General features: G+C 52.9%; 4 protein-coding genes across 4 annotated transcripts in view; all 4 read left to right on the top strand.

Annotated features, from left to right (window-relative positions):
* The window catches only part of IHH (indian hedgehog), a 5,569-nt gene extending 1,682 nt beyond the window's left edge, over positions 1-3,887 (top strand). The window contains 3 exon segments of the mRNA XM_006082532.3: positions 1,053-1,314; positions 3,183-3,728; positions 3,731-3,887. Coding sequence (XP_006082594.3) covers positions 1,053-1,314; positions 3,183-3,728; positions 3,731-3,840 — 918 coding nt within the window. The 3' untranslated portion in view covers positions 3,841-3,887.
* Positions 3,888-17,097: 13,210 nt separating this feature from the next.
* Positions 17,098-46,325, top strand: CFAP65 (cilia and flagella associated protein 65; the record flags this gene model as incomplete). The annotated part of the gene is made up of 33 exons (XM_023763361.1): positions 17,098-17,221; positions 17,644-17,783; positions 20,404-20,585; positions 20,990-21,092; positions 21,592-21,758; positions 21,932-22,131; positions 22,427-22,566; positions 23,091-23,313; positions 23,687-23,952; positions 24,250-24,450; positions 24,662-25,021; positions 26,665-26,802; positions 27,507-27,752; positions 28,258-28,482; positions 29,463-29,621; positions 29,823-29,973; positions 30,410-30,538; positions 31,629-31,842; positions 32,127-32,255; positions 36,247-36,423; positions 36,745-36,811; positions 36,958-37,068; positions 39,478-39,669; positions 39,765-39,923; positions 41,089-41,232; positions 41,423-41,536; positions 41,690-41,797; positions 43,248-43,292; positions 43,485-43,687; positions 44,105-44,233; positions 44,771-45,286; positions 45,952-46,083; positions 46,205-46,325. Coding segments are annotated over 33 exons (5,715 nt in total), but the record flags the coding sequence as incomplete, so codon positions are not given.
* Positions 46,326-54,958: 8,633 nt separating this feature from the next.
* CRYBA2 (crystallin beta A2) lies at positions 54,959-63,277 on the top strand. Its single transcript, XM_006109617.1, is given in 8 exon segments — positions 54,959-54,988; positions 55,102-55,259; positions 56,189-56,293; positions 57,052-57,180; positions 57,706-57,802; positions 58,279-58,421; positions 58,881-59,016; positions 63,191-63,277. Coding segments are annotated over 8 exon segments (885 nt in total).
* A 58-nt stretch (positions 63,278-63,335) lies between these two features.
* FEV (FEV, ETS transcription factor) overlaps positions 63,336-63,787 on the top strand; it is a 3,781-nt gene continuing 3,329 nt past the window's right edge. Inside the window, exon 1 of the mRNA XM_006082766.2 lies at positions 63,336-63,387. Coding sequence (XP_006082828.1) covers positions 63,336-63,387 — 52 coding nt within the window. The remainder of the gene's footprint in view (positions 63,388-63,787) is intronic.

The following is a 63,787-nucleotide window of genomic DNA, read 5'->3' as shown; positions in this document are numbered from 1 at the left end:
GGGGCCGGGCTCTGCGGGGTGGGGGTAGGTTGAGACACGGGGCTACCCACGCCTGGCGGCACCTCGAACTTCAGAGTCAAGGACTGTGGAAGGGCCCCCTCCCTTGCCGGCCCCTCCCCCCAGTTAACTGTAGGGTCCCTTGGGCTGCAGGCACGCGGGGAGTCAGCACAGACAGGTGATCTCTCCCGTCCTTCCCGCGGGCGCGGCTCTACTCCCACCCCTTGTGAGGCGGAGCGTGGAGGCGGCTCCCTGAGATTAGAAGTTCGATTTCTGGAGTCCCTTCCCAGATGGGAGCAGCGCAGAGGCGCGGAGGACTCTGGGCTCATTACCTAAGACGATCAACCCTGCCGAGACCCTCGTAGCGGGAGACGCTCCGCGTCGCCCTTAATAGGGCCAGGCCGGGCACTAGTCCTTCCACCAACTTCTGGGGACAGGGCTGCCCTACTTCGGCAGGGGTGCGGGCAAGTTTTGGACATAAGAGGGTCCCAGCAGGAATGCTTTGTGGTGCCCGAGGGATCCAGGGATTCCCTTCCAATACACCCCCATGCTGCTGGGTCTCCGCACCTGCCGCGCTCTGGGGCTGGTGTCCCCGGGCCTCAGCCCTGAGGCTACGGTGACACCTACTGGGCATCTCTGGCCTTGCACGCCTAGTAGGCCCGCCGCAGGCCGCTCCCGCCCCTCGAGGTAGCAGGCGTCCCTGGTCTCCGGTGCTTCCGTGAAACAGAAGGACTGGGCGTTGGAAAGGTGTAGGCTGCGGAGGAATTGGTACCCGTGCGGGGCAGAGAACGGAGGGGCCGCTTATCCGAGAAAGGCGCCCTCAGGGTATAGGGCTTGCCATGCGCTTCAGATTTGCGGCGTCACTGTGCGGTCCAGGTCCGCGGGGCAGCCGATGCTATAACGGAAGTAAGTTAGGGCTCTGTGTTCCGAAGAGAGAGGAAAAGAGCCCCTTTCCCGGTTTCCCATCTCCAGCGGTTGCACTGGGAGAGCGAGGCTAGGACTCCACCTGCATGCGGGCCAGCTCCTCCCCCTAACTCGGCGCTTTCCTCTCGCAGCGTTGCAAGGACCGCCTGAACTCCCTGGCCATCTCGGTGATGAACCAGTGGCCCGGCGTGAAGCTGCGGGTGACCGAGGGCTGGGACGAAGACGGGCACCATTCGGAGGAGTCGCTGCACTACGAAGGCCGCGCAGTGGACATCACCACGTCGGACCGCGACCGCAATAAGTACGGACTGCTGGCGCGGTTGGCAGTGGAGGCCGGCTTCGACTGGGTGTATTATGAGTCCAAGGCCCACGTGCACTGCTCCGTCAAGTCCGGTGAGCCGCTGCCGGGGGACTGGGCCCGGGGCCGGGGCCGCAGGGCGTGGGCAGGCGGCGCAGGGCCCTCTGGGGCTGAGAAGAAAAGACCCGCCCGGGGATGGAGGCGGGAACCCCGGGAAAGAGGACGTCGGCGGCACTCCCCGCTTCCTCTTGTGACCGCCTGCTCCTCCCGTGCCTGGTAGTGTCAATGCTGGGAGCCTAGTGAGACAGGGCCCTGTCCCGGCGCTGCTGGGTGCTGACCTTGAGGACCACAGTCAGCGGTTCTCAACCTGTGGGTCGCGAACAATGAAAATACATCCTGCATATCAGATATTTACAGTACGATTCATAACAGTAGCAAAATTACAGTTATGAAGTAGCAACGAAAATAATTTTATGGTTGGGGGTCACCACAACATGAGGAACTGTATTAAAGGGTCGCGGCGTTAGGAAGGTTGAGAACCACTGGAAGCCTGCGGCAGGAGGTTCAAGACAGCGAGCTGAGCGGATGTGGAAGCCAGGCTGTGACAGTCACAGCCTCCCCACCCAGTCTGGTGCAGAATGAGGCGGGTGGGGTGGGGGCAGGGGCCAGGGCTGCCCAAACATCAGCAAGTCTGACCAGGAGCCAGGAGCCCAGAGTTTCAGGACCTACAACGGGGCTGCAGGCCAGACCCTTTAGGGCACTAGGTATGCTCCTCCCAGGGGGTGCAGGCATCCCCACCTCTCCCTCAGAGCCCTGAAACTGGGCATTTGGGGGCAAAGCCAACCACGAGGGCCAGAATAAACAGAATGGACTCAATAAAGTGTATTTTCCCAAATTTGCCGCCTTGTTGATCCGAATTGGCAGGCACTGGGGCCTTGCCCCTCTCTCAAATCTTGTCAGCATCCCTGTCACCACACTGAATCCAGTCATGGATGCTTCAAGTGTTTCCTGTGGGACTGCCAGCCTGGCCCCAGGGCTGCAGGCTCAGCCTGCCATGCTGGTACCAGGCATAGTCACATGCACAGACCCTGCACACGGAGACCAGGCCCCTTTTTACTATTCCTGATCCCACCTGGGCCCACAGGGGTGACCCCACCCCCACTCCCACACTGTCCTTCTCCTCAGCACTTTCCTGCCAATGGTATCTGTTTCAAGTCACATCCACCCTTCACCTGCAAACACTGGCCCGGTGCCAGCTCCCAGAGAGGCCACTTCCATTCCTTATTCCTGACCCCCAAACACTGTTCTCCATCCCACGCACTGATGCCACTGTGTCCTGTTCCTGCACAAGGACCCAGCACATGAATTGAGACAGTGATTTTACCATTGCCACTGAGCCGGGCTTCCCTGGAGTCTATATTCACCCCACGGCTGGTCTTCCTTTCACTTCCATATGGACTCCAAGGGCCAGCTCTGGCACAGAACTTGGCATGTCAGTCTGAGAGGGCACCATTGGGGGAGTGAGAAATAATGGCACATTTAGACCCCAGAGGAGCTAAGTGACTCGCCTTCTCCACGAGGCTGCAGCTTTCTGGGTGTCAATCACAGCTGATCACTGCCTGGCTCAGCTGACCTCTGACCTCTCTGACTGCTGCACAACATTGTCAGGATTGAAAACAGATGGGGACTTCGTCTGGGCTTCAGGATGGCCTTTTCCTTCTCACTCACTGGAGCCACAATATGCTCCTCTCATTGGCAAAGGATTAGACTGGGGAGAAGGGCAGAGATCACATTGTGGGTTGGAGTGGGTTCAAGGCTGCATGAAAAGTGGGGATAGGAGCCAAGATATGGCGATGGGGGCTCTTTGGGAGCAAGAGGGAGCACTGGCTGGGCTTGGGAAGGGTGCTATGACTGGGAATTGAGCTCCACAGCAGTAACACCTTCATGTCCCTTCTTCCCACAGAGCACTCAGCTGCAGCCAAGACAGGTGGCTGCTTCCCTGCTGGAGCCCAGGTGCGCCTGGAGAGTGGGGCACGTGTAGCTTTGTCAGCCGTGAGGCCAGGAGACCGGGTGCTGGCCATGGGGGAGGATGGGAACCCCACCTTCAGTGATGTGCTCATTTTCCTGGATCGTGAGCCAGATAAGCTGAGGGCCTTCCAGGTCATCGAGACCCAGGACCCCCCGAGACGCCTGGCACTCACACCTGCCCATCTGCTCTTCACTGCCAACAATCACACAGAACCAGCGGCCCACTTCCGGGCCACATTTGCCAGTCAAGTGCAGCCTGGCCAGTATGTGCTGGTGGCTGGGGTGCCAGGCCTGCAGCCTGCCCGAGTGGCAGCTGTCTCCACACATATTGCCCTTGGGGCCTATGCCCCACTAACGAGGCACGGGACACTGGTGGTAGAGGATGTGGTGGCCTCCTGCTTCGCGGCCGTGGCTGACCACCGCCTGGCTCACTTGGCCTTCTGGCCCTTTCGACTGTTCCACAGCTTGACGTGGGGCAGCTGGACCCCGGGGAGGGTGTGCACTGGTACCCCCAGCTGCTCTACCGCCTGGGACAGCTCTTGTTGGAAGAGAGCAGCTTTCACTCACTGGGCATGGCTGGGCCAGGGAGCTGAAAAGATTCCTCCACTGTCCTCCTGGAACTGCCCAACTGGATCCAAAGGCCTCCCTACCTGGAGGGCATTGGCCCTGGAAGAGACCCGAGCAGGGGGTAATGGATCCCACCATTGCCACCCCCTACAGAGATATACCATTGAGACTTGACTGGGCAATGCCAAAGTCCTCCACCACCATCTTCGTGTAGTGACAGAGCTGCAAGCTGAGCTGGCAAAAGGGTGGTCTGTCCTTCTAACTATAGACCTCTAGACTGGCACAGTGGGTCCCAACCCAGCCAGCTCTCACTACGATTTTTCATACCTGCCTCCCCCAGTGGGGAGAGCCCATTCTATCTGTCTTAGGCCCCCCTTTGGTGGGCTTGCACCTCAGTTGATGCTGCTAGATTCCCTGGGAGCCAGCAGGGAGCTGGCTGGACTCAATGCTGCCTGGAACTGAGAAGGCTGCAGGGTGGGGCAGCCATCCTGGCCATCCTGAGACATGTCCTTCCTCCCTGGCCACACTCCTTGGGACACATCCAGAGACTGTTGCTGTCAGTGGGCAGAGTTCTGTGTTCCAGCCAATGTGACCGTAGAGCCCGGGATGGGGAGTGGGCTGGATATCCTTCCCACCCCTGTCCGGGCTAAGCTCCCTCTTCTGCTGAACCATGACCCCCGCCCCCTCCTCTGGTCAGTCTTCCCCACCTTATTTATTGGCGCCAAGGGGGAAGCCCATGGGAGAATTTGAGGGATATTTTGGTGTTTTCTTCCTTTTGTAATAAAAATTATTTAAGTTGTTAGAGCCATAGAGTCCAGAATGCTGAGTGGATTCAATAGTTGGATAGTCCGGAGTCAGGGATGTGCTACTTTCCTCTGAGGACAAAACCTCCAGTACTCCACCCCCTCTGCAGGCCCGTTCTCATCAAAGCTCTGCAAAGTCCCAAAAGAAAGCTGTGTTCATGCCAGGGCAGGCCTTAGCATGCTGACCCCAAGGTTGGACCAGAGAGAGAGAGGTGAGGTAACTAGTTCATGGTCACTTCACTCATCTAGACCACCACCTCTAGTCACGGTGCTTTCCCTGCTGACTCAAGTCTTTCTTGGGGCCTGGGTTTCTGACTCTTCATTGTGATCATGGACCATGGCATGAAATTATTCTGGAGACATCACATCTGCCTTCTGACTCCTTGGATAAATCAGGGGTCCCTAACCTGGAAGTTCTAAAACCTCAGAATCACTAGGCAGCTTGTTAAAAATTATTCTTGGCCCTACTTCCAAGATTTTGCTTTAATAAATCCAGAGTGAGGGCCCAGGAACTTAATTTTACAAACACTCCAAACATGGCAGATGGCCCATGGATCACACTTTGAGAGACATTACTTAGTCTAGAGAAGGCTCAGTTTATTGCCAAAACAGAATGATACTTTTGCCAGCCCCTCCCAAAAGACCAATCTTGGGGTGAAGGTGGGGCCCTGTGCTCACTACAGGTTAGCTGATTCCCCGGCTCAGTGGTACAATTGTTAAATTTTCAGGAACTTCATCAGCCAGTTGATATAGACCATGGTGGGACTATTTATACCATGGAAATTGGTGTGTGCTACAAATTAGGGTTCCTCACACTGTGGAGAGCTGGTTGTTAGAGCAAACCACTGCCAAGGTTCTAACCTCCTACAGAGATTACTGTGCTGGGTGACTGCTCAGATTTTTATCTTACCAATCCCCATCTCCATGGAGGAAAACTCCAGAGAAAACTTCATTCCCCCGGGAACTGTGTCATCTGGGGGAATAGGCCCCCACAAGGCTATAATGAATAAAAGCTGCTATCATTTAATAAAGATTCCCCATTGCCAGGCTTTGTTTTAAGTGCTTCACATGAAGCACCCATTTAATTTTCATAACAGCCCACTGTGGTATATACTATAATATTACCATTTTTCCAAATGAGAACGCAGAAGCACAGGGAGATTAGTAAGTTGCTCAAGATGTTACAACAAGTGATAAGCAGGATTTGAATCTATGCAACTTGGGGTGAAGGTGGAGACCTGCAACTTTTCTGGGAATCCTGGACTCAGGTGTGAGGAAACTATGTGAGCAGGGAGACCAGGAGAAACAACCTAAAAAGTTACCCTCCACCTCTGCAGTGTGATGGCCCCTAATCCCTCCCTCCAGAACCCAGCTTGCCCCAACCGCTGTACGATGCCAAGGCCCAGCAGAAGGTCAACCATAGAGCCTAGGCCCAGGCAGCTTCTGATCCAAAGCGTGGCTCGTGCTCAGCCCTTGGCCAAGGCTGCTGCATCCACAGTTGTAACCTTCATTCAGAGTTGTAGCCTTTAGTCATTGTTTACTGGACACCATGTGTCAGGCGCTGTGCCAGAGCGAGGGAAAGAGGCAGTCCCTGCTCTCAGTGAACTGGATGGCAGGGAGCAGCACAGGAAGAGGGATGTCCATGCCATGTGCTGAGTGCTGTGCCTGACATCCTCACAGGGGCTATTGGAGTGCCACAGAGAGGCTGGAACTAGGAAAATGTCCTGGAGATGAGGACCATGCAGGAAGGGCAAGGAGGTGTTTGCATGGCAGGTGAGTAAAGGAAGGGATCCAGGCTGAGGACACAGTAAGTGCAAAGGCTTTCAGGCTTGAGTGAGGCTGGGGGTTTGAAGGAATTACCACCAGGTCAGCATTGCGAAGCTGTTCAGTGCCAGTGGGTTTGGCAAAGCTGCGGTAGACAGGTGGGCAGCAGTTAGGTTACACTGAGCCTTGTGTTTCATGCCTTTGGACTTCATCCTGTAGGGGTTGAAGTTGGGAGAACTTGCAACTAGATGGTTTCAGAAAGCTCACCAGGTTGCAGTGTGGAGGACAGACCAGAGAAGGCAGCTATGGAAGCAGGAGTCTATACACTTGGTAAAGAAGTTCACTAACTTTTGGACTGAAGAGGTGGCTGTGGGGGGTCAGAAAAAGGCAACGGATTGTAGACATTTTGGCAGGAAAATGGCCAGGACTTGAAGCCCATTTGGATGGGCAGTAAGGGTGAGTAAAGGGCCCAAGTCAACTTCAGGTTTTTAAGCCTGAGATCCCACCTTGGCTATGAGGCCTCTGGAACAGCCTTGGCAGACTACCTCCACATAGAGGTCGCTGCACCCTGGCTCTTTGACTTGTCTGTGCAGAGGCCTCTCCTCAGATCCCCATCCCCAAGTTGTCCTTACATGCTCCTCTCTTGTGTTTGGAAAGACCCAATCACCTTGGCCATGGCTCTTCTGAAGCCACGTGGGCCTGCACTCCCCCTTCTCCCCCAACATAGCCTGAAGGTGCTGCCTGCCCGCAGATGGCATCTGACAGGAAAGGCTGAGCCCAATGCACCAATCCTTTAGGCAACCAGGCCTGCTGCTAACACAGCAGCTCAGGTGTGGGAACTGGAAATAGGCACCTCTCCATTTAAAAACGTCCCCTGAGGAGATCTAACTAGAGAAGGCAACTCTTCTGGCCTGGCATCAGGAGACCCTTGAGCATGGGGCATGCGAGGGTATGTAGCATGTCTGGATTTCCTGGTGGCAGCTCCCCCAACCCTGCTCTGCCCTCTGAGTGGGATGCACCTCCCGGGGCTTGGCCCCACATCCCATACCCCAGCTTGGTTCTCAAAGCCTCTTTGTTCTACTGGGACAAGCTGTGGCCAGCCCAGACCTGATAAGGCTGAGTCAGGCCGATAGTATCCCCAAACCACACCCAGACTGCCTCGCACACACACTGAACTCACCTCAGATTGGCATAAATGCAGGATGCTTCCTGCCCAGGTTTGGGTCTGGAAGCCTTAACCTCTGGGCTGACCCTCCCTTTGTTCATTTAAGACCTCTCATCTGGATGGGGAAGCAGGCTAAGGGGATTACCCCCATTTTAGAGATAAATGAACGAAGTCTCCAAGAGGAAAAATGACTCACCCATCGTTATTTATTCCATAATCAGGAGCATCAATTGTGCTAGGTCTTCTATTTACAGCATCTTTTAAAATCCTAACTGCCTACAAAGTTAGATTGTTCCTAATTCTTACTTTGCAGGAAGGTAAAGTCCAGAAGCCCAGAGAGGTGAAGTCACTTTCCCATGGTGGCACAGTAGTTGAAACCAGAACCCAAGTCCTCTGCAGCAGCAACTGAGGGAGGTAGGAACTGATGAGTCATCATCCCACAAAGATGGGAGGAAGTCACTCCCACCATTAGCCTAAAAGATCTGATGAAGCTGGGGGTGGCCAAGAACCTGTGAGGGAAAGTGGTCTTGGAAGAATAATGTTCTATGAGAAAATCTCATTTTGGTGGGAGTGGCAATGGTTAAAACAAGTCCTCGGTTATTTGAGTCTCCTCTCCCCTTGAATCTGGGCTGAGGCTAGCAAAGGCCATGTAGTTTCTTCCTGGTTCTACCCTGAGACTGTCAAGCTGAAGCAACTATAGATTGGTGTTCCCATCCACAGCCTAGTGAGTGCCCAGCTGGTGGCCGGCACAAACTTTCAGCCATGTGAGGGCACCATCTTGGACGACCAGCCCCGTGGAGCTTTTGGATGGCTGCAGCCTGGCCAACATCTGAATGCAACTGCATGAGAGACTCCAAGTGAGAGCTGCCTGGCCTCACCCTTCCTGAATTTCTGACCCACAAATGCATAAGCAAAATAAAAGGATTGTTTGGAACCTTGAAGTTTGGGATAATTTCTTAAACAGCAATAGTAAACAGAACAAAGGGCCAAGAAGGAATGGGAACTGATGACGGCATCTTCTAAGGCTTTCCAGGGCCTTTAATACACTTTTGCACAAAAGCTTTTTAAAACGGAGCCTGCATGAGGTTGGAGGAGGTGTAGTGCCTCTTCATCTTCTAAAGGGGAGCATGAGAAGACACACTGACTAAACTTGGGGCAGATGGAGATGGAGACAAAGGGAAGAGTTGATAAGCACATCTCTTCACACTCAACTTATTGAAAAATGTTATTTATGTATCTGTTCTGGTGGCAGGATCTCTCATGATAGCAAACTCTTGAAGGAATGAAGAGCTTTCTGGAAGGAAGGAAGCTCATGTATTTGGGCCAGTGGCCAGCAAGAAGTTATACATGGCCAAGTAGGAGAAAATGTTATTAGAGATTTTTTTAAAAACCCAGTGTTAGAAGCTGAAGAAAGGGCTCAGAGATCAGGGACATGGAAAAGAGCTGGACATTCCTGTGGACAGTTGCTGGCCACATTTTTCCAGAGTACCCCTGTCAGCAGAAACTTGCAGGACCTGGACAAAAATATCCATGAAAATAAACTAGAAGCACCCTGCTGCCCTACTAAACTCCACGTGTATCTGCATCTGGCTTCTGTGCACACCTCCAAATGCCCAACTTAAGTAAATTCAGAGGAAAGTGATCAGGCATATAATGGGACATGGGTGTGGCTTTGGGGAGTAATCGGGGAGTGTAGGGGTGGAATGAAAGATTTCTTGGTTTTGAACCCATTATCCCAAAGAATCACAAAATGGGAATGATCAAAATCTAATAAAGATGGGGGAAATACACATTTACAGTAGAGAATCCTGGCAGACACCACTTTAGCCAAGTGATCAAAGTTAACATCACCAATAAAACATATTGACATCATGTACCCTCTAATACAATGCACTGAGAAGGGCATATCACCTCTCTGTTATGCTTCTCAATAATGGACACCTCACTCTATTATAAGAAACTAGAGGCCCGGTGCATGAAATTCGTGCATGGGTAGGGTACCTAGGCCTGGCTGGCGATCAGGACCAATCTGTGGAGTGACCAGTGGGGCAATCGGGGGGGGGGGGCCCTGCTGACACCCGCCTTGGCCGGCCTAGTGCCGCCCACTCACCAGCCACACCTCCCGCTGCTGCCTGTTGCCTCCCTCTGCAGGGTGGGGTGAAGGGGGGCGGCGCTGGCACCCACCTTGGCTGGCTTGGGACCTGCGGGCTGGGGGCAGCTCCTGCATTGAACGTCTGCCCCCTGGTGGTCATTCTGCCATTTGGTCAATTTGCATATTAGTCTTTTATTATATAGGATAAACTCAAATTGAGGAAAATTTTACAAATAATGGACAGTACTCTTTTTTTAAAATATATTTTATTGATTTTTTTACAGAGAGGAAGGGAGAGGGATAGAGAGTTAGAAACATTGATGAGAGAGAAACATCGATCAGCTGCCTCCTGCACAACCCCCACCGGTGATGTGCCTGCAACCAAGGTACATGCCCTTGACTGGAATCGAACCTGGGACCCTTCAGTCCACAGGCCGACGCTCTATCCACTGAGCCAAACTGGTTAGGGCTGGACAGTACTCTTAAAAAAAGTCAAGGTCATGAAAGACTAGGAAAACTCAGGAAATGCATAGGTGGGATCCTGGATTAGATACCAAAACAGGAAAAGAACGTTAGTGGACAAACTTGTGAAATCTAATAAATTTTATACTTTCATTAACAGTATTTATTGTATCAAGGTTAACTTCTTAGTTTTGAGAAATGATCTATGATCATGTAAGATGTTAACCTCAGGGAAAGTTGGGTGAAGGGTTTATGAGACTTCCTGTACTATTTTTGTAACTCTTCTGTATATTTTAAATTAACTCACAATTTTTAAAGCATCTAAAAGATAGAATCTCATAGACCAGTCAAAGATGGTCTCCTTTAGCATACATGAAGTTCAAGCCAACTTCCATACTCAAAGGAAGCCAGTGGTCATGACTCCTTTACTTGAGAGAAGACCCTGATCAGAAATGGATTAGAAAAGGGTTTGAGGAATTAGATAGAATGGAAAGTAACAAAATAATGGTGTTCTTCATTCATTCAGAGCCTGTCATGAGCCAGGCACTGTGCTAAGTTCTTTGAATATTTTATTCCACTTAAATTTCACAACCTTTGAGCTGTTAAAGTTTTCCCTGCTATGGAAAGAACAAGATCATAGCTGAAAGCTGGTGCAGTTGGGATTCAAATCCAATCTCCTTTACTCCAGAGCTTGTTCTCAATCACTCCACTGTACTGTCTTCTCAGAAATGTCCCTCATTTAGTTCGTACCTCAAGGTTTCTGCACTGTGGGTGGGGAAAGAGGAGATAGAAGGCAGGAGGAAGTGGATGGGCTGGTCATCAGGAGCTGTCCATGGTGCTGGTCAGAGAGACTTGGAGCTAGAGGGCCAGCAGGAGATGGTGTAGGGAAGACAGCTGGGAGGTCTCACACAGAGAAGGAGCACTGCTCAGAGTAGAAGGAAAGAGCGGTTAGATGTGGTAACAGGTCCTTCACCAATGCGGAGGAATTAGAGGGGGAAAGAAGCCGGTGAGGTAGGATTTGTTTTGGGGTCTAAATTGCAACTAATAGTATTCAGTATAGCTATACTGATTATTGAAATCTGGAAATACTTTGGTACTATTTGGTAAATAGTCACTGATTGAGTCCTCCACTGCTGTGGTGGCTGCTCTCTCAGTCCCTCCCTGTGCTCCCAGGTTCCCCCATGACCCAGCAACTAAAGGGTTAAGGCCTGGCACAATGTGGGCTCCCAGAACTCTGCTCCAGTTCCAAGGCCCCTTCTCATAGGTCATGCCAATACCTTACCAATTGTTAAATATTTTACCCCTGTTTATCCCCATTTTAAAGATGTGAAAAACGAGGTTCTAGAATGTTGAACAATTTACTTGAAATTGCTCAGCTACTAAATGCTAGAATCAGGACTTGAAATCAAGTCTTCTGGATCAAACCTCAGGTCCTTTCCCCTTCATCTCCCTACCATTGGCCTGCATGTCTATATACTTTTTGTGGGGATAAAGAATATTAGGAGAAGGTTATCTAGGGGGCTTAGGTTGGCACAGGAGACTCAGAAAACCCTTTGGGGGCCCCAGGCAGAATAAAACTCTTTTCTTTGAATTCTCTTGCCATATGGCAGCCTACCCCAAACTACTGCTAATTTTGTGCCATGGTAACTGTTTCAGGCTGGAGGTGCCATCAGTCTCTTAGTGCTCTCCCCACCCCCTGCTGCTCTAGGGGAACATGACACTCTAATGCAAAAAGTGCTCCATGCCTGCTCCTTGATCCAGTCCTGAACCAATCCAATGGCCCTTTTGGCTGCAGTCTTCTCTCACTCTCCACCCCTTGGGCTGAGCTTAGAAGATTTATTCCACTAATTTCACCTCTTTATCTCATTCCCGTAAATTAAATATGCCTTGGATGAAGACCTGATTTCCAAACTAACACTCCAAATGGAGTCAGTCACAGGGAGAGAGTTTTACAAGTGCTAGAGCTGGGTTGCCTTGCCATCTGGACTGCAGATTACTCTGGCATCTCCTTTTGTCTTTCTCCACCCTGGAGCAGCAAGGCAGCCTCCTTCTTGGAGAAACAAGAGGAGGATGTAAAGAGGAGAGAAACTTCTCACCTCTCCAGTGTGCAGCAGAGAGGCTGGGAGGTGGTAAGAGAGGAGGGTGCACAGGCCAAGTGGTTTATTTATAGGGACCTCCCATTCAATCAGTGACTCTGTGTGTGTGTGTGTGTGTGTGTGTGTGTGTGTGTGTCTAACTTTGTTGTCTAGCATGTGTCAAGTACTTTACACATTCATGATTACTCAGTCCTTACACCAGCCTTTTGATAATTATCACCAGCCTTTTGATAATTAACAGATGAGAAAAGTGAGGCTCAGAGAGGTCATGTGACTTGTCCAAAGCCACAGCCAGTAAAAGGCAGAGTCAGGATTAATATCAGATCTGCCTGATTTCTCAGACCAGAGTCTTCTCTATTCCATAGTCATGGGAGTTGGAGGTAGCGAGTTATGGGTGGTGTGGATGTGTGTGGAAAAAATGCTTAGAAAAGATACTTTTGTGTGTGTGCACTGGAGCCCAAGTCACTGAGTGTGCTTTATCTTTATTACCCCCACACCCAGCTTTCTACTGGAAGGATTTGAGTCCATCTCCTACTCATCCTCCTTCCTCCTGTTCTCCTACATCCTGGTCTTTGTCAATTTCCTGAATTATCACTCACCTTTGTTTGGAACTTTGAACCAAATAACACCACCCCCATTGTCTTTTTTAGATCCATGAAGGATATAGTCACTAGGACCCAGCACCCATTATCTCCTACTAGAGGCCCGGTGCATGGATTCGTGCATTGGTGGGGTCCCTCAGCCTGGCCTGCACCCTCTCGCAATTCGGGACCCCTCGAGGGATGTAGGACTGCTGGTTTTGGCCCGATCCCCGCAGGCCAGGCTGAGGGACCCCACCGGTGCACGAATCCGTGCACTGTGCCTCTAGTATGCGTATAAGATCTTTGGTTAATCTCTTCCACCCTCCTCCCTTCTCTCTGCGATTCATCAGTCTGTTCCATGTTTCCATGCCTATGCATTGAGCATCTGCCCCCTGGTGGTCAGTGCATGTCATAGCTACTGGCCAAATGGTTGAATGGTTGAACAGTTGCTTAGGCTTTTATATATATATTCTGGAGTTCTGAAAAGGGGGGGCTTCTAAAACAAACCTCAATTAAAGTCATGATTGTGGGAACATCCTCTCCCATCCTCAGGCTCAACTCCTTGCCACGCTCTTTTCTATGCTGTTCACCTCCTGGGGCAAAGTCCAGGTTGGGTCTCTTTTTGCATCTAAGATATACCTTTGAAATGTCAGAGTAATCTCCTTTCCCAGACCCCTCAAGGCACAATCCCCACACCAGAGCATGAGACCACAGAACCCCTCATTGTTATCTTGTTCCCTCAATACCATCTCTACGTGCTGTAAATGTTAATTACTAACTATGATGCACTCACCAATGTAAAAGAAGTATGCATCTCTCTGTTTTACTTTTTGTTCAGTCCCAGAGATTTCCTTACTTTGCTTTCTCCTGCTCCCTTAATTTACCATCTATGGATTTTATGTAACCCTCCTTATGTCTCCTCCTTTTATTCTAATGTATAAAATAAGCTGCAAAGCTGCCATTCTGCAGAGTTTTTTCTCAGTCCGTTGAGATTTTGCTTTCTGCCAGTTTGGCTCAGATAAATTCATAAAAAACATTTGGACGTTTCTTATGTCAACACTACTAAGAATTCCCAAGTCCAGAATCCACCAAGGTTTGGGCAGATCTTTGGAGGGACAGTCCCCCAGTGAAGAGGCACAGGGATGTGTGGCTCCTAGCATGAGCTTTTCCTCCTACTTTTTAAAAAATTTGACTTCAGAGAGGAAGGGGAGTAAGAAAGAGTTAGAAACATCAATGATGAGAGAGAATCATCAATTGGCTGCCTCCTGCATGCCCCGTACTGGGGATCAAGCCCACAACCCCGGCCCGCAGCCCTGGGAATGTGCCCTTGACTGGAATCGAACCGGGGATCCTTCAGTCTGCAGGCTGACGCTCTATCCACTGAGCCAAGCCGGCTAGGGCTCTGCTTGTGGTTTTGTCTCTGGGATTGCTGAGGCCACCACCAAGCCTTGCCCCAGAGTCACTTCTCCCTATTTTTTTTTTGACCTAAAAATGAACAAACAGGTCTCATCGTTCCAGCTGAGTCAGGATGACCATTTCAAAAGAGCATAGGGGAAAACAAAAATGAAATCATTACAGAAACTGTAAACAGCATAAAAGTTATCATGTCCACACTTCAGGTCTCAGATTTGAGAATAACATTAAAACCAGTTCAAAGCTCACTGAGTTCTGCATTCCTTGATCCCAAGTAAACTCCTAACCTCACTGTGCTTGCATAACCAAATGGGCCCTTGGCCTGTCCCTTCCCTCCAGTCCAGCCAGCATCTGGCCATGTGATCTCCCAGGCCAACTCAGTCCACTTTGTCAACAAAATCTATCTTTTACCTTTCACGAGTAAACCCCAACTTTCCCAAAATGAGAATTTATTTTCTGGATTTACCCCGAGACTCATTAAGGTTTCTCCCCTTAACACCAATCCCCATCACTGTCCTGGGTAGTGAAACATCTTTAATTGTCCATGAATGAACTTTGAGACTTTTGGCTTCACCCATCAAAGGCATCTTCACCAAATGAGACCCTTCCCCACAGTACATCCAGACGAATGAACAAAGGGTCCAGAAATCCATAGTATGTATAACAATGCCTTCTTCATACATTAACCTTCAGATCCCTTCAGAGAGTTAACTTTGTGCTGGTCAGGAGATAAAGACACATCTTCTCCAACCAGCAAAAGGAAGCCATTTGCAAAGCAATGTGCAAATGAGAAATGCTACGGGCTACTTTTCAATTAACAATTGCAATCACAGAATGAAGTTCCGCTTGAGATTCTGACCCTGTGTCACCAACTCGTCGGGAAAGAACAGGAACGACTCCCACTCAGGTGATGTGACCATGGAATAGCTTCCTATGTTTTTGGTCGTCAATTAAAGTCACGATTGCGGGGAGGTCACGACAAACAAGGGACTATACATACCATGTTGCAACTGGTAGAAGCCCAGCTACTATTTGCAAGGAAAGTCGTAAAATCAACAAACAGGGTAGGACTTAAAAGTTGGGCAGCGCTTTCGCCTTCTCTGAGCCATGACTCATGTGGGCTGCCGTAGTTGCCCTAGGATACCAGGAATCGACGCTTCCTGTATCTATGGAGACGACAACAAGGCGGCGGTGTGAGTTTTGAGCGTTGATCTCAGGGCTCAGGAGCTGCGCGAGTGGCCAGGAAGGTGTCTGCCCCAGAGATCGCCTCCTCCGGGAAGTGGCCCGGGGTCCCCTCCTTGCCCTTCAGAGAGTCCCGTGGAACTGAGAGTTGGACGAGATCAATCAGACTGGGATCCCGAAGAGAAAAGAGGAACAGCTATAAGTAAATTTTGTCCCTTCATTTTACCTATTTCTTCCTCCCCCAACTCTACACAACGACCTGCCACTTTTCTCACTGCTCATTTAGGAATTTTCAGGTTGGAAATTAGAAAATTAAGCAAACTGACAATATATTTTCAAAGTCCTTAAAATTAGAAAATTTGATTGAAAAACACCACCTCCTTGCATAATGATTGCAGATGTGTGTCTTTTGGAAGAGCGGTGCAGGCCAATGTGGAGGTTGTGATCGTTAATTATAGTAACATAAGTTTATCTAGGGCTTTTTCAAATCCTTTATTTCATTTGAGCTTAGCATTAACTTTGTGAAATAGTTAGCATAACCCTCACTTTACAGGTGAGGAGACTGAGGCTCGGGGATTTGGAGAAACTTTCCCATCTCAAATGAATCTAAGCAGATACCAGAACCCAGTTTTCTTTTTCCCAGGATCAGCACTCACTCTCCTAAGCCCTAAACTCTGACCTGGACCAGCTTTCTACCTCATCCTCTCTCATTTCTTCTACACTCACTGGGATGTTCCATGTGCTGACTGGAGACTTTTTCAGAGCCCTGAAGTCACAGGCATTAATGAATCAGGGTGGAACTACAAAGCCATCTAGTAGCAGCAAAGTAAGGGACCCTCTTCTCTGTTTCCTCAGCTTGCATTTCTTTGATTGCATTTGAACCTACACTTCACAATTGAAGGTAGGGGCTTACCTTTCTTGTCCAGTGCCTAACAGGCACTCAGTAAATGCTTTGTGAGTGAATGAATGAAGGAATGAATCTAATCAGAGGTTTTGCAGATGTTGCCAATTAGGAAATGAATAGATTCTGAATGAACAGAATCTTTTGCTCTGGGTGGGTGGTGGGTAGGGGATGGGAGAGTGTCTGATGGAAGTATGTAAATTTCTAAAGGGTGACCATAACATTGTCTACGAAAGCATAATATATTATAATAAGGAGCTGACCCCCAAGCCTAAAAAGAGATAATTTTAGGCCAAATAAAAGACAAACCACATCTACTCATATACTGTTTTAAGAATTAAAGTACATGTGAAGGCCTTACAGCACTGCCTGGCAAGTTCTCAGTAAATGTCAGTAGAAGGTTTTATTAATTTTGTTATTGTTATTCAAAGAGGTGGGGAAGGATACTGAGTTGTCTGCAAAATATACATATGTTCAAAAAAGGTATTAGATTGATGCTGTCCAATATGATAGCCACACATGGGTGTGTGTGCTGAAGGGAGTCTGCTAAAGGAAGAGGGTATTTGAGGAGATGGAGCCACAGCCTTGTCTGTTCCCCTAGAGGAGGGCCAAGCATCATTTTGAGTATTTGGTGAAAGCTTTGGACGCTCTCTCTGGAAAAGGTCACATTCCCATACACATGATATTTTGCATATAATTTGCCTATATATTTGCATATAACTTATAGCTCTAGTCCACCCATAGATTCCTTTGCTTTAAAAGTTGTTTCATTTATCCTTGGAAGGAGTCATTATTTCAGTGAGTGCTTACTTTAAACCTGGACTACAGGTTGCATACTGGTAGAGAAAACCCAGAAGACTGAGAGCCCTCCAGTCTCATTAGCCTCTTTGCTCCTTATTCTTCTCACAGGATCAAGACACATTCAGAGGAAAGATACAGAGAGAAAAAGCCAGACAAAGGTAATGCATATGCTTCAGTAAGTCTCACTGGGGGCTTTCTAGGAAATGCCAAGTATGGCCATAGAGGGCAGGGTTCCTCTTCCAGGTGCCTTTGCTGAATGCTGAGTCTTTAGGTTCCCAGACAAAGCCCTAGATCTCATTCAGGCTCATTCCTCATGGTGCCAGCTCACATCTGTTGCCAGAACTGGGAACCAGGCACTCTTCCGTGATAATGATGGCCATGGGGAGTCTACTCCATTGGCCTCTCTTTTTTATGTCCCTCCTGTCTCTCCTCTGGTCTCTCCCCAGCTCCAAACTGGCAGGAACATCCGGCTTAGCCAGGAGCTCTCTTTTCCTTCAGAAGGCTCTTCTTGTCATGACTCCTAGGACTTTGTGCTTTATCAATATGTAGATGTTGATTACTTTTTGCAGCCCCAAGCCCCATTACAAGAACAAGAGACAGCAGGGATTATACCATGACTTCCACATCGTACCTGAGTACCAGCACAACGGCCATTCCCACTGTCACTGGCAGCAGTATTGCCATGAGTGTCTGCAGCAGCAGTAGCAATGTCAGTGCCCGTGGGAGCCCACATCCGGGGCAGGTGAGGCAGGGTACAACAGGGCTAGGGCTGATGGAGGGGTGGCAGGGGAGGGAAGGGTAGGAATCTGAAAGGACCTGGCTCTCATGTCTAAACCCATATCTAGACCTTGTACAGATGGAGCACCAAGCTGGCTGGCATGATGGTAGCAGTGAGTGACCGTGGTGGGAGGGCTCTAGGACGATGTGAGTTGGAGACTGATAGAGTAGCCAGGAGCTCCCTTTTCCTTCAGAAGGCTCTTCTTGTCATGACCCCTAGGACTTTGTTTTTGACCAATACATAGATATCGATCACTTTTTGCAGCTCGTAGGGTTCTCTCTATGTGATAGCGCAGGAGTGGGAAGTGGTGGTCTAACGGTGGGACTACGGGGTATGGCTTTGTCTTTGAGGCAGTGTGTGCCCGTGTTTGTGAATCCTTAGATGTGGTGGTGGTTGCGCTTGCCTCCCTGTGGACCAGGGGTCTTCTCACCCCTCCATCTTTGCCATTCCAGGCCTGTTTGCCCTAAGATTCACTTACTACTCTTCCCTGCTCTACTCTGAGCTGGCAGGAGATTGGAAGGTGGGAAGAGGGGAGAAGCCAGTTTCTGCCCTCTCCACCCTCTCCATCTCCAAAAGCAGTTGCATCTCCCTGTGACTCCAATCCACTCCGGACAGGCCTGTGGTCTCAGAGAACCCCACCACCTCATCTAACATAGGTGTGGTTGCAAAATATATATATTTGTGGTTGCAAAATATATAAAGGCTAGCAATACACACACACACACACACACACACACACACACACACACACACACACTAGAGGCCTGGCGCGTGAAATTTGTGCGTGGGTACAGTCTCTAGGCCTGGCCTGCGATCAGGGCCATCTTCCCCAGCTGCCCACAGCTGGCCCTGCCCCCCCCCCCCACGCCTGGTTCCTGGTTCACCATCAGGCAATCGGAGCCTGCCGGCTGGGAGAAAAGACCAAGAGGTGGTCAGTGCGCCTCATAGTGACTGGTCCAGTGGTCATTCTGGTCATTCTGCCATTGGGGTCAATTTGCATATTACCCTTTTATTATATAGGATTTTTAAAATAGATTTCAGAGAGGAAGGGAGAGGGAGAGAGAGAGAAACATCAATGATGAGAGAGAATCATTGATTGGCTGCCTCCTGCATGCCCCCTACTGGGGATCGAGCCCACAACCCAGGTATGTGCCCTTGACCAGAATCAAACCAGGGACCCTTCAGTCCCCAGGCTGATGTTCTATCCACTGAGCCAAACCAGCTAGGGCTGGTTGCAGCTTCTTGATGATTCTAACTTCTGGTTACTTCATTATCTACTGGTTGTACATTCAATTCCTTGTTTTAAATATCCAGAGTGGCTTCTGTTTTCCTGGTTGATTGATGCACCAACTGATATTTATAATAAATTACCCTTGCTCACCCATGTAACCTTTTCTCCATGGAAAAATTGGGAAAGAAAATACAATGTTGGCCAGCTGAACTCTCTGCAAATATTGACATTGAGAGTATAACCTCCAAGAGAGGAGGGATTTGCCAGTCATGTTCACTATTGCTGTCCTGGCACCTAGCTCAGTGTCTGGCTCATAATAGGTAGTTAACAAATATTTGTTGAACAGATGAATATTCCTTATGCTATATATCCTATATAATAAAAGCGTAGTATGCAAATTGTACCCTTGACTGGGAGTTGTCCAGGAGTTTGACCAGGGTGTGGGGCTGGCCAGGGGAAGGGAGGGAGGCCCTGGCTAGTGGCAGCAGCAGCAGCAGGCAGCTGGGGGAAGGGAGGAAGTACCCGGCCAGCAGCCAGCAGCTGCTAGGGACTCTGCCAGTGCTTGAATTTCATGCACTGGGCCTCTAGTAACAATATAAAATGATCCTTGGTCAAAGATAAAATGGCAATGAGTTGAGCCTTCATAGCATGACTGTGGTAGGAAGAAGCACCTGGTTCATCCTCCTTCCTCCTTGCCCCCCAGGGGGTTTCCCATCCCCCCCCTCAAATAGATAGGGATCACAGATGGGAAGTATTGCCACATGGCACCTCTAGTGTCACCAGGAGTAGTGCTTGGAGTGGCCCCAAAGTTAGGGCATGGGGTTGCAGGCAAATTGGCTCCTTCCTCTACTCCACCAGCCAGTTGAGGGAGGAGAGGGAATGGAGGAGTATCACTGTGGTCTGGATAGTGCCTGTGATATACCACTCCAGCTGGCAGAGACTTCTGTAGTAAAGGGTAGGATGGGGAGGAAGGAGGAGGAGGCAGCATCTGAGAGGCGTGGTGTCTAAGGGTGCATTGAGGCACACAAAAGGATAGCTAAGACCGCTAAGAATGCTGATGCAAGGACCAGATGAAATGGCCTACGGGAGGCTTTATGGGCAGGGTTGCCAGGAATCTAGTTGGAAAACCATTCTGGTGATCTCAGTAGAGATAATATCTGATTCCAGGGTCTGCCTGCCCCTCACCTTCTCTCTCCAGACCATCCCTCAGGGCTGGGGTATGATTCATTACTTTCTGGAGGTGGAGAGATCTTTGCCTGTACTCTGGATCTTGGAATCCTGCTCCAATAATTCGTCCTTCTGTCTCTGGCAACTGAACAGCCAACCAGCTCCAGGAACACTCAGGTGTGCTTCTCAAAGAAGGACAAAGTGAAGAAGAAGGTCATCTGGGGCATTGAGGTGGCTGAGGAGCTGCTATGGAAAGGCTGGGAACTAGGGAAGGAGATCACCAAGAACCTGGTTCTGAGAAATCTATCCTTGAAAATCCAGAAGATGAAGTACAGGTACGAGTATGAGTGGTCAGAGACCCAGCCCCTGATCCCTCAAACCCCCAAAGCAGGCACTCTTTAAAAAAAAAAAAAACTTTTAAAATGTTACATGAATTCAGAAGAGTGTATAAAACATGTGCAGTTTGAAGAATTATCGAAAGTGGAACCCATGCGACCAGATTAAGTAATGGAATAAGTGTCCAAAGCTCCTTCCATTATGTGTCCCTCCCTATTGGAACACTAGCCCTACCTATAAAGTTCTGTAAGAAGAATAGTAAAATGAGGGAGACAGGTCCTCCTGTGACAGAGCCCTGGGTGTTCCCCTTTATGGTCTCAAGGACTCAAGCCTGCTTAGCTTTCCAGGGTCTTATCACTCTGCCCTGACCCTGAAGTGTGTGTCTTCTGGTTCTCTCCTGCAGGCCCCCCAAGACCAAGTTCTTCTTCACGGCCATGCCTCAGACCATCTTCCTGAGCCCGGGCATAACCCTCACACTCCCCATCATCTTCCGGCCTCTGGAGGAGGTAAGGCTCACCATGGTGAGCAGAGGGCAGTGAGCGACACATGCACAATGACCTTGGAACTGACAGAGCAACACAGAGGCCCCTCCCCCACCACCACCATGCACACCCCTGCCAACTGCAGCAAAACTCCAGCTGGGAAAGCCCTGGAAAGCTTAGACCCTAACTTCATTAGAGCCTAAACTCATTCCAGTTGGATGCGGCTGTGTTACTATACTGGTCATCAGAAAGCCCCAGGTTCCTTGGCCTCTTCCTGCTCTCAGGATGTTCACCCTAAACATGTTGTTCCCCACAAAAGGGGCCCCATATCTTTGAGACCAAGACAATGGTAGAGCACAGATAACCAAACCTCTCCTCAGAGACTGAGATGGAAAGCCATAGCCTAGCCCACCCCTCAGTGGTTTGGGGGGATAGCCATGGGCTGGGGAGGGATGTAAGGTCCCTGAGTACTACCCAGGTACGACTGACCAGGGACTGCCCTGCCCCCACCCCCACACTGCAGAAGGAGTACATGGACCAGCTGTGGTTTGAGAAAGAAGAGGGGAAGTTCTTTGTGGACCTGAGGGCCACCCTGCCTTGCCATAATCTGATCTGCCCACCATGCCTGCAGTTGCCCATGTGTGCCATGGGGGACATGGCTGAGGCCTGGTTCTGCCTGGACAATGTAGGGTAAGGGGCTCAGAGGTGGGGAAGCAAGAGGGTACCTGGGAGAAGAGAGACTGGCCCATCTGGTGGGGAAAAAGGTAGGGGGAGTAAAGAGTGCTGCCCAGCACCTCTACCTTTCTAAAGCAGGGGCAGCGAGCATAAGGAGCCCAGTGGCTCTGACTTGCCCCACCCTCCAGGGACCTGCCTACCTTCTTCACCTGGGAGTTCTCAAGCCCATTCCAGATGCTGCCCAGCACGGGCCTGCTGCAGCCAGGTCAGGCTTGCCAGATCAAGGTGACCTTTCAGCCTCTTATGGCTATCATCTATGAAGTCCAGGCCACGTGCTGGTATGGGGAGGGCAGCAAGCAGAAGAGCAGCATCCAGCTGCAGGCTGCAGGTGAGGCTCAGCCTCTCACCTGTCCCCAGAGCCCACCTGCTGCACTGCCCTGGGTCTTAAAGCCTCCATGTGCCCCCCGACCCCACCTTCTGCCCTGGCCTGGCCCCCACGGGACCTCCACCAGCTTCTTGCCAACCCCCAGTCCTGCAAGCTTTGCCTTTTCTTTGCCTTCCTTGGTGTCATTGACCAGTGTTTCTCTGGGTTCACCTACCTTCTTTAGGGGGCTGTTCAGCTGGGGCCGCAAAGGCCCTGGTCAGTTTTTCCCCAAGACTCTCCCCCCCCAACTCTGCCTCAGGCAAATGCGCCCAGCTGCTAGTGAGCGTAAAGGGACCAGAGGACCAGGATGTCGAGGGCTTCCAGAAAGTGCTGCACTTCGGCTCTGTGGCTGTGGGCTGCACCGCCGAGAGGCAAATCAAGCTGTATAATCCATCAGTGGTATACATCCTGTGCAGGGGGGTGGGCGTGGGGGCAGGACTCAGGACCACAGGGCTGGGTGCTCCTGACACCCACCCCTGTACAGAATGTCCCCCTTTCTCTCCACACCTTTGGCTCCAAGTATCACATAACCCATGTCTATTGATACATATACAGTCTGTGTCAACATGTGTCCTCCTCTCTTCTCAGCTGGGGGACTGGGCTTCGGTATTCCCCGATCCTCCAGATCAGTCCTCAGATCAGCCCCAGGACTGTCCTGACCCCAGAACCACAGCTAGCCTTTATGGTACCTTTGGCGGGGGGAGGTACCCTTCTGGTCAGTCCCAGTACAGAGCAACAAGGAGCCTGCCCCGCCTTACTGCAGGGCCCCTTCCTTACTCCTGGTGGAAGCAGGGTCACCAAAGTTGACAAGTGAGACACAGGCTGGATGCCAGCTGCCCTGACCCCCTTGGCTAGGCACCTTGGTAATGACAGACTGCCCCACCCTGTGACCTGACCCCTCCTGTCCTCACCTGGCCCCACAGGTGAGTGCCCCCTTCAGGATTGAAGTGGCTCAAAACATGCTGCCCAAAGACCAGGCCTTCTCATGCCCCACGGCCTATGGCATCGTGCCCCCAGGAAAGAAGAAATGTGTGTCGGTGTTTTTCCATCCCAAGACCTTGGACGTCAGAACTATGGACTACGTGACTGTTATGCTCTCTGGCTGTGCCTCCCAAACCCTGGTCAAAGTCGTTGGTTTCTGTAGAGGTACTGGCAATCCCAGGACGCTGCAATTCTCTGGGGACAGGAGCAGCCCATGCTTAGGATTGGGAAATGCTGCTTGCCTGCTAAGAGCCGGCTGCCTCCTTGCCCTTCAGCCTCTGTGTCTGCTGCCCCCTGGTGGACTCAGTGAGGAATCAGTTGAGGACACCTGGAGATCATGTGCCTGCCCTCACTCCTGGGGACCTGGAGGTCTGCTCAGGCTGCTGGGCTCCCAGCCTTTCCAGCCTGGCCGCCTGTCTCCAGGCAGCACCACCTCCCATCAGTGGGACCCTTTCTGAGACACCCTTGGGGAGGCTGATAGTTCAGCCCCACCCAGGCGGCAGGGCCCACTCACAGGGACCCCATCTCCTATGCCCAGGTCCTGATGTGTCCCTGCAGCACTACTGCATCAATTTCAGCTGGATCCACCTCGGAGAGCGCTCAGAGCAGTCCCTGTGGATTGAGAACAAATCGGACTGCACGGCCCACTTCCAGTTTGCCATTGACTGCCAGGAGAGTGTCTTCAGCATCAGGCCCACCTTCGGGACCCTGGTGGGCAAGGCTCGCATGACCCTGCTCTGTGCCTTCCAGCCCACTCACCCCATCATCTACTTTCGGCGGGTGGCCTGTCTCATCCACCACCAGGTGAGTGGGGAGGGAGGGGTCAAGGAGGGGCTTCCCTGGGAGTTGGAGGGGCCAACCTGAGGCCCCATCATAAAGACAATGCTTGGTGCTCACCTCTGTTGTCTCGAACTTCTGAGGCTGTCTGCCTGGATCGTCTCCTCCAGAGCCCCAGCTTGGCTTTGGAGCCACAGTGTGGCCGGAGGCACCTGAAGTGAGCACCCCGACCCACACCCCTGGGCAAGCTCACTCAAACTGAGCCCTGACCAGCTGGTGGTGGGTGGGGGCTGAAATCCAGCTTCACGTGGACAAATGTCACAGGACCCACTGTTCCTGGACCTGATCGGGACCTGCCACTCAGACAGCACCAAGCCGGCCATCCTGAAGCCTCAGCACCTCGTTTGGTACCGCACACACCTGGCTCGGGGCCTGACGCTCTACCCCCCTGACATCCTGGGCCAGATGCTGAGCGAGAAGAAGCTGGAACAGGATAAGAATGGAGCCCTCATGATTCCCATGGAGGTTCGATGGACCCCCGTGGGCCCTGGGGGCAGGCTACCCCCCCAGATTCATGCCCCCTTCTTTAGCAATTCTTGGGCAGCCCTGTGCCTCCATAGCATGGTGGGGGTGACCTGTGCAGAGTTCTGGCAGCTTTGTCCAGAGAGAATCATACAGGTGAGGGGCATGTAGGAGGAATGCAGCTGGGCCTCCACCCGCTTGTCTCTCCCACCAGGACCTGGAGGACGTGCCGGCGCCGCAGTATCCCATCATCCCCCCCATGACTGAGTACTTCTTCGATGGCACCAAGGACTTGGCCATCTTCCCCCCGCCCGTCAGCCTGGAGCCTGTCGAGGTGGATTTTGGTGCCTGCACCGGACCTGAGGATCCCAACCCTGTCCCACTGTGCCTGGTGAACCACACCAAGGGCAGGATCACTGTGGTCTGGACACACAGGTCTAACTGCCCCTTCTGGGTGACCCCAGAAACCTGCGATGTGCCCCCGCTCAAGTCCACAGCCATGCGCCTACACTTCCACCCGCCTCACCCAAACTCTCTCTATGTGGTGGAGCTCGAAGCCTTCGCCATCTATAAGGTGTGTGCAGACACATAGGACGGGGAAGGCGGGTTCTCTGGCCCAGAGCCTGAATGGCAGGGCGGGGTCTGAGGGGTGACAGAGGGGTCCTATAGGACCTATCCTCTCTTCTCCTTGCCAGGCTCTTCTCCTTGGCTTCTTGGCTGGGAAGTAGCCTTACTGGTTTGTGTTCTCCCAGGCTCAGGGCCTGCCTTGGCTGAGGGCCTTCTTCTCTTGTGTGATTATGTCTCAGTCATGTGTGGCCTCCCACCCCCTCCAGAGGGAAATCTCAGCTGGGTCCAGCCCAGGGGGAATTCTGGTATAGGAGGAGTTGCTCCTGGCTTCTCTTCTAGTCCTTGAAGTAGGAAGTAGTCCCTCTAAAGGAGCTGGGGACAGGAACCAGGGCCTGGGGACAGAGGCGCCAGGTAATTAGGTGTGTGTGTGGGGGGGGGGGGGCTTATAGCACAGCACAGCTTCCCTTGGCCAGGAAACTCCATGCACAGGCTGACCCCAGCCCAGCCTCAGTCCCAGGCGCACATGGCTCCCTCCTCATCTCCAGTTGGTCCTGCCCTTTCTCTCCCTTCCCCTCTCAGCTCTGCCCACCTCACTGTCTCCTCACTGTCTTTCCCGGTGGCCTGGGTGGTGGGGCCCAGAGAAGACCTGAGCAGTGCAGTCAAGATTAGAGTCCTTTACCAGCCATGTGACCTGGGCAAGTGCCTTGATGTCTCTGAGCCCTGGTCTTTTCATCTATAAATGAGGTCACATCCAAACTTCCGAGAAGTCTTTCTAAAACTGAGTCTTTAATTGCCTCCATTCTAATACCTTGGCAGTGGAATGTGGAAGTCTGTAGGAATGAGGCTGTGGACACCTGCCTTGGCCGAGGCTGAGCCTGACAGATATTTCCCCCCCCTTTATTGATTTTTAGAGGGAGAGGAAGGGAGAGAGAGAGATAGAAACATCAATGATGAGAGGAAATCATTGATTGGTTGCCTCCTGCACACCCCCTACTGGGGATTGAACCTGCAAGCCAGGCATGTACCCTGACTGGGAATCAAACCAGTGACCGCTTGGTTCCCAGGTTGACACTCAACTGCTGAGCACACCAGCCGGGCAGCACGTCAGATTTTTAGGTTGCATGCCTAGCCCTGTGCTGCCCGATACAGCAGCCACCAGCCACAGGGGGCCACCAAGCACTTGAAATGTGGCCAGTCCAAGTTGAGATGTGCTTTAAGGGTAGAAGACACTCTAGATTCCAAAGACTTAGCATGAAAAGAATGTAAAATACTTCGCAAATCACATATACCGATTATATGTTGAAATAAGATTTTATTGGGTTAAATAAAACATAATCGAAATTAATTTCATGTGTTTCACTTTATTAATGTGGTTCTTAGAACCTTTAAAATTATGTCTGTGGCTCACATTTGTGGCTCTCATATTTCTATTGGCCAGTGTCTCTCTAAGCACATTTCTCCAGGATGTCCTAGGGCTGGTGTGAGGACTGAAGGGCGGTTGCTGAGTGCTCGCTCAGTGTGGGGAGCCAGGCTTGCAGCAGGAGGGGCCTGATGAGGACCCCTGCAGTGCAGGGGGGCAAGCTGGGGTGCCACACAGGGTCGGACACAGGACCCTGAGCTTGTCTGTGGATCCGCCCCCACCCCTTGCAGGTCCTGCAGAGCTTCAATAATATTGAGGAGGACTGCACTGTGTGCCCCTCCTGGTGCCTGACACTCCGGGCACAAGGCCACAGCTACTGTGCTGGCTTGGAGCACCACATCCCCCAGTATTCCCTGGACGCCCCCCAGGTGAGCATGGCCCAGCAGCAGTGGGCGGTGGACAGAGAGCCTGGCTTCTGCCATGGCCTGCAGATCCCTCTCCCTTCTCTGATGGTCTGAGAAACGCATCCCAGCACCCTCTCTAGCTGTCCCAACCTCTTCACCGCCAGTCCCTGGGGACTTTCTCCTGGGCCACGGCCCTGGAACTGAGGAGAGCCTGGGGCTTGGACAGCTGGTCCCTGCCTGCTCCATCTGAAATACACCCCTGTCCTCTCACTCGGGTTTAAAATGCTCCAGCTCCTTCGTTTGTCTGTGCCCCATTTACTGAACACCTGTCAGGGGTAGGGCACCACAGAATGAGCCCTTGCTGGGATTGCTGGGTCTTTCGCTTTCTCAAAGTGGGGTTCCCCTCGGCCTCCTGCAGGAGAATCATCTAGAAGGAGCTGCTCATCCCAGAGCTCCTGAATCAGGACCTTTGAAAGAGGGTTCTTCCAAAAGATGGTTTGAAGTTGCCCTAAAATGAAAGAACTCTTCCTTAACCTTGAGGAGGGGTCTTGGAGGCCTGTTTCCTGGGGCCAGTTCCTATGGTCACTCCGTCTCCCTGTCTGGAGGTCTCTGGAGGACTGAAGCATTTTTTGGTGCCAAGCTGTGGCCTCTCTCCATTCCCTGAGTATGTGTCAGGGGTGGGAGGGCCTGTAGATCTGAGCATGGGTCCCTCTTCTCTCGCACCCCAGCTGTTTCCTGCAGTATCTCCCAGTGAGGCCTCCTACCGCAGCCTGCTCCTCACCAACAAAGGCTCCCTGCTGCTGACCTTCAACCTGACCTCCAAGAGCAGCCCAGACATCTACCTGCGGCCCAGCTCGGGCCTCCTGGCCCCTGGGGCCCACCAGATCTTCCTCATCTGTACCTACCCCAAGGGCAACGCCTGGAAACAGCACATTTTTTACTTCCAGTTCAATTTTTGCCCCCAGTATCTCAAGGTAGGAGTCAGGGGTAGGGGCCTGGGTCCTTGGGAGTGAGCCATAGTCTGGAGTTGCTCCCTTTTCAAAGCCACATGCTGGGGTTGGCCTTTAAAGCTCACTTAAAGTAGCCAAGGGACTGCTACTCCTTCAGGAAGTGCATGGCAGGGAGGTGAGCAGCTCTCTCACCGCTCCAGGCCCCTTATGGGGTCTGGGTCAAGAAAAGGGATTCAGCGTTTCAACAGGAAGGAGCAAGGCAACACAAGACTCCTATCTGCAGGTGGTAGAAAGGGCCAGGCCAGAGAAAGGGTCTGGGGTGGTGGAACGATCAGTCCCTGAGCTCTTTCCAAGAATCATCTGGGTCAGTCCCGATCCACTCTGCCTTCGACAGAAGCTGCCCGGGCCCAGGCTGGTGGGGGGCCTTTTGCGGCCCCTTGGAGCTACCCACCCATGGCTTCCTGGACATTCAGGGGATCCAGGGCTGCAGGGTGAAGTCAGGGCACTGACCTCCCTCCTCTGGCTCCAGGAGGTGAGCATACAGAGCCGGGAGGAGCCGCTGCAGCTGAAGCTGGACACCTCCAAAAGCATCTTCTTCAAGCCCACCCGGGTGGGCTGCTCCTCCACCAGCCTCTTCACCTTCCACAACCCCTCGCGTCTGCCCCGGGAGTTTGAGTGGAGGGTCTCCCAGCAGTACCGAAAGATGCTGACCGCCCAGCCCGCCAGGGGGCTTATCCAACCCAATGAGAGCCTCGTGAGTTCCCTGCCCCACTGCCCAAGGCCATCCTCACCTCAACCATCATCTCTTACTCATGCCTCTCAAGGGCCAGGCTTACTATGTGCACTTCCCACTTGATCCATAGTCACCTCCTATTCAATCCATAGTCACCTCCCCCAGTCTGACAAGTAGATGTGATTGTTACCATTATCATCACTCCCCATTTTGTAAAGAAGAATTAAGACTTAAAGAAGAAAATCCATTCACTAAGATGATAAGTTAGGAGGTGCAGAGCTGGGACTTAAACCAGGGTTTCTGATGCCACTGCCCAGGGATGAGTTCATCCTCCTCCCATGGTCACCCAAAACTGTGAGATCACCGGGAGGTGGTTTGGAGCAGCTGGATTTGGGCCAGGAGTGAGGAAGGGGACTCCTAGAGGTCCCAGTGGCTGTCTGGAGGGGAGCACAGACTAGGAGTAGGACACCACAGAATGAGCCCTTGCTGGGATTGCCGGGGCTTTCACTTTCTCAAAGTGGGGTTCCCCTCGAGCAGGGCAACTGCACCCTCGATTATCGCCTGTTCCTAGGACCCAAGCTAGCATCCTGGTCTAGGGCCTTATAGACTAGTTGGGAGGCCAAAACAGGCCACAAACCACTAGCATGTGGTAGGGGTAGTAATCGGCAAGGCAAGAGACAGACTGTGGAGTCAGCCTTGAGAGTTCACACCCAGCTCCCATCAAGCACCCTCACCACTGTGTGACTTTGGGCAAGTTACCCCAGTTCTCTGAATCTCCAGCTTCTCATCAGAAAACGAGGCACTAAAATAGTACCACTTCCCTGGTGGGGACAAAGGATTGAGAGGCTTTGGAAAGTAACATGATATATATAGTGTGTGTAAGGTAAACACTGAGGAAGGGTTGCCATCGCTTGATGTCCTGCAATGGGACTTCAGACAGCCTGGGTGGAGAGGGGGGCGTTCCCGAAGACCCCACACAGGGAGAACCTCTGTGACAGCAGACGCTGACGTGGACCTTCAGTCCCCTGGAGGAGACCAAGTACCTGTTCCGAGTGGGGGTGTGGGTCTGGGAAGCCGGCCTGCCCTCAAACGCTAAGCCCCCCACCACCATCCACTACATTATCCGGCTGGTGGGCATGGGCATCACCAGCACCATCTCTGTGAGTGGGAGAATCCCGGTGGGTTGGGGTGGGTGCTGGGGGTCAGGGTACCCCAGGGGACCCAACTCCGAGAGGGCAGGTGATGGGAGCCCTCTGGCCTCTGGCCCATACCCCTGGAACTGCCCTTCCTTGGGGACTCAGGGGTGGGAAAGCCAGAGCTGGGGGAGCCCCCTACCCTGGCTGGCTGACTCTGGCCCTCAGGCAAAGGAGAAGGAGCTAGACTTTGGGAACGTGGTGGTGAACAACCAGCAGTCCCGGTTTCTGGTGCTCCAGAACGAAGGCAACTGCACCCTCGATTATCGCCTGTTCCTGGAGCAGCACAGCCCTGAGAGCATCAGCAACGACCCCCTTGGTACTGGCCTGGGCTGGGGCTGGGGCCAAGGAGGCGGGCGCTGGTTAAGACTGGTTAATCAGACCACGGTTTGTGGGCAGGCAAAGCAGAGCTTAAACCTTGGTGCTTCTACTTTCTAGATGCTTGGCATTGGGCTGGCCCTCTCTGAGCCTCAGCTTCCTCATCTGTAAAGTGGGGCTAATGGCAGCACCTACCTCACAGGCTGTTAGGTGGATCAAAGTATTTAGCAAGATGCCAATGACACAAAGACAGATGCCCTCTGCCTTGGTCTGGGAGGAGGGACTCTGCTCCCCATTTTCTGGCTCAGAGCCTCCTCTGCAGCCAGTGCTCTGCCAGCCCCGGGGGGATATCTGGAGAGGAGCAGGAGAGGCAGAGCCTCTCTGACCTGCACTGAGGGCCCTCTGCCCTTGACCTCACCTGGGTCATCCCTGAGCAGCTCTTCAGCTGGACCACACAGAGGGGAGCATGCCACCCTGGTCCCAGGACACCATCTGCCTGACCGCCTGTCCCAACCACCGGGCCCAGTTCTTGTGGACCATCAGTTACTCTCTCCTCTCGCACAGAGGTACCTGGGTCACCTGACACAGATTCAGGGCTTGGAGGAAAGGGTGAGGGCTATGTGAGCAGGACTTGGGTGGGGAGATGCGGAGGGTCCAGGCAGAGCTAGCTGACTAAGTGTGAGTGTCCCGGGGTGCACCTGTGGGTGTCTGGTGTGTGCCTCTCATACCAACCACCTCTGTGTGGGTGTCCGTGTATGCGACACCTGAGCCGTGGAGGTTCAGTGAGGAGGTTAGAGCTGTGCTGATTTACTGTGGGATCTCAGGCAAACCCTCAGCTGTCCTGGGCCTCAGCCACCTCCTCAGTGGAATGGAGTTGTTCCCAGCCTGCTCGGGGGCAGGGGACAGCATCCAGGGCAGCAAGAAGAGTGGCTCAGAGTGTGGACCTGAGCCAGACTGCCTGGGACTGGATCTGGCCCCTGCACTTATTAGCTATGTAATCTTAGCGGGTTGTTTAACCTCCCTGTGCCTCATTTTCCACATCCGTAAAATGGGGATAATAACAGTGCACAGGCAAGAAAAAGGAAAGCAGTACTGACTCAGGTGACCGCATGGAAGATCCTTGAAAACATGTCGAGTAAAAGAATCTGCTCACAAAAAGCCACATAGTATATGGTTCCATGTATGTGAAACATCCAGAATGGGCAAATCTATAGAAACAGTAGATTAGGAGTCATCAGAGGTGGAGGGAGGGGAGAATGGGAATGACAGCTACTGGGTTTCTTTTTGGGGTGATGGAAACGTTCTAAAATTAGATAGTGGGGATGGTTGCACAGGTCTGAATATACAAGAGAACACTGAATTGTATGCGTTAAAGGGTTAATTTTATGGCATATAAATTATGTCCAATAAAACCGATAGTAAGAATTAGTTTGAACACAAATGCGATGCACATTAAACACAGTGGTGTGTGTGAAGCACTTAGGACCGTGCCTGGTACGTGCAAGCATCAGACAAGGGCTGGCTGTCGTTTGGAAACGTCCCATAGCCTGGGGGACATCTGCTGCTCCTAACCAGGGCCCCAGGGGTCCCACACGCCCTGCCCCAGGGGAGCCGGGAGGAGAGCCCACTCCTCTCATCCACATCCCTCTCCCCCAGATAACAACATTGGGGAGAAGCGGGAGCTGTGCCGTGTCTTCCTGACGGCCGTGTACCCCTTACTCTCCGTGCTGGATGTCTGCTCCTTGGGCAGCGCTGAGGGCATCACCCCCAGGCACCTGTGGTACCTCTTCTCCCTGGACTTGCTCAACAGTTACCTGGAGCGTGACCCCACCCCCGGGGAACTCATGTACAAGGTGCCCACCAGGCACAGGTGAGCCGAACCTGGGAGGGGGTCAGGGCCTGTTGGGGATATTCTTGGAGCTTTCTGTCCACACCCTCAACACCAGGCCCTGTCCAAGAAGTGGCTCCCTAACTCCCCCCAAATCCATGCCCATCCCTAGAGGGGCCTGGAGAAGGCAGGGATCAGCTTGGCATCCTAAGTGCTGCCCAAGTCCCAGAGTCCCTAATTCCACCTGTAGGGCGATGAGTGCCAAGCCCCTGGGAGGTCCCCCTCTTTTTATTCCTGTCTCTGAGCCATTTCTCTGCTCCGCACAGCACAAGTCTAATCGCACCCGTCTACACCCCTCTGAAGCTTGACTTCAATTTTGGGGTAGCGACCATAGAGGCCCCACCCTCCGTGGTGCTCCTGGCCCTGAAGAACAGCGGAGTGGTGCCCCTGGACTGGTAGGGCTGGCGTAGGGGGTAGCTAGGTGCCTGGGGGCAGAGGGGGCAGGTGCTGGAGGCCCTCACTTGCTGCTGGTAGACCTGGCTGCCTGGCGTCTGTGAAAGCGGGCACCCCATCGATGGGCTGTGGCGGCCAGGGTGGGACTGTGGCTGCCCAGCAGGACGCAGGGCCTGTCACTGGCTGGGACATGACCACAGGCTGGGAAGTGGTGGCATCACCTGCTGGAGACGGCACCGTCATCTCAACATTTAATGAATGAGAAGCGTCCACTGAGCATCTGCTCCATGCCAGGCTCTGCTTCACAAGCCTTTTTCCTCCAAGCCTCATGCCAGCCATGTGGGAAGTCCTCCTTTGCTGACTGGTTCACAGACGGGAGGCTAAGCACTCAGCACAGCCAGGTTGAACCCCAGATTTGTCCACTCTAGGGCCCCTGTCCACTCCCCTTAGTCAGCAAGGCTTAGAACAGCTCTTGTGTACCAGGCACTGTGCTGGGCACTGGGGCACCCCTGACAGAGCCCCAGTCCAGTGAGGACAGGCCTGCATGGGGGTGAGTAGAGGGTCTCAGGTGAGGTGGGGGGAGGGGGAGAAAGACAGGGATCTGCTGCTGCCAGGGGGTCAGGGAGGGAGGTGTGACTGAGCGCAGCCCGTGGGGCTGCGGGAGGGTGGAGGCTGGCCCGGGGCAGGCTGCACTTCTCTAGTCACCCGGGGCCCAGGCCGGAGACCCGAGCCACACGCTTGGCCCTTCCTGTGCTTGGCTTTCCTCCCACTGGGGCCCGAGCTGGTGCCCAGTAAACATCCCGTTTCCACGCCAGGGCTTTTTCTTGTTCTTCCTCCCTGTCTCTGCCACGCGCCTTGATTTCCTAGTAAACTTCCTTTTGATGACTTCCAACTTTCCTTGGCTAAATGGAGGTGAGAGAGAAGTGTCCCATCTGGGTCAGGCCGGGGAGAGAGCCAGGAGTCCAGCCTGGGCGTGACAGTGGGTGGATGAGGTGGAAAATACGCAGGCAGGGCATCTGGGAGCTCAGGAACCTTCCTGCCTGAGCAGAGGGTCTTGGGGGTGTGATGCCCCTTACTCTGGCTTATCCTGCCCCTCCCTGTGGAGGTTGCTGGGGACACTGGCTCCCCAGGCGGCTCCTGCTGAGAAGGGCTGGATTCTGAGTAGCGGAGGGCTCTGGCCCTGAATGACTAAGGAAGCTTGGCAGGCAGGGCTGCCGGCCGATGGGGAAGGCCTAGGGCCCGTTTTGAGCTCTGGATCCGCCATTCACTGGCTCTTTAGTGGCCAGGAGCCAGGTCCAACGGGGCTGGGGGGCGGGGGAGGATGGGGGGGGGGGGACAGGAAAAGCGGCGCTGGCCTGTGTCCTGGCATGGAGCAGGGTATTTTGGTGGGTTGTGTGTGCATGTGTGTTTGTGTAGGAGCAAGCCAGCTCCCACTCTCTGTGGAGAGGGTCCAGGTTGCTGGAAACCGAGGCGAGAGGAAACCCAGGCAGAGTGCCCACGCGCGGGTCTGTCCGTCGGGAGATCACTGGAGGTTCAGGAAGCAGTCTATGCTTCTTCCAGGAGCCCAGGCACGGGGAACCTTCCTTGGATGGCTGGACTCTCCTAGGCTTTTTGTGTGTTGTGTTTCCCTTCCCTTCCTTAGAAGGCTATTTTTGAAAATTCTAGCTGGTCTCGGCTGAGTTTATAAAGAACAAACTGAAGGTCTTATTTTTGCCAAGACCAGCAAGAAACGGGAGTGTGGACTTGGCCTGGAGGCGGCAGCCAGCAGGACAGATGGAGTAAGAATCCCAAGGATGAGGAGAGCATGGGGGGAACAGGGAGCCACACCGTTGCCCACTCCCTTTGAGCCTTCTCCCCTGACGCCTCTGCCCTGGGTGCAGCGAATACTAGGGGCCTAGTGTTTAAGGGGAGATTCCTTACAGGGGCCGGCTAACCTTGTTTGTTTCCTGGTGCACTCGGTGGGTCATTGGCTAAATTTTCCCTGGGGCTTCCTAGGCACAGGGTCCAGGCTGGCTCTCAGATAGGAATGCAGGCGAGCCCCGGCCCTGCAGCAAGGCTCTCTGGGCAGACAAGCCTGTGGTGCAGGGTGACATGTGCAGCGCAGGAGGCCACCTCACTCCGTTTTGGACGTGAGAAAGGCTTTTCGGAGGAAGCTACAACTAAGCTAGGCCTGCAGCCTCCGGAGAAGCACAGGGAGATGCACAGAACCTTCCAACAGAGCACCTGGCTTGTCCGTGGGTAAGAGGAAAGGGCCCAGCATGACTGGAGCATTGATGAGGAGGGAGGGGAGGGCCTCAGATGTGGCGGGGTGGGGGGTGGGGGGGGATCCAGCAGGGGCCAAGGTCTAGGCCTTAGAATCCTTCTCCTTCCTAGAGTTTGGACTTCTTCCCAAGAGCATCCATGGGATGTAAACTGGGATGAAGGGCAAAGGCATCATCTACTTACCAGACCTGTCACTCTGGTCTGGGTTTAGGAGAGAGAAACGGATTAGCAGTTTGAGGCAGGGGGACAGGTGGGGAGGCTGCTACAGCCCCCAGGTGGGGGAGCCCACACTAGAGGATCAGCAGGGGAAGGGGCTCAGGATTATGTGGAGGGAGACTGGGTGAAGGCGGTGAGGGAAATGGAAGTATTGAAACTATTTGGATGACCCCCAAAATGACAAGATCTCCACTGGTCAATAACCCCCAGATAAAAATGACAAAAGCTGTTTATTCACCTGTAACAAGTCAACCGACACAAGGTGATGGGAGAAAAGTAAGAACTTCCCCTGCTCCCCTTCAAGTCTGCCCTGCTGAGGTGATGAGAGCTTCCTCCCTCAGCACTTGTACAACATACAGACCCAGCGAAAACTACAGGGTTATTCTCTCTCTCTCTCTCTCTCTCTCTCTCTCTCTCTCTCTCTCAGTAATAGCACATTTTACAAACTACTTTCTGCTCAGCATTATATCAATAACGTTCCCTTTAGCTAAATACAGATCAATACATAGATCTAGCTCATTCTTTTTAGTAGTTGCATAATATCCCATTACATGGCCATAAATTATGAAACCACTCCTCTATTGGATGACATTAGTTGTTCCCAGTGCTTTATATTTTTCCACTACAAAGGAGGTTGAATAAACATCTTTGTGTGTGTGCACGTGGTTACTTTCTCAAAATATAATTTCTGTGTCAGAGCACATATACATTTTTTATTCCAAATTCCTACCAAAAGAGGTGGCAGCAGCTTCTTCTCTCCCTACCTACTTTTGAGGGTATCTCTTCTTCCTAGACATAACAGCACTGGATGTAACTCTTCACATTTCTGATGTGAAAATATTTCAGATCAACTGGAAGGAGTTTTGATTTGCTTTTTCCAACTCCCATTGAGCCTTTTCAGATTTGTTGACCATTTTCTCTTCCCCTTGACTTCTCCCTGTTCATACATAGCCTCTGCCAGTTTGGGGCCATCTCTGTGCCAGACCTCAGGTTGTGATCTTGGCCTCCTTTGTCACTTGTTTTGTCAGCAAGTGCAGTGTCTACTTTACTACAGCACCAGGCATTTCAGGGGCATTAATCTAGGCCCACCTTTCTTCAGATTCCAGAACGCAAGTCCTGCTGGGACCTCTGTTCTCTGCCCTGTGCCCAAGCTGGACACGGTCCCTCTTGGGGGCCCGGGTTGGTACTGCTGGCATTCTTAGGAGCCTCAAATGGAGTTTTGTCACAGAAAACCCTCCAGGGTTAATGGACAACTCTAAGTGACCCACATATATAAGCAACCCCCTTGAGCCCCCAAACCCACAATGGGAGCCCGCCCAGCCTTCAATTCCCGTTTAGTCCTTGTGCAATGACATTCTACAGCAGCCACGTTTGCCCAGCCATGCATGGGACAGCTTTCCAGATGGGATGAAGCAGGGAGGGGAGGCATGCCCCTCTCCCTCCTGGGGCTCAGAGCTCCCGCCTCTCTATTCTGACTAAGAGGCTTCACCCCTCCTGCTTTGTACCCCCTCCCAGGGCCTTTCTCTTTCCAAGTGACCTGCAGATCGACCTGGAGCTATGGGCAGAGCAAACAGAGTTTGACAGCACCGAGCTGCACCACATGCGTGTGCAGGACAATTGCATATTCTCTATCAGCCCCAAGACTGGGAGCCTGAGTCCTGGGCAGGAGCAGGTGGTGGAGCTCAAATACAGGTGCTTCTTCCCGCCTCCCCTCCCTGCACCGCCCACCCTGCACTTCCAGTCCTGGAGATCCCTCCTTTCCCCTGGCTCCCGGAGAATCCTAGCCTTGCACTGTGTGATTCCAGGGTACCCTGAGCAGCCACCACCCTGGGAGGATTCTGCCTTCCCACCTACAGGGGAGGTTTAATTCCCCTCTTGTCCCTTCCCAACTCAGCAGCTTCCACATGCTCCCAGGGCAAGCCAACTCAAAGCCACTGGTGTGCTGTGATCATTTGTTCTCCCACTGGTACCAGGGCTCCCTAACTCATCCTGGACTTGTGTCCTCCCTTCCAGCCACCTGTTCATCAGCACTGATCGCCTCCCAGTGCTCTTCAAGGTGTCCCATGGCCGAGAGATCCTGGTGAGGCCCCAGCCCTGATCCTGTCATTGGACAATCAAGAGAGGAGCAGGGACTTATACCCCTAAGGAGCTGGGGTCTGGATCTCTCTGCTGGGGGCTTCACTTCCTCCCTGGGAGGGATGCTACTCATGATCTGTCTATCTCCAGATAAATTTCATAGGTGTGACAGTGAACCTGGAGCAGAAGTATGTGCACTTCACCTCCACCGTCCACCAGTTCATCCCTGTCCGGATCGGTGACACACTGCCCCCGCGCCAGGTCAGTGGTCTACATTGTCCTGCTCACCAAGAGGCCTACTTGTTGATCTATGTGTATCTGCAAAAGTTCTTGACAGGGTGACAAAGACACTGCCTTCCAGAAGCCCTCACTCTAAGAGGTGGGCCTGCAGGTTGGACCCTGAGAGACCCAAGGCAAGAGGCTTCAGTTTCCTGGTGCCCAGTGCCCAACCCTCTGCCAGGCCTCGTTCCCATGCAAAAGAAAGGTTATTATATTTGTTTCTCTAGCACAGGATTCTTCAAACCACACTGATAACCCACCCCAGATCACAAATCAATACATACATGCAAAGTGCTCTGATGATTTGTTTTATTATATTCTGTTACTTTTTTAAAAAATGCTGGACATAACCCACTAAATTGGTTTCATGACCTGTTCACTAATAGGTCTCAGCCACAGTTTAAAAATCACTGCTTTGAGAGGGATATCTTTCTGCATTGTGAATTCACCCGAAGCTATTAGGTTTTCTTTATTAGTTGGAGGGAATCGGGTTCCTTTGCTGTGAAAACATACATTGAATATCTCCAAGAGGTGGGCATAGTATTTTCCTAAGTATTTTATAGCTCTGAAATTTCCAACTGTTTAGAAGCCCTTGTGTTTCTGGGCAGGGGCTTCTGGCCATTTAGCCTAGAGCAGTGGTTCTCAACCTTCCTAATGCCTCTACCCTTTAATACAGTTCCTCATGTTGTGGTGACCTCCAATTTCATTGTTTACAAATTGAACATAATTAAAGCATAGTGATTAATCACAAAAACAATATGTAATTATATATGTGTTTTCCGATGGTCTTAGGCGACCCCTGTGAAAGGGTCGTTGGACCTCCAAAGGGGTCGCGACCCACAGGTTGAGAACTGCTGGCCTAGAGGAAGAGAAATGACAACCTGAGGTGGGGTCGCCAGCAGCAAGCTCTGTTCACTTCCCTACGTCACCCTCTACTTCACTGGCTTCCCAGAACCCCCACCTGAGGCTGAGCATGCCCAAGCTTGCAGAGGTCCAGAATCTCAAAAAGGAAGTCAAAGGCTCATGTGCCCCAGGAGAGCTTTCCAGAGCGACCAGACCACTCTCCTGTGGCCCTGAATGCAGACAATGGAAAATGCCCTCAGACATGGAGCCAGCAGACCCAGTTGTGCCTCCAACCAAACCCCACAACTGTGGGCGAGCTTCCTCTTTCATTCATGATGACAGATGATGGCCTGGACTTGCAAGAGGGCAGTGGAAAGAGAGAGAATTGAACAGATTTAATTTACATTTTGGAGGTAGAATCATTGGGACTTGCTGGGGATTGGATCTGGGAAGTAAAAAAGGGAGGGAGCCCGGCTGGTGTGGCTCAGTGGCTGAGTGTCAAACCTATGAACCAGGAGGTCACAGTTCAATTCCCAGTCAGGGCCCAGGCCCAGGTTGCAGGCTCAATCCCCAGTGTGGGGTGGGCAGGAAGAGCTGATTAATAATTCTCTATCATCATTGATGTTTCTCTCACACACTCTCTCTCTCCCGACCTCTCTGAAATCAGTAAAAAAATTTTTTTAAAAAGAGAGAGAGAGAAAGTGAGGGAAGGGGTGTATTGGCCTCCTATTTTGAGCTACTGGGAGTATGTAGTGCCATTTACTAAAAGGAGATACACTGCGGGGAGGAACAGGTTTTAGAGTGAAGAGGTTGGTTTTGGCCAAATTTGAGATGCTTGTGAGACAACCAAGAGGGGTTATCCAGTAGAAGTTGGTACAAGTCTGATGCTCAGAGGACGGTCCAGGCTAGAGAAATAAAGTCAGCATATTCAGGAGTGGGTGCTAAACAAGATGAGAGGACTGGGCCTCAGTCCAGATGAACACTTTATTCTCTCTGGCTTCTGTTTGCTCATCTCTAAAATGACTGATTGGACCAGAAGATCTCTGGTTTCTTCCAGGACGTTCTGTGATTCCCAAACTTTGAAGTTAATCCTGGGAGACCGCATGCCTTCCTTCTGCTCTCCCTTGTCTGCCTTTAAGCAGGAAGGCCTCTGGTAGCAGATGTGGAAAGTGGCAGTCGCACAGGTGACTAGAACCAGAGCCTAGAAAATGATGAAGAGTCAGGATGGTGCTTGCTTGGACAATTTCCCTAAATGCCAATACTAAGGACATGAGCTAAGTGTCCCCTTATACCTTGACAAAGGTAAGTTCAGAGCAAATAAAATGAAAATTACAGATTATCTTAAAATATCACAGCCTGAAAATACAGTTATATACTTCTTGGATGATGAAGCCAGAAGGGAAATCAGAGGTACTTAGGGGAGCTCTGGGACTGTAAGTGTGACTTATGGAGATCAATCTGCCCTCCCGCAGTGGACACAGAATCCCAGGCTCTCTGCATTGCAGCTCTGAGCCCATATGGAGGTTTCCTTATCTCCACCCCCTGCAGATATATGAGCTGTACAACGGTGGCTCGGTGCCTGTGACATATGAGGTCCAGACCGACATCCTGTTGCAGGTTCAGGCAAAAAATTTTGACCACCCCATCTTCTGCTGCCTCAACCCTGAAGGGGAGATCCAGCCAGGCACCACTGCTCAGATCTTGTGGATCTTCTCACCAATTGAGGCCAAGACCTACACAGTGAGTAGCAGCCTGGGCTAACATGGGGCTTGAAATTGGCCTCCTCAGCAGGCCTTGCTCTGACTAGTCCTTTCCCCACCCTCCTAACTTCCCAGGTGGAGGTGCCCATCCACATCCTGGGATGGCACTCAGCCAAAATCCAATTCCAGGGAGTGGGCTATGACCCCCATGCCTTGGGGGATACAGCGCCTTTCCACAATATCTCCTCATGGGACAACAGCTCCACACATTCAAGGCTGATGGCTCCTGGACAGGTAGGGGGAAGGGAGCTGGGAAGGTCTGAGGCCTAGGAGGAGCCTGAGGGCCCAGGGTGGCCAGTGCATGGGAATGGGGAGGCTGGGAAGGAAATTGTATGATGTTGAGAATGGAGAGATACAGAGGTGAAGTCTGGAACCAGACTTCCTCCAGATTTAGGAGGCAGCACCAGCTCCATGGGAGGCTTATCCTGCCACCTAGTGACCACAGGTGTTCCTGCTCAAGCCAGTCTACCCTCTTCTCTGGGCATTAGGGTGAGGTTACTAGAAGGCGTAGAAAGAAGGGGTAGATAATACCTAGGGCTCTAAGGTATTATTTTCAAACAGAACAGCCCACCCCTGGACCTAGATGGATTTTGCTGAAAGATATCTAGAGTCACTAACACTACCTTTAGTTCACATATTCCTCACTGTTGGGAGGTCTGACCCATTTATCCATCCACCCATCTATCCATCTCCTCACTGACCTGTATGCCAGTTTACTCATCCATGTATCCATCCATCCCTGCAGTTCTCCATCCATCCTTCCAGGCACCATCTAATCATTACCCGCTCCTACATCTGCCTGTCCACCCTTCCACCACTACCCTTTTGGACTCTTACTGCAGGATACGCACTATGGAGGCCCTGGGAACACAGAAAAGAGTCCGACAAAGTCCCAGCCCTGGAAGCACTCAGTCTGGACAGAGAAAAAGTGTTCCTTTCATGTGGCCTCAGTCTTCCCAGACACCCCTATAACACAGCTCCTGTTCTGTCCCCAGTGACAATAACAACAGCTGGTCACCCATTAATTTATAACCATTCTTCAGGGCCTCAAACTATTTCTTTATTTCTGTCTTCTTTAAGCGAATTCTGATTTCTCAGCCTTTCCAAGCCCATTTTAATGGTCAAAATCATAGGATTCAGAGTAAAGCTAGGTTTACCCAAGCGTCACCTGTGAGAGACCTTTGGAGAAAATATTTATGCTGTCTGAACCTTAGCAGCATATCTGTAAAATGGGAATAGCAGTAGAACCTGTATCATAGGGCTATTGGGAGGATCAAATGCATGTAAATTGCCTACCATGGTACCTGGACTGTTGAAAGCACTCAGTAATTGGTAGTGGTTGCTCTGATTATTATTTTTTCACATCCCAAAGTTGCTGTTGTGTTGTCTCCACCAATAGGATGTCTTCCTGTCCCAGTCTCACGTCTCCCTGGGAAACATTCCTGTGCAGAGCAAGTGCAGCCGCCTGCTGTTCCTTAACAACAGCTCCAAAAATGAGACAATTGTCTTTGCCTGGCAACTGAAGCCTCTAGACTTCGGGGAGGTGAGAGCCGCTTGTGTCCACAGATTCTGAACCTCCAGCAGAGTTCCAGACCTACCCCCTTGTCCCATCTCATCCCGCCCCATCCTATTCCCTCCCATCCATACATCCCATCCCACTTCATCCCATACCATCTCAGCTTGTCCCATTCCATCTCTGTGAAACTCCAGAGACTCCTTCCCCAAACCAACAGGTGTCTGTGAGCCCCATGAAAGGGAAGGTGGCTCCGGAAGAGACGATCCCATTTGTGGTAACTCTGAAGGCCTCAGTGCATGCCAGTTTCTACAGCATGGACCTGGTATGCAAGGTAGGATCAGCCCCAGAAAGAAGCTGAGTTAGAGCACAACTCCCAGCCCTATCAGATCCCCAGATCCCCAGGGTGAACCAGCTCCTGGAAGGACGGGGGCCCACAGCAAGCTGCCCAGACCTTGGTCTTCTCTTTCCTTGTCCTGTGCCGCAGGTGTACCGGCAGGACCTCCTGAAGGAGTTCCAAAAGGAACTGCAGGAGTGGCAGGATGAGAAGGTGCGGCAGGAAGTGGAGTTCACTATCACAGATAGGAAAGTGAAGGTGAGGAGGGCAGAGTGGGCCTTGAACACCATAGATATTTCTGATTGGCCTTACCAGAGATGACAGAAGTAATGATCTGAGGGGGTCTTACATGCAAAACTGGCCAGCCTGCCTTAAGAGAGTAGATTTCTTTCATTAAACTAATCATAATATCTCCCCAAGAGACTCTTTGGATACAGAAGGCTGGCTGACCATCCTGCTTCATGTAGCTAGTACTTAACAGGTGCCTTTGAAGTGCTGGGTACTAGGGACCAGAGGAAACAAGATAGAGCTCACCCTCTGATGGGAAACAGTGCAGCACGGTGGTTTCAGGTGTAGACTCAAGGAACAAGTTGCCCGGTTTGGATAATTTCTAGCTCTGTGATCTTGATCAAATTATTTAACCTCTCAGTTCCCTCAACTGTAAACCGGGGGGTAATATGACATCTGGGATTGGCTTCAAGATAATTCAGAGGTGGGGTAGAGATGAGACAAGATTGGCTGTGAGTTGCTAACTGTTGAAGTTGGGTGGTGGGTAATGGAAGATTCTTTGTATACAAATTTATATATGTCTGAAATTTCCCAAGGTTAAAAATGAAAGTTTTCCAAATATTTTAAGTGTGAGTAAAATATTATCTGCTTTGAGTGCTCTTTGGGGGATCAAATGAGTTAATACATGTAAAGTGCCTGCCCCCAGCATTCATTAAACATGCTATGAGCATTTGTCGGGGGAGACCAATGATAAACATAAGACAAAATGTATCTTGGTTCCTCCTCCAATCTCATAGCTTTCCCATGGTAGTATTCATGTTCCTTGATCACCTTTGTGTCCACCACATAGCTTCCGAGGAGGGACTGCTCCCCTCTAAAACTCTGACCTGCCCTAATCAGTTTGGCTCAGTGGATAGAACGTCGGCCTGTGGACTCAAGGGTCCCGGGTTTGATTCCAGTCAAGGGCATATACCTTGGTTGCTGGCACATACCCAGTAGGGAGTGTGCAGGAGGCAGCTGATCAATGTTTCTCTCTCATCGATGTTTCTAACTCTCTATCCTTCTCCCTTCCTCTCTGTAAAAAAAATCAATAAATTATATTTTTAAAAAATAAAGCTCTGATCCAACCGTGGAGGCAAATCATATCTTGAGGCCACAGAAGAAGGGATTTCTGCATTAAACCTTTTTTTTCTGAATTAAATCTTAATAAGAGGCTGTTTCTTTATCACACCAAACCACAAAGTTTTAGGGCACAAAGACAAGCCTTTTGGGGCAGCCTACACATATTTGGCAGCACCTCCTCTTTCCTTCAGTTGGATAACTAGATTTTCCTTGTCTTTAGGTTACACTTTCCTAAGGAAGGTTCTGGAAGAAGGTGTTTCTAGAACTTGGGCAAATTCAAGAGGGCAGCAGGTCCTGGCATTGGCTTCAGGCTTCTAGGCCTCTTGTATCCTAAGCAGGGGTCTCTTTGCTTTCACAGAAAAGGGCATATTATGAAGCCTATGAACCTGTGAGGAGGTACAAGGTAAAGCAATAAGCCCCAGGACCATCTCCTTGGATAACTTGAGAGGGTCCTTGCTCGCTCTCAAAGATACCTCCAACCCCTGGTCCAGCCTCCTAGAAGGGTAGAGTCAAACCCCTGCATGGCCCAAAAGACCATTGGTGATGGGAGTACAGTCCTGAAGCCCCTGCCATCATTGCCTCCCTCTTCCCAAAGACGCTGCCCCCCATCAAGAAACAGCAGTCTTTCGACCCACCCACCAGCTGGAATCTTAGGATCCCAAAGGAGGAGACATCCTGGCCCTGTCCCCAGCCACCCTCGCCAGGCATGCTCTACTTGGGCCTCACTGCCCGCGCCCATGCCATCGACTACTTCCTGGACAACTTCTTCTCTGACTTTCCCCGACACTACTTGTACCGGTGAACTCTCAGGGAGTGAGGGGTCTCCTTCCTCTACTTTCTACCCCGCTCCCTCTCCAGAACAGGGGCTGCCCAGACCCAACCCTTACTGAGGGCTGGAACAGGTGCAGTGGCAGGGGTGGGGGAGATTGGGGCTAATATGGCAAGATGCCCCCATTACTGCTAAAGCCAATATGCAGAGGAGGCAAAGAGCGAGCCAGAGGCCTCCAGGGAACCCACCTAGGCTTCCCCATCCCTCCTTCCTCCCTTTCCAACTTGGAGCCTCTCCAGGTCCTGCATCAACTCTGAGGGTCGGGTTTAGTTCCCCAAATGCAGTAGCACTATGTCCTCTTGACTGGGAGGCCACCACCACTGCTTGTGCCCCCAGTCCCTGCATGGTGGCTTGTCCAGGCCACTCAATGTCATGGCTCACACCAGGATGCTGCCAAAGAGGACGTGCATTAGTGAGGAGTCAGAGGCTTCTGAGAAAGAATCCACTGACACGTGGGGCCCTGTCTCCAAGCAGAAGAAGCAGCTTTTGGTTGACTGTCTCACCACCATCATCAGGTGACTGTCCACCCCGTGGACCCTAACCCTCATTTCTCCAGCCCATTCAGTCAATTCTGAGTCCACTCACAGCTGCTGAAGTCCTAGCCCTTCCTTTCCTGGAAAATAAAATTTCCTCACAAGATCCTCCCATTGGTGGCCCCAGGCTCTCTAGGATGGTACAGCTCCAATAGAGCTGGCTGGAGGGATCATCAAGGCTGGGTCCCAAGTTCTGCCCTGTCCACGGCTGGTAGATGATGTCTAGAGCCAGTTCACATTCTCCTCGGGGTTCCTGTCCCTCATGTGTGTAACTCAGACTTCCTGGCTCTGTCTCTACCATATAATGTTCACCTCTAAGGCTCCATGGGGTCCAGAGATACCTTCCTCTAAAGAAGGATGGGGGTAGGAGCAATGGACCAAGGGCTTCCCTCCCCCACTTAGCTCCTGTTTGTGGACACAGTAGGTGAGAACCACTACTTGGGGAACACTGAAACCAAAGCCTCACAGGGAGCCACAAGGCCTCTCAGTGAGACCCTTCTCTTCCTCCCTGCCACGCAGGGGCCTGCTGGAAGATAAGACCTTCCATGAAGCCATGGACCAAAGCCTAGTGGAGCAGATTCCTTACTTTTGCCAGTTCTGGAGTGAGCAGTCAGCCAGGTTCATGGCCCAGTCCAGCAGCCTGCACGTAGGACCAGGCCTGTTTCTGTCCTCCAGCAGCTTGGAGGACAAGGAAGGCAAGGAGCAGGAGGAGGACAAATGGGAGCTGGGGGAGGAAGATGGGGAAGAGGAGGAGAAGGAAGAAGAGGAAGAGGAAGAGGAAGAGGAGGAAGAGGAAGAGGAAGAAAAGGAAGAAGAAGAGGAGAAAGAGAAGAAAGAGGAGGAAGAGAGCAGCAAGGAGGAGCCTGAGGAGGATGAAGAGATGATGAAGGAGAAGGAAGAGAAGTCGACCTGGACAGAGACTGAAACCACACAGGAGCCTTCGTCCCAGGACTCCCTGAAATGGTGGTGGCAGCAGCAGCTGAAGATCATAATGAAGGAGGAGCGAGAGCAGGATGAGAAGGTGGCCATCAGCAGGTGAGCAGCCAGACCCAGGTGAGGGTTGGGAGGAGGGCTGTGTGCAGAAGGATCCTTCCTGCAAGACAGTGGTATACTGGGGTGGCCTCCTGTGCGCGCGTCTTCCAACTCAGTGTTCAACGGTTGGAAGGGTAAGGCCTGGGTGGGAGTATTTGCAGAATGGCAATCTGAGCTTTAATTTTTTCTCCAAGACCTGCCTATGAACATTCACCATCATACCACTTCAAGGAGAGTAGTTATAGTCTTCAAGATCTCTTAAACTGGTTTCTAGAACCAGGAGAGAAGTTCCACCTCCTCTTGTACCACTTTCCCTGGGACTGCTCTGCGGTTGCTTTCTTTTGGGGTTGGGATTCCCTAGGCCCCATGTAGTCCCTTCTGTACATTCTCATTGTTGGATGCCTTTCCCCAAACGTGGCCGAGAGATGTGGACTACAATTGCCTGGGTTCGAATCACACTACTGTGCCAGCAACATAACATTTGACAACTTGGGCTCTTTAAGTGTCGGTAAACTTGGAACGAGGATGCCGCCTAGTGTTGGGAGGGTGGGGAGGTCAATGAGAATCCAGGTAGCGCACGTGGCACACGGTACAGCACCGAGGAGGCCAGCAGAGAATGTGATTGTGGTGGGTGACAGCGCTGACACCTACTCTCTGGTCCCCCGCAGGCTCCCGGCTTTCGCCAACCTGCAGGAGGCGCTGCTGGAGAACATAATCCAGAACATCCTAGTGGAGGCGAGCAGAGGGGAGGTGGTGCTCACCTCGCGGCCGCGCGTCATCGCTCTGCCGCCGCTCGGCAGGTGGGGGCACCCCGGCCAGCGCCGCGTGGACGGCAACGGAGGGGTTTGAGGGGTGGTAGGGACGGGCAGGTTTGGTCCCAAATCTCGCCCTCACCCCTACCTGGGGCTTTCTGTCTTCCAGGATTCCGACTGTAGACCTGCTGCAGGGGGCGCCCCAAACAGCCGTGCCTCGGCCGGTGCCGCCGCTCCCTGCCGACACTCTGCGGGCGCCAGCGCCCAGCCCCTTCGATTTGCTTCGATAGGTTCTAACCGGTCCCCTCTCCACCGCCCCACCAGTAAAGCATCTAGCTTTTTAATTTTTATTTGTTCCTTTCTATATCTGTTTTTATTTCCCCAACGCGGGAGCAACTCGCACTGGGTTTGCTACGAAACAGATGGTGGGAGCGGCGGCTGGCGGAGTGCAACTCATCGGAGACCCAGGGGCTGGCTGGGAGATTGCCCTCTCCACTCCACACCGAGGCTCGGCGAGGGTTCCCGCAGCTGACTGCCCGGCGCTGGATCTGGTCAGGCCAGGGGAGGGCGCTTTGGTTGGGGCCCGACTGGCCTTAAACCCCATGTAGCCCGGTGGGTTGGGGCCCGACTGGCCTTAAACCCCATGTAGCCCGGTGGACAGAAACTGAGCGCCAGGCCTGGTCAGTGCAGCAGGTGGCCTCGGGTCGAGGTGACCTCTCCAAAGCCTGGCCACTCCGCCCTTAGCCTTTTTTTCAGCAGCTGCGGGGCTCCTGGGGCTCTGCTAATAGACTGGAAAAAAAGGGAAACGGAAGCGCTTCGAGGAGGACCAAGTTACTAGACACTGGGGCGCCGGTGTAGGTCTCTATTAGACAGAGGGCCACAGTCTCTACCAGCGACTCGCGTCATAACCCTGAGTCCCCTGACCAGGGGTGTCCCGCCTTCCCTGAGATACCCACCTCCACTCCCCCTAACCTCCGCCAGGCAGCCTGTGTCCTTTGCTCTTCTGCTCTTCGGCTCCTCCCATCCTCTCTCCCCACCCCCCCGCTAGAGGCAAGTGGGTGGAAAAGTGACATCTGGTGTTGTTCCAGAGGCGCCCAGGTCCCCAACACTCCCCCCCCCCGCCCCCCGCCGCCAAGGCCTGGAGGAGCTCTGGCCCTGGAGCGCAGCCGGGGGCGGGGAGGGGGTTGGGGCGCTCCGCCTCCTCTGAGTCAATATTTGCCCCGAGCAAACGAGGCCCGGACAGGTGTGAGTGTGCGTGTGTGTATGTGTGTCTAGGGGCGGGGACTGAAGAGGCCGTATAAGAGGGCGCTGAGCCCGGGCTTTGGCACAAGCTCCGAGGTGTGTGCGCTGGGGACTTAGCCAAACGGGCCCGAGAGGGTGGAGAATGGCCAGGAAAGGGAGGGGCAGGGCCAGGTGCGCACCTGCGGGGGCCTCCCTGGCCGCCGACGTGTCAGCCGCAGATGCGCGCAGGCGAGGCGGCGGCTGGCGGAGTGCAGTTCGGCGCTGCGCTCGCTCGCGGAAGACCAGGACCGGATCACCAAGGGCCACAGCCAGGCCCCGGGCCCTCCGCTCCCGCCCCGCGACGAGCCCCTCGCACAAACCGGACCTGAGCGTTTTGTTCGTTCGGCTCGCGTGAGGCAGGGGCGGCCTGTCAGCATTCGCCCGGAGGCCCAGCCCCATCGCCACGCAGGCACCTGCCGCTGCCGCCGCTGCCACACGGGTCGGAGAGGCTGTGCGCCGCTCCCAGGCGAGATCCGGCTCCCATCCGGCCCCACCCGCTTTGCCTTGTCCTGTCCTGGCCCGAAACCCCTAGAATGCCGGGCTCTACTGGGGTAACCAGGCCACAGGGCAGGCTCCACCGGATGGCACAGAGGGCTGTGACCCAGAACAGGAACCTTTTGGAGGTAGAAACCCAGTTTCTGGTCCGACTCTGTCCCAGCGACTTCTGTGGCCTTGGGCAAGTCATTCTCGGCCTCTCCTGGGGCTTTCACATTTGCAAAATGAGGACGATGGTCTGGCCTCCCGTGAGTCTTCATATCCTGGTTCCTGGGAAAGTTGGAGGCCCACAAAGGGATTGAAGCAGGAGTGGTGAGATGTGAAGCCGGATGGGGTGGGCTAGAACCATGCTGGAGATCAAGTCTCTCCTCCAGATCCCTATGGTACTGCCAGCTCGAAGGTTCACTCACTGCCATCTCTCTGGCCCCTCTTTCAGTCTTCCCATGTCCGGGGTCCCAAGGCACAGCAGCTCACTACCTTCCCCAAACTTCATAGTTCCACAACCTCTTGTTTCAGGATGGGGGTGGGGTCTGTGTGGGCCCCAGCATAGCTGAGAGTCCATGAGTCATTAGCTATAATCCAAACCTGGGACAGACCATCTCCCTTTCCAGGGACTCAAAGTGCTAAGATCTGACATAGAGGAGGGGAACAGAGATTGCTCAAGACCCTGGCCTCCTGCTAAGAGACCTTAGAACTGAGGGTTTCACACAAGGCCTTTGGTCAGTCTGAGCCCCTAGCTGAGTCTGTCCTTGACTCCAGGTGTCCTCCGTTCCCCTTTCCAAAATTGATGGTGATGCTGAGCCAGCCCTGGATGGAGGGACTAGTTGTAGATCGGAGGTGGAAGTAAGGCTCCTTGGACAGCAATATGGAGCCCTAGTTCCCCTTAGGGTGAGGAAGCTCATGGGGAGGGAATGTATCACCACACACCCAGGCCTAGGCAGCCCGCAGGGATATGAGAACAAGGATCAGGAGTCACTGTCCCTTCCAGCTCTAATCTGGCTGTTGCTGGAGGTGCTTGCTGGCTTGTCCCCCTCTCTCACCCTTCCCCCACTCCACTGCCACACTTCACACGACCACCCTCAGGCCCCATGGGGATCTGCTGTGTCCTTGTTGCAGAGAAAGAAAGAAGGAGTGGGGATGAGATGGCTCTGACAGATCCCAGGCAGGTCTGGGGAGAGGGGCGCATTACAGATGGAATCTGTGAGCACAGCAGCCGTGGACGGGAAGGAGGGATGCATGGGTCCCAGGCTGGGGTGTGTGCGGTCCCCATTCTGGCCTCACTGACCAGGCTTCTGTCCTGGGCTTAGCCCTCTGCTCCTTGCCTGGCACTGAATGATGTGCCTCTTAGGGATTAGGCCTGGCGCTGGCAAGTCCTCCCTGTGTCTTGGAGGGCTTCCTCTCCCCTCCCCCAATCACAGAGGGGGGCTAGAGCTCCTCCCCTCTGGCTGGGACTCTAGATCCTGGGGCTGCACGACAAAGGTCTCCCTAATGATCCCTAAGACACACATAGAGCAGTCCTTTGGGGAGGGGGGGGCGGGTGTTGAGAAAATGAGGCTACCAGTGGTCTGGGACATGCCCTTATTCCTCTTCCCCCCAGAGCCTAATTTCCCTGGGCCTCCACCCCCCACCCATCATGAAGACCTGCATATCCTGCCCCTGGCCAGGGATCTGTCCCCTCATCCAGGTCCCTCCTCCCCTGCCTGGCCAGGGGCGGAGTCTCTAGGCGCCAGGCAGGCCTGCAGGTGCCAGGCTGCCTATGTAAGGGGGGTGCTCAGCAGCTGGTGTTTGAAGGGGCCCATCCCCCCTCGCCTGTCCAGCTCCCAGCCAGAGCCTGCTTCCTGTCTTCCCTGTCAGCACCCTGGGCAGGGGAGGGAGCAGGAAAAGGGACTGAGCTTGGAGTTCAGGCAGTGGTGGGACTGGGAAACTGCTGACTGAAAATGACATTGGGAAGAAGGATGAAATGAGGGCCAAGAACACAGCCAGAAGACAGACGGACAGACAGAGGGTGCTGCCCAAAGGTGTGTGAGAACCATAGGGGAAATTTCAAGGCCCAAGAGACTGCAGACACCCCCCCCCCCCACACACACACACACAATGAAAGCAAGAGCTAGAGAGAGGCAGAGAGAGAGGCAGAGACCACCTGAGAGAACCCAAAGAGGGACAGAGACAATGTGAGATAACAGAGATGTACACTTAAAAGAGATGGAGGGATTTAGAGATGGAGGGTCAGAGGTCAGGTAACCAGAGGTGGAAGGCACAGTATATGTAGAAGGAGGGGGAGGTGATGTGGAAACAGCCTTCACCTCATCCCACATTGGTGAGGGGAAATTGCCTCCAGAAGAGGAGAAAGTGTGGTTTCTATGTGGGCTGCAAATGGGACAGCCAGGGCTGGAGGTGGGAGTGACACCCTCTTTTGGGGGACCAGTCTCTCCCCATTAAGAAACAGAAGCCAAAGAGGGGCAAGACTCAGGCCATGAGTGGGGCATGATCTGACTCCATCTCTTCCCCTTTCTCTCTCGGCCACAGCTGGACAGAAAGACAGACAACTGTGGCAGCTGCCCTGCCTCCACTGTCCACCTGCTGATTCTGGCCCAGCCTTGGAGCCTCTGGGTGTGGAGGCTGCCCAGGGTCTATAAAGAGTGGGGGACCTGGGCTTGGAAGCAAGGGGGGGTTCATACCCAGGTACTAATCCCCATCAGGCCAAGGCAGAAGCGGAGGCTCAATGACCTTCTTAGAGATTAGTCCCCATGGTGACAGCAGGCAACTCGCCCCCTCACTCTGGCTAGGTCTGAAGGGGAGGGGGGAGGCTGGGTAGGAAGAGCAGGGAACCTTCCTGAGGCATCACGGGATCACAGAAATCATGGCTGGGAGGCCCCTCCGGGATCAGCAGTTAGCTTAGTTTACAGGTACAAAACTGAGGCCCCAAGCGGGGAAGTGCCCTGCTTAAGACCACATATAGAGCCAGAAAAGGTGTGGGGACCAGAAGTCAGATCTCCAGTTTCACTCCCAAGCATTCTTTCCAGAATAGCAGAGGCCTGAACAAGAACAAAGGATTGGGATACTCCCCTCTGACCTTCCCAGTCCTCCCAAACAGGTCACAGCAGAGTGACTGGAATGGGGTGAGGCAGAAAGGCTCCTCATCCTGAGTGCTAGGCTGGCTTCCACAGGCAAGTGTGGGAAGGGGGATGCAGATCCCAGACTTATGCTTGCTGCCCTGGCTCCTCTCCTCTCCTCTCCCCACCCCAGCCCCAGGGGGTGGGCAGAACCATGCAGCAAAGCCAGTTATAAACACAACAGGAACAGCTAACATTTATTGGGTGCATACAGCAGACTGTGTTTTACATGGATTTAAATCTTCACAGCAGTTTTTAAGACTATTATTCCCATTTTACAGAGGGAAAAGCTGAGAAATAGAGTACAAGTTCATCTAACTTATAAGCAGTGGAGCTTGGATTTGAACCCAGGCAGCAGTGTAACTCCAGAGCCCATCTTCAGTGTATGATGATGGGTGGGTGGCTGAGATGATGATCTCTAGGTGACCATGAGCGGGATATGTGCATGTGAAGGTGCACACTCAGGTGTCGCTCCAACACTCAGCACAGTGCCTGGCACATAGTACATCTTACTAAATATTTGAGAAATGAGTGAGCAATGTCAGCGCATCAATGAGTGTGACTTTGAGGTGTTTATTAAATGCTGGGATGTTTACCTGTGGTGCATGTGGGACCCATCCATGTGCCTGTACTGTGTGAACATGTGTATGCGTGCACTCTCTCCCTGTCGCCCTGTGCCAGCCGGTGCCTTTGTGTCTGGGTGAGTGGGTAGTGGTAAAAGCTGCCTTCCATCTCCCTGGATGGTGGCCAGCTCTCTATCCCTACTGAGGGGCTCTGTTTATAGCAGGATAAGACAATGGGTCTGTGTGGGTGGGGCTCCCACCCCCTCAAGACCCACCTCTTTGGGGCCCAGCTGTTGGACCCTGCTGGGGCTGAGCTGGTCTCTCACTGTTATCTCTGTCTCCCAGGAGACCAGGCCTCACAGCCCCAGGGAAAGTGCTCATCTGCCTGTTCCTGGCTCCAGACCTGGGGTGGGGGCAGGGAGTGGAGGAGCAGAGCTGCAAAGGAGGGGCTGGTGATGGTACAAGGGTGTAAGAGGGCACCATTCACAGAATTTGCATCTTCAGTCACCAAAGCCCTGGCTGATTTCCCAGTGAAATGAGGGGTAAGGGTGAGAGCAGGCTGATTTGATAGGACAAGGGCCACCAGGCACTTCTCAGCTGCCCAACAGTACTGAGAAGTTGGGCCTTTTATGGGATGGGGCTCTATATGAAGGAGACATCACTTCTCTGGGGATTCTCAGGGCCTTTAACTGGGATGGGGACCTGGGTGAGAGGCCAGGATTGGGTCTGAGGGTTTCTTTGTTGGATCTACATGTCCCCATATAGGATGGGGGTATGAGTGGGATCTACAGGAAACAGAACTGGGTCTAAGGCTTTCTCTGTGAGATCTTAGGGTGCCTTATGAGATGGGTGTTTGGGTAGAATCATAAGTGGGGGAATGTCCTGAGGATTTCTCTGTGGAACTTTGGTCCCTGTAAGAGATGAAGAGCCCTAACCGGTTTGGCTCAGTGGATAGAGCATCGGCCTGCTGACTGAATGGTCCTAGGTTCGATTCCGGTCAAGGGCATATACCTTGGTTGCTGGCACATACCCAGTAGGGAGTGTGCAGGAGGCAGCTGATCGATGTTTCTCTCTCATCAATGTTTCTAACTCTCTATCCCTCTCCCTTCCTCTCTGTAAAAAAATCAATAAAATATATATATTTTTAAAAAATGAACTGGAGCCCTAGCCAGTTTGGCTCAGTGGATAGAGCGTCGGCCTGCGGACTGAAGGGTCCCAAGTTCGATTCCAGTCAAGGGCATGTACCTTGGTTGCAGGCACATACCCGGTAGGGAGTGTGCAGGAGGCGGCTGATCGATGTTTCTCTCTCATCGATGTTTCTAACTCTCTATTCCTCTCCCTTCCTCTCTGTAAGAAATTAATAAAAATATATATTTAAAAAAAATGAACTGGATGGGTTCTCTGAGGTGATGAGACCTCTATGAGATCTTGAGGTCTCTTGAAAGTGTGGATGTGGGGACACTGTTTTTTGTTTGTTTGTTTTGTCTTCCTAACTCTCCCTCTCCACACCTAAAGGCCAAGGCTGTGGCTGTGGAGGAGGTAGCAATGAGGGTGCTGAGCTGGCAAACAAAGCCACCTGTGCATCCACCCTCAGGAAGCTCTGGGCAAAACTGATCTGGGAAAACAAACAGGACCAGCTGCTGGGGGGTTGGGAGGGGGGCTAGGAGGGGGTTGGATGAAGGGAGACTGGGGGACTGGAGCTGGACCAACCTAATGGACAAAGAAAGGAAGCTGGGAGGGGGTCCATAGTACAGGAAAGGGACAGAAACCCAGAGTTCCATTCTGGCACACCAGGCAGGGACCCCTGACAGCCCCTTTCTTGCTCCTTCCCCTCAGTGGTTCATTCTTTCCTTTCTCCCTCAACTTTGAGGTCCAGAGTCGGGGAGGGGACCCTGACTGGAGAGATCTTGAGAGAAGTCTAGAGGTGGTCTGGGCAACTAGCTATTGGCAGTGTTTGGTGGGTGTGCAGACAGCTAGAATGAAAAGCTGTGGACTGTAGGGTGGGGGCAGTGGTACCTATACACCATCTTCCTGATGAGGAAGCTGAGGTACAGGGGAGGGGAGAGGCTGGCTAGTGCCCCACAGCTTCATAGTGCAAGCCAAGATGGGAACTTAAGACTAGAAGAGGAACAGTGGCCCTGCTCACCACACACACAGGGTCCCCACCCCAAATCTCAGCCGGACTCTTAATTCTAATTGGATCTCAGCTGTACTACTGCCACCACTTCCCCCAAGCCTTTGAAACACACACACACACACACACACACACACACACACACACCCTCCTGTGGAATACAGTCTTCTGATCTGACCAACACCTGGACTGGAAACAGCCCTCCCAGGTGGAGCCCCAACTTCAGGGGCATGCCCAGACCCTGGGCCCCAGCTCCTGTAAACACAGTGTCCAGTCTGACAGACACCCCGCAGCCTCGGATCTAACACCCGGGCCCGCGTCACCGACCGGCGAAGACGCACAGCCTGACGCACTCGCAATGGGCGCCCGCCACCCCTCCCAACCTCAACCTCCTACCAGCTGCCTCTTCCACCAGCCCGGCGGCCTCAGCTTCCCTCCCAAAGTGGCCCGTCCGCGCCTCCTGGTGGCTGAATCCAGAATTCTACAATAGAGATAGGGGAGAAAGGCAGCCGGGAGGGAAAGAGAAATTGGGTTCCTCACCTCTCACTGCTGCCATAGTCCCGATTTGGGAAGCCAAGGCAAAAGGCCAGGACACCGAGTCCGGGATTGGTTCTTGCCTCCCTTGATAGTTTGTATTTCTCCCTTATGGTTTTGGGGAAATTATGGTCTATTTGTGTCTCTCCAAACCTCCTCTAGGGCAGGGAGTCAGGGGACTGGGCATGGTTCTGACCCATCCCCAATCAAACCTGGCCATGGTGTCCCTGCTCTGACTTAAACCCTCCTAACTTGGACTTTATTCCCCATGTTGTAGGACGTTCACCTTCACATACACTGTGATCCTCAAGAGCAATTCCTTGCCAGTAAGAGAGAGACACAGGGGAGGGGAGACTTTGGCTGCCCTCAGCACCTATTCTTGGCACCCCAGAACTTCAGGGTGGGGAACTTGGTAGGATGGGCAAACCATTACTCCTGCACTCTCATTGTAGAATTTCCTCTACACCCCATCCCCATTGGACATTTGACCCAACCTGACCACCTTATTCACTCATTCAAGATTTACTCAGCGCCTACTTTGTTTGTGTCCAGCATGGTGCTAAGGTTTGAAAATAACAAAACTGACACAGCCTGCTTAAAAGGAGCTTACATTTGGTCTAAAAGAAGACACTCAGCACACCCATAAACACTCATAAACAAAAAATGAAAAAGACAAATTTACAGAGTGACAAATGATACAAAGAAAACAGGGTGATGTGATGAACAGTAAATGTCAGAAACAGGGTCACCCATGCCAAGAAAGTCAGCCACGCCAAGATCGTGTGACTAGGACACTCGAGGGAATGGGGAACAGCAAATGCAAGGGCACAGAGGTGGGAATGAATTCAGCTGTGTGGTTAGAAATCCTGCTGCAAGTTGTGAGGAAATGTCTTCCTTGGGGCCTCCCTTAGGGCCCCAAACCTTTCACCTCCTTTCCTCACCCCAGCTGGCCGGGGATTTTGGGCGAGGGCCTAGTCAAAACAGAAACCCAGGTTCACATCTCAGCTGGGACACCTCCTCCACCAGCTTCCGCAGGACCTTCCTAAGCTGCCACTTCCTCTGTGAAGTGCAGAGCAAGAACAGCTCCTACCTCTCGGATATGGTGTGAGAATTAGCTGAGCAGAGCGCCTGGCCTGAACTAGGCAATCAGTGATCAGCTGCCGGCTCTCAAGTAGACGTGGGGACCCCAGCCCAGTCCCTGGAGCTGTCAGGTGGCTGGTAACTACTCTAGCCACTTCCTTAGTTATTATTATTCTAGGTGCTTTGTAAATCCGAGCGCTCAGCACTGCCTTGCGCCCCTCAGCTCAAGAAAATCCAGGAATACAGCGCGGATCTGGGAACTCAATTTGGGAGGAAAGAGGCTGCGATGGAGCCATCTTACAGGGAAGAGAAGACTGGGGTGTGAGGAAAGTCGCTTTCGGGGAGCCTGTCTATCTCTACCCTAGCGTCGCCCAAAAGAGAGGCCTCGACCTAGGCCTGAAGAAACGGTGGACTTTAGACATTGGGAAGAACTTTCGTGCCTCCAGTCGGAAATGCGCATTTTCAGTGAGGCTTCTGGGTAGCCTCGTACCTCTAGTCCCGAGGGTCTGGGCCAGGGAGGGCGTGTTCTGCTCGAGGTCGCGTGCGCCTTGCCTGGCTCTGGCCCCCCAAAAAGAAAAAGCTGAGTCACCCTTGGTTGCAGGGTGCGCGGGACGTGTGCCTCAGCACTTTCTAGTGTAATCCCCGAGGACAGGGGCCCGATCCGCGGCTGCGGGAAAGGCCTCGGCTCCTCAGGGGACAGCAGAGCTGACCGCAGCCTGCCCGCTGACTCAGCTCCCCCCAGCCCAGCGGGAGAGGGCGTGCGGAGGGAGGCGAGGCCGAGTATAAAGCCCCGCACGCCCGGCCCCTGCGCAGCCTCTCCATTTCCGTCAGTACCACGCTCACCCGCTGGTGAATAGTCCGTGCTGGGGCAGGGTCTTTTCAGGGCGGGGGAGGGCGAGATGACTGAAAGCCACGCGCGGGGTCAGCCGAGTCCGCCTGCCTCACACTCCGAGAGAAAGAGGACTCCAGGGCCGCCGCGGTCGGGTGTTGAGTGACTGCACGAACACCTGCGAGCGAGGAGGCCTGCGAAGGGTACGCTCATCAAGGTGGAACGCGTTGTGTGAGTGATCGCCCAGGTGCGGCTGGACTGGACTGGGGGGCTCTGGGCTCCCCTAGCCCAAGTTCCGAGCCTGAGACATCATCTTTCAGCCCTCCGTTCCCAGGTCTGTAAGCCCTGCCTGATAAAGACCCACCAACAGAGGAAACCCTCTGGCCTCCCCCAAATCCCCAGCTGCCTCAAGACCAGTCATATGACAGAGTGTGAGCTAAAAGCATAAAGGTGAAAAGGGAACCTTTGCTGCAGAGGCGGGGGAGCTGTGGGGCCAGCTTGAACAATGAAGAGGTTTCCAGTTTAATCTCCTCTCCAAAGTTAGGGGCTCTACGCTTCATTTAACAAAAGAAGCCAAATCTCTTCCACTGGATCCACCTTGGTCTCCTAGAGCCTGGGCCCTCGGGAGAGCTGACTGTTGTTATCATAGGTTGCTACGCAGGTTGGGGTGCAGTAGGGTTCCTACACCTACTTTTGCAGGCATCTAAATTCTTGATGTAGAAGCACTTGGTTGGGTGATCTTTGTAAGCTGGAAAATTCTTTCCACCCTAAGGGCACTGAGCTGGAAGTCTGGACCCCTCACACCCTGTTCAGGGTGTTTAGCCCTAGAGGAGCTGGTCTGCCACGCAGTGGATGCGTCAGGGAAAGGGCCTGGGATTAGAGGAAAGTATCGGGTTTCTCAATCTTTTCAATCACAGCAACAAGGGGGAGGGGGAGGAAATAGTGCTGCTGGGCAGATGCTTCCCAGCTCCCCTTACCTTTCCCCAGCTGGATGGCCTATGAGTACCCCAATTTCCAGGGACAGCAAATCATTCTGGAGAAGGGTGACCATTCTTGCTAGAGCGCCTGGAATGACAGTGGTGGCCACCACAGCAGTGACCAGCTGCTCTCTTTCCGGTCTGTGTTCTGCGGGTGAACACGCCTCTCCCCCTCTTCTTCTCCCTCCTAACTCCTGGATCCAGGCCCTGGTCCCACCCTGCTGCCTCCAAAAGGACATCCACTGACTGGGGGTGCGTAAACACATCTTTCTTAGATGGGTGGTAGTGGCATTACTTCCCAGAACTAGAGGGCTGTCCATAAGATTGGATTGTGGGCCTAAACCAGACGTTGAAGATCAGCACCACGGACAGCGCTGAGTCCATGCCAGTCTTGAGAGGCATGGGGTTTCTCACATCCAGTTGTGGGCAAGAGTGAGAGAGTGCCTCTGTCATCACACAGCCCTATGAGGTCTGGGTGGCTGCTATTAGCCCCATACACTAGTGTGGAAATGGGGATCACATGAGACTTAGAACTCAATCCAGGAATCAAGGCTTAGAAAGGTCAGTGTGAGTGTGTGTGTGTGTGTGTGTTGTGGTGAAAGGGTTGATAATAAATCAAATATACTAAAGGGGAGGATCTCACTTCTTGTTTGTGCTGACTTAGGTACCCTGCTGGTGAGGCCAGGGACTGGGAGGTGGAGGGCAGAGAGCAAGCTTCACCATTCCAGGAGACCAAGGAGCCTTTCAGGGGGAAGAACCTGGTACTGTGGAAGGCCAGACCAAAGCAACACTGATGCCCTGGCCTATCTGTTCTGACTCTGCCATCCAACCCATTAGTTGGGCTGCCCAGGGTTCTGGGCAGGGGATTGGGTTAGTCAATGAGGCCCTTAGGGAAACTGTCTTCATTAATGGACCAGTTTTCTCTCAAGACTTCTAATTTTCCTCATGAAAAACAGGTCAGTGTCACAAGATACTTTCCAGCCCTGACCTGGAAAGGTCTCTGGGACACCCCCTTCAGTCTCACCACCTCAATCCAAAGCCATAGAAGAGACCACACTGGGAATCTCTGAGCACCCCAGCTTTTCAGGCTGCTAGGAAGCTAATGGAATAACTGCCAGGAGTGTTTGTGGAGCCTAATTATCTGCACACTGTTGGCAGTGAAGTGGGGGGAGTGATGCTGAGAATGTACCTATTAACACCTCTTTGGAGGGCTGACCCCTACCTTTCTGTGCCTCAGAACCACAGTGACAGCCCTGTGACACTATTTGAGGGGGACAACTTCCAGGTTTGCAGGTTTGAACACAGTGATGACTACCCATCCCTGCCCTCCATGGGTTGGGCCAGTAGGGATGTGGGTTCCCTTAAAGTCAGCTCTGAAGCGTGAGTCCTGGGACTGGAATAAGGGAGATGGGAAGAACAGAGAGGAGAGTGAGGAAAGGTAATTGGCATGCTAAAAGACATAGTAAGAGAGATGTTGGAGACTGGAGGACAGAGGGAAGAGAGGTGATGGGAGACTTGGAGGGAAGCAGAAGAAAGTGAAATGGTGGAGATTGTCTGGGAGGGAGGGGCAGGTCATAGGAGTCAGGGGAACAATATAGGGATGGGGAAAATATTAAAAACTTGGATGAGGAGGCAGTGGAGGGCAGGAATAGGGGACATGGTCAGGAAGGTGATAGGAAGATGTGGAACAGTGAGCAGGGCAGGAAGAGATCTATGTAGGAAAGCAATGGTGTTGGAGCTGAGGTTTGGGAACTGTGAAAGGAGGACTACTACGAATGGAGGACATTGATGGGGCAGGGGCAGAGCCTACTTACCACCCTTTTGCCCTCACTGGTCTAGGTGGGTGGCCTACCAATACCCAGGCTACCAGGGTTACCAGTATGTATTGGAGCAGGACTAGCATGGCAGGGAGCTCCATACCTACAGCGAATTTGGCACACAAGTCCATACTGGGCAGCTGCAGTCCACTTGAAGAGTACAGCAATAGGCCATATGGCCCCAACACCTCTCCTGAGGACCCTCAATAAAGCCTCCTGAACCTGCCTGCCCTCTTGCCTCTTTTTTTGTGTCTTGCTTTGTGATTTCCATCCTCATCTTTCTGAGGGTCCTTCCCTGCCAACCTGACTCTCCCTTCAGGCTTCAGGACCTTTGATTATGGAGCATAACTGAATTAGGATGTGTGTGGCTAGTCATGGGGCTGAGAGGAAACTGCTGGGAAGAGTCTTGGGTATACTGTTAACTACAACTAGTCCCACACCACTCCTTGGTGAAGGCCCATGAGCTTGGGAGGGGCACTGTGGCCACACGGCACTGTTGCCATCCCCTGGTTGGAGTGCACACAGCTCCACAGCAGGATTTAATGCTGCATTTCAGTCCTGGGACAGGCACCATCATGCAGGGCAGGGCCTCTGTGCAGGAGCTCTGTTGGGTTCAACTTGAACCCCTACGGCATTTCCAGTCTTTATTGTCACCTCCCTCCCTTTTTGGCTAGAGAAGCCTGCATCCTTTTCCCAGCCTTATAAAATCTCTGCCTTACAGAAAAGCAAGAGTGTGAGAGGAGGAATTAGTGGGAGGTTTCACTGGCTACCAGACCTTCTAAGGGGGAGACTTCCTCTCTCTGAACAGAGCCTCCAGACCCTTTGTCTGAATAATAACGATCCCTCACATTGTTTGAACTCCAGCATTTACAAAGCATTTTCATACCCCTCTTCTCTACTGTTCCAAACAACTCACTCTTAATTCTTCCTCTTCCTTCCCACTCTTAGGAGAACTGGTGAGCTGGAGAGGCAACCCCGCAGCCACTGACTACAGTGAGCCTGCTCCATGAGCAGGTAGCAGAAGCCCACAGACATGGCAGGACTGAGTGTGGCAGCAGCCACCAGAGCCCCTGCCACCAATGTAGTTTCTTCCTAGTTTCCTCTTTTGTCCAGGTAATAACAACCTCAGTCCCACAGAGGCAGGACCTCCAAGGCTCTGGGGACTCCTCTCATCATGTCCCTCCCTCAGGAATGCTTGTGTTTTCCAGCCCCTAGTGGGCTTATCAATGCGGAGGGGTGGCTCAGATCATTGCCCCAACCGAGGGGAGGCAGGGTGATGTCGGAAAACAGTCAGACTTGGACCTGGCAGTCCTCGCGGGTCCAGCTGTGCAGTCAGGCATCTGCTCCCTGGGGGAAGAGCCCTGAACTAGAAGTCAGAACACCGGCAGTCAGACCCAATCACATATCACCCCTGAGCTTCGATTCCCTCTTTTGTAAACTGGGGCTAGTGATCCCTGCCTTATCTGTGTCACAGGGATGTTTAGAGGATTCATTGAGAACCCCTGAAAATGCTTGTGGTGTTATGGAAAAGCACTGGGGCAGTCAATTAGGACCCTCCTTTCCTTCCCCTGTCTCCCCCCCCCCCCCCGCCCCATGGATCCCAGAGTTAGGTCCAGAAACCAAGGGACAGCGTTCTAGGTGGGGTCTATTGCAGATGATTCTCCTAACACTCCATGCTTCATCCATTTCACCAATAAAAAAACTGGACCTCCTCTGAGAGGGAGAAGCCTCAGTGAGGCTACCCACTTAATTGGTGACTTGAACAGGGACTCTTGACCCCAATCCATGCTAAGTGGAGGCTGACCTAAGCTGTGGCTTAAAGCCTCAGGCCTCAGAAAAGCTCCAAACTTTTCTGGGCCCCAAAGGAGCCTGGGGTTCCTGCCTAGTCACAGGCTCCTGTCTCTTTGGGGGATAGTAGCAGTAACAATAGCTAAATGCTTAGAGAGAGCCTTGTCTGAGCAGTCAGCATGTGTTGTATAAGCCTTATAATCCTGTGTAATAGGTACTATAATCCCCATTTTACAGATGAAGAGACTAAGGTGGAGAGGTTATGTAACTTTTCCAAAAGTCACACTAGGAAATGAGACCCAGAGTTGAACCCAGACAAACTGGCCTCAGAGCCCAGCAGGCCTATCTCCCCACTCCGTTTTGGGAAGTAGACAATGGGCAAAGGGAGATCTGGTCTCTACCATCAGCTGAGCTGTTCTCTCTCTGGGAGGGTCTGTGGCTGCTGGAAAGATCAAGATGGCTTCAGAAACTGGCAGTGTGACCCTGAACAGGGCATTATCTATCTCTAAGTATCAGTGTCCTCATCTGTACAACAAGGGAGTTGGGGAAGCTAATATTTGTAACAACTTTTGTTTTCCCAGACCTGGGGGTCAGACTCTGCTCCCCACACTGACAACAAAGGTGTGGGGGCTGCAGAGGCCCATTCCAGGCAGAGTGGTGGTTTGCAGAACCCTGTGGGACCTGCACCCTGCCTGGAACTTGCTCATTGGCTGCACTCAGCCAAAGGCCAAAGCGGGTAGAGGAAGACAATTCCTTACTGATGCAGCCAAGATCCAGATGGGGTTAAAGGACAACTCTCATCTGCCACCCCCACACACCTGCCCATCCCCTACCCTCCCACTTACCCCCCCATCCCACACCCGCACAAATTCTTCCTGGAGCCCACCTACCCTTTTAACACCTGAGTCCTCAGTGAGGCAGGGGCTCAGAACCTGAGATGCTGATCCATCACCAGTTTAGAGCTGGGATGTCTGGATAGACTGCTCACTCTGGGAAGCCTCTCCGATGAGAGCATTAAGTGACTGAACCTTGGTGTCTCCAGGCTCTGACCACCTGCTCCTTACTTTCTATCTGGGGAAGTGTTAAGAAAACACCCTCCACCAGTAAAGACAAACACTGGCAGTAACAGCAAGAACCCACCACGTTAGACTTTCCAGCCATTCTCAGTCAGGCACCCCAGAACCAGGATCCTACAGAAAACTTGCCCATTCTAATCCATGTGCCCTGGAGTTCCAGGCCTCATCACCTCCTGGGCTCAAGTAGTGGGAAAAAAAAGGCCTGAAGAGTACCAATTCCAACAGTAGCCACCAGGTGCTTCATGGCTGCAGGTGGCTCCTGGCCCAGAGCCTTTAGCCAGCACCCCTCCTTGGCAGCCTATCCAGAGTTAGGAAGACCCACAAGTGCCCAGAGCCTCCAAGCCACCTGGGAAGCACATCAGCTTGGCTAATATACAATCAGCATCTTTGCCACGTTTTCAGAGTGGATTTCAGCCTCCACTCCCCCTGAGTTGGGGGCCTTGTACAGTACACAACCCTGTTTTAGCCCCTTTACTCTTGTAAGAGTAAGGTGCCAATTCCCAAGTGATTTAGGGATAGGCAGGATGGCAGCAGTTGTGAGGGTGGATGTAGGCTGGGATGACATGGAATGGGAAGGCTGGGAGAGCTGTCATTGTGGTGGAAGGGGAAGGGGGCTCATGAGCTTACTGTATGCCACAAATTAATGGGGAACAAATGAATGAGAAAAGGAGAGAGACAGGAGAGAGAGAAAGAGTGGAGGCAGGAGGAGAGACTAAACGGAAGAGACCCAGAAAGGGGGGAGGGGCAACCCATTGCAGTTGTGGGGAAGACGCCCCGCGCTGGCCCAGAGGCCTGGGAGCCCTGGAAAGGCAGACAGGGAAGGAGATCGGGTCTCCAGGGAAGAGCAGAGAGTGGGAGAGGAGTTGGAGGGAGAAGGCTTGGGGAGGAGGGGTGCGGAGATAAAGGGAGCCACGGCTGCCCGGCCCGGGAGCGCAGCGACAGGAGAGAGGGAGGGAAGCGGAAATTTAAAAGTGAAGATGCAGATAACGCAGCCTGGAGACGGGAACCCGGGTGGGGGTGGGAGGAAGAAGGGGGAGGAAACGGAAGCGGTGAGGGGGCGGGAATGGTCGGGTAGCAGGAACTGTGGCCCTGAAGGTCCGAGGTGGGCCGCGTACTCCACCCACCAATGTTGCTAAGACTCAGGAGGCGGAAAAGAAACGCGCTCCTGACTCCTGTCAGAGCGCGAGGCCCAGGCCCATCCCCCGCGCGTCTCCCGGCTGCGGGGCGCGGGGGGCTGCCGGGTGCGCTTGGCTGCAGCACGGCGTGTTGGAGACTTTATTGCGATGGGGCGATAAAGAGGGGCGGGGGCGGGGTCCCGGGGGCCGAGGCGACAGCGCTTTAATTAAAACGGAAATTGCGGCCCCTGCCCGCGCCGGGGGCCGGAGGGTTCCAAGCTGCCTGGTAGCTGGGAGCGTGGCTCCAGGACCCCCTCCATCCCCGCTTCACCCGGCCAGCCCCCTCCCGCCAGGCCCTGCCGGACCTGGCGCTGTCTTCATCTCCCAAGTACCCGCGGTCGCATCGGGCGGGGATCAGTACCCCAGAGCGCAAAGCCTGACGCGTCCCCCCTCTTTCACCCCCCCCCCCAACCTCCCACCACCCAGCCTCGGGCGGCGATGAGACAGAGCGGCGCCTCCCAGCCCCTGCTGATCAACATGTACCTGCCAGGTACCAGGGACCAGCTGGGGGCTGGAGGCACCGGGACCCGGGGCTGGAAGTCTAATCTGGGGCGTGGGAAAGGGATTGTTGGGGTCCAAGGGAAGGGGTGCAGTCCAGAGATTCGGATCGTTGAAGGACTGAGCCATCTAGGGCATTGGAGGACGGCAAAGACAGATGGAGAGCTGTGGGGCTTTCATGTGAGGTCTAGAAGACTCGAAGTGAGCAGATTGGGAGACTGGGAGGCCGAGGGCGCCAGCTCGGGGGCTGAAAGAGCCTGAGGGGGAACAGCGGTCTTCGATGTGGTGGGGACTCGGTGCGCGTGCAGCGCTGGGAGGTTGTAGTCGGCCGGGCGCCGCCCCTGCACCCACGTGGCTCCTCACCTCCGTGCTCCCAGTGTTCCCACCGGCCC

The sequence above is a fragment of the Myotis lucifugus genome, unplaced genomic scaffold, assembly GCF_000147115.1.
Source record: "Myotis lucifugus unplaced genomic scaffold, Myoluc2.0 scaffold_3, whole genome shotgun sequence".
Lineage (NCBI taxonomy): Eukaryota > Metazoa > Chordata > Mammalia > Chiroptera > Vespertilionidae > Myotis > Myotis lucifugus.
This window is presented reverse-complemented; position numbering and strand designations above follow the sequence as displayed.